The sequence below is a fragment of the Adiantum capillus-veneris genome, chromosome 5 (assembly GCF_014529385.1).
Source record: "Adiantum capillus-veneris isolate H3 chromosome 5, ASM1452938v2, whole genome shotgun sequence".
NCBI classification, from domain to species: domain Eukaryota; kingdom Viridiplantae; phylum Streptophyta; class Polypodiopsida; order Polypodiales; family Pteridaceae; genus Adiantum; species Adiantum capillus-veneris.
The window spans coordinates 18,826,467-18,897,686 of record NC_140935.1 but is presented as its reverse complement, the minus strand read 5'-3'; the positions used below and the strand labels follow the sequence as shown (position 1 = coordinate 18,897,686).

Sequence of the window (71,220 nt, the reverse complement as noted above, 5' to 3'; positions counted from 1 at the left end):
GGCATCATTGTTTTATGGACAAAGGATATGCCCATATACACCTGAACCTATAAGACCAATGTTTCCCACTCCAAGCAGGTTTCCATTTCCTGTTAAGCTTGGATACCAAAATGAGGTCCATCTGCTCTATCTCCCGCTTGTGAAAATAAATGTTGGAGAAAACTTTAAGCAGGGAGGGGGAGGGAAGATGCCCCTTACAACATCTCTGCAGATGGATTTGAATAGCTTGCACTTTGAGCATCACCAATTCATCACATCCTTGAGATACTCCAAAATGTTGAAGGAGTTGCTCTTGTGATAACCACACTCCATCCTTAAATACATCTTTCTAGCATCTCAATCTTGCTCTAAAATGTTTATCTGCCCTTTTGGACATTTGGCACTTACTGGCATTAGCCATCCACCTAAACTAGATGGAGTATTGCATCCAAAACAAGAGAGATTCTACCTGGGGACCAACTCGATTTCTTGATGTTCCATGATTTCCAGAATTTGCAAACAATTTCAAAGCCCTTTGGGGAAAATTATCACTAAAGGTTAAAATCTCTTCCAAGGAGAGACATGTCCAAGACTTGTAATCCTTAAGCTCGAAATGATGAATGATTCTCCTGATTAAAAAATTTCAGGGCACTATTTTTGCATGGTTTATAACATATCCATTGGCCTGAAAAAAAAGGTTTAGGCATTCCCAAACCCCTCAATAGACTATTTATTATTCCTAACAATAGCATTGGTGTCATCTGCAAACTATTGAAGACAAAGCTTATCAATAGAACCTTCAATACCGATTCCATGCAAGAGGTCTTTTTGGAGGAAATCCTTGACTAACCGTCCCAAATCATCATAAGGAATTGCATATAACAAGGGAGATAAAGGGCAACCCTGCCTTATGGACTTGTACAAAGGAATGGCTTTAGTTAAAGACTCATTAATAGAAATTCTAGCATATGCATTTCCAAGCAGTAAATGAGCAAAGCTCATGAATTTTCTACCCAAAACAATGTCATGTAGACTCTAAAGCACAAAATCCCATTCAATTTAATCATGCTCTGACTCTTTAACATAATTCATTCCTTCCCACAGAGAGATGATAGCATCCAATAAGAACTTTCCCTTTATGAACCCTTTTCTACTCTTTAAGAATAAATTGATTCATCAAAGCACTTAATCTTCTAGCTAAAGACAGAGAGAGGATCTTATACATAGTAGTCAAGTTCTCGAGTTAGAAAGCTCCTCACTTGAGCCTTTTTCATGAATTAGTTTGGTGTCACCAACATTTATTAAGGGGAAGAGGGCTCCATGTGCTTGGGTCTCTTTCCATATCAGCATTAGGAAACATGTTAGAAAATCTTGGTACAAGGACTAAAATTTATTGGGCACACCATCCAACCCAGGTGTTTTGCTAGGCTTAAGTTTTCCAATAGTCTCTCTTAATTCCCCCCTTATCAATGGTAATTCAAAATTTTAGCTACCTCCGGAGTGAGCAATGAAGACTTAGACATTAATCATACATAATAGAGAGATGAAAATAGAGTGCTAGGATTGATTGATTCAAGATACATTGTGAGTACAAGAGGGCTTCTTTTATAGAGCAAATCAAAGGGCATCTTTGTGACATCATTGGTGATGTGTTGGGCAACCTCTAGAGGTGTAAATCAACTAGCTAGCACTTGGATGCTCATATGGGGGTGTATATGGAGGAGCCAAGGGTCAAAAGGTAGTGTATGCAAGCATATACTGAAGCTAGGCAAAGTAGCTAGCTAGGCAAAGTAGCTAGTCATAGGCTCAATGTATCTAGTCACAGTGTGCAAGAGATGTCTCCCATGAGGAGGTGTGATCAAGGAACAAGTCCTAACAAGCCTCACCTTTTGTGTTTGAGAACACCAAAGTCCAATGGTCTTCTAGTGGGGTCTAAGTTTCCCATCTAGATAGGCTCAAAAAGTAATGTACCTCCCCTAGAGAACTAGTACCAATAGGATGTAGGTAGGTCAAATATCCTCCCTGGAGAATTTTCAACCAGGTTGAGGATGTCAAAGTTTCCTCGCCTTGAGAATAGTGGTCAACAAGGTAGTAGGACAAAGCAACAGTCAAATTTGGTGGAAAAATACAAAAGTCAAAATGTTGTGTTTGGAGAACATCTTTAGTACCAAATGGTGCTAGTGTGTTTGTGTAGTAGGAGGAATGATCCCCCTGCCTTTGCTTACTTTGGTGTTGTTGTCAAATTTTTCATTGTAGTCAAATGTGTCTTCTTGTTCTTTTTGGTCTTCATTTTTGTTTTCATCTCCTCCCGTCGAAGTGGAGCTATGCAAGCGACTTGTTTGTGTTGATGCTTGTGGTGTAGGCATGGCATAAATATCAATTATTGTGCTAGTGATGAATGCCAACAAGAGAGGTCTTACAAATTTTCAATGGCAGTGTCTTAACTCTTTTACAAACGACATGTCCATGGTGCACAAATAGCTAGATTTTGTGTGTTTACAAGATATTGTCATGGTAGGTGAGTACACACAAACTTTACCCCATGATGGCACTTGGGTAGCTTGAATAGAAAGCCTTGAGTGAAATTTCTTGTAGCTTTGTCCAATGCCCAAAAGATGCATGTAGATTCCATGGGAAATCCTTTTGTGCTAGCCGATCAGGGCTAACTTTCTTGGCTCATGGGAAAGGATCTTAGTAAGAGCTCAGGAAAGAGTTTCCCTTTTGATGGCTACGTGGGAAGGGGCATTGTGTTGGGACAAACAGGTCTACCTGACGGGTTTTGGAGGGCAATCAGGTGCACCGATCGGATAAGGAACCAGGCGTTGAGTAACCAGCCAAGGTCCATTTGGACTCAAAAAAATTACTATAGAATGTTGTGAGAGGGAAAATTCAAGGGTTATCCTTACCCAATAATGACCAAGTCTTGGTGACGCTCTTCACAGACGATTCCTTGTTATTTTTGAAAGCCTACCCCCAGGTGATCAGGAAGACCTTGGAAATTGTGCAAACTTTTTCCACTACCTCGAGGTCAAAGTGCGGCATAAATAATTCAAGAATGATCTCATTTTGAGAAAATGATCATTTGACCCTTCCCAATGTGCCAATTTTTTTGTTTGAATCGCAAGACAAGAGCAGGCATGGGCTATCATGACAAAGGATATGATGGACAAGGCAAAGCTTGTCTCCCAATGGGGGCATGGAAAGGGATAGAACTCATGACAAATTACTGGCCCCTAGATGGTCAATTGCGACTAGGTGGCAACATAGGGGAGCTTGTGCGTAAGCGTACCAAAGAAATGAAGGCCCTGGAATGGGGAGAGTTAGCTAAATATTTTCAGAATTCCATAAAAAAACTGGTCCCCTTAGCTATCCAAAGTAGGTGTTGCACTATTTAACTCATTTTGGAAAGAAATAGCTAGAAAGGTGAATAACAAAGGTCTTCGACGGTTGGCCCATTTTTGGGATGACAGCAGTAAGATATGGAAAGAAGAAGATCAACTGGCTACCCAGTTTCACTTAAATGACATTGAAAGATTTTTGGTGAAGAGGATTTTTGAAGGGTTGGGAAAGCATTTAATGCCATCGGCAAGTCGAGCCTCGAGTGGAAATCCTAGAGATGACCCAAACGCAGGCATTTCGACAATCCACAAACCAAGAGTATTTATCACACAATAATGTTCAAGACCCATTATGGGGCTTGCAATGGCCAGAAGTGTTGGGATAAAGGCGCTGCGCCTTTGCCTGAGCCGAACGTCCAGTGTCCGACCGCCCTCTATGTATACACACTCCCTTATTCTTTCTATACATAAGAATAAGGAGCACCTCACTCATACACTGAGACTTCCAGAGGTTGCTCCACCCACACGGTCTCTCCTTGCTTCTCCCCTTCCCCACATGCCCCACACCGTGCACGCATGCACGTATCCACACACATATGCACTCACAAGTGGTATCAGAGTGCATGGTGGTTGCGGAGTGCGCGACGGTTTCCCAGCGAGACAGAAGCGGCGAAGCTTGGCTATGGCGGCTTGAGCTTGGCGGCGATGGAGAGATCAAGAAATCTTGAAATCTTGACGAGAATGCAATGGGATCTTGTGAGCTCAACTAAGAGTGATGTATACTCTTGTGGAAGCTCAGAAAACAGTGTGAAAGATTGTGTCTAAGTGAAGGTGCTGCCCTAAAAATGTGTGCACAGTAGCACTATTTTCATATTGGTTTTCTCCCTTGTAGAAGAAAAATTTGAATAGTTTTCCTGCGTTAATCATCCATTTTGACATGGTCTACAACTTTGCAGAATACATTTTTTGCAAACTCCTTACTATTTTGCTGATATTCAACTCAGATTGACTGTATACAAAAATTGCAGGTTTTCTGTTTTTGCATAGTGTGCGAGTTTGATGCACTTTTGGAAGCACGACAGGTGTTCCAAGTTGGGTGCATAAATTATGAGCTGAAGATTCAATTTCAGCTTGTGCAGAGCTTGTGGTTTGGGGATTTTTTGGTAGATTTGGGCAACAAAGCACGGAGGCGTTTACTCACCATCATCGAAGCGGTCTCTTGAGAGACATGGTTTTTTAAGCATACATGCTCGAGCTTCTTTCACAAGTTTCCACAAGATACTTTGGCAGTGATTTTGTGCTTCGGTTTATGATCTTTGCGGATGGATTTGCATATGGTTATGGCGCATGGTTGATGCCCATTGTACATGCGTTTTGGCGAGCACGTTTAAGTGCTGGTGAGATCTAATGAGAGCATTGTTTTCGCATTGATCAAGTGTCCAGATTGAAACTCTTTCAGTGCTTGTTTATGTGCGGTCACTCCGTGGATGTACATTAAGTGCGGATTGCCATTGTATGTGAAATTGTGGAGTCATTTTGGCATTTTACTCGTTGGCATTGAGTAGTGTTATGGTTCATGGTTTAAAGTCCTCTTTTATAGACTTTAGTGGTTGAGTTTACTTTCACTCTGGCAATTATCTGCAATTTTTGTGGCTTGCTGTTTGCGTTAAGTTTTGGCTTATTTCGCAAAGGAGATTCTGTTCATTTTTCCCCGTCTTCTCACCATAAAAGTTTGCAGTGTTATGCCATCTTGTACAGTGGTTGATATGTTCCCACTTTGATAGTAATCGAGTGTTTACTCTCACTTCGACAAGTTTTGTCAGTTTGGATCCAGTTTGGTGTTCTTGTACCCACTCTGAGTATTGAGTATGCTTGTGTACAGACTTTGCCAGTTACACGTTTCGCAGGTTTTTGCGGGAAATTTCTCTTATGGGATGCGTTTTGAGCTAGTTTGCTCTCTACTTGCGTATATGGTTATGCGTTGTACATTTGGTTGAGTAGTTTGTCCCAGTTTACGCTTGCAGATCGCAGATTGTGAAGCTGTTTTATACATATGCAAACATTTTGATGTTATTGGTCATGGTTTTCATGATTGTGTAGTGGGCAAGTGATCTCCCACTTTGTTTCCATTTTGGCATTCACTTATGGTAGCATACATGTGTGACATTGAGAGACGATGGTCTCGTTCTTGCCGATATGTATGATGTTGGCATTGTGGTCACATGGGGCACATTAGGCATCGTCGTTTCGAACGTATGAGACAGCAGCGGAGATGTATGTGAGATGCAAATATGGCTTTGACACATATTAGAGAGGCAGTTACAGTGGCAGTTTATGCAAGTGACGATGATGTCATGCTTGCCTCAAGTGTACCTGTTGCAGATATATCTATGGATAACACACTTTCTCCACAATGGTTTAGATAGCGATGTTTCTTTCCACGTCATACCATGTCGTAAGTGATTCAACACATTTTCTAGTGGGAGACTTGGCTGTGTGCACTTGGTTGATGGTTCGGCGTTGGACATAGAGGGTGCAGGAGATGTTTGTTTGTCTTTGCCCAGTGGTGCATCATACACGCTATGGCATGTGCGCTATGTTCCTCAATTGCGATAGAGCTTGATCTCAGAGAGACAATTAGAAGACTTTGGTTGTCAGCTTCGCTTAGAGAGCAATCTTTCCAGATGCATTGCGGTTCACTAGTGATTGCCAGAGAAGCCCGCAGTAGTCTGGTATATCCTATGCATGTGTTTGAGGTTCGAGACGGCGTGGTATTGATTTTATTACTGGCATGCTTTGAGTGAGAGACGAGACATGTCTCTTTCGCAGGCGAGCTCCACCATGCTCACGAGACAAAGCATTTAGCTATGCAGGATGTGCTAGTAGACTTTGTAGAGACAGAGATAGAGCGATAGTGCTCTAGTGAGACACAACAGATGTTGTCAGAATTTGTGCAGGTAGAGGTAGAGCAGGTCTACTCCCTAGAGACACAGACAGAGATGATAGATATGGATTTCTTTGATATGCTCATGTTAAAGGCTTATAAGTTGGTGCCAGGACGCACTATGGGTGAGAGGGACGTAGCTTTCCCAGTGTCGGTGTTGACACATCCATACGCGATGGGTAGTCCTAATAATGCAGTGATTGCAAATAGCGCAGAGGAGGCGAGTACAGCTAGGTTTACGTAGATTTTGTCAGCGTTCAGCGTCTCATGTTCAACTTTTTAGTATCGAGGCCCGATCTACACTATGAGAGATCGTGGTGTTTACCGCGGGCCATTACCGCAAAACAAGAGAGAGGAATTCAAAATGAGGAGAGAGAATCGTTTTGATGCAGAAGCGGCACTTTACCGCAAATATTACCACTCAAATATCCGCGATTATTGCCGCAAACATTACCGCTAAGACAGGCTGGACCCCCTTCCCCCTCTCCCGCGGGTTTCCATTTAAATCCAATACAACTCCTACACTCTCCAGAATGCTTGCTCACTTCACTTAATCTCTCTTTCACTCTAAAAATTCTATACATAAATCATTGAACTCACAACAAAACCATTACAAATACTATTCATAAGCACATAACGAAACATTTGCAAATTAATCATATACTCCACCAAGTGAAAGAATGGAGAGTTTTTTTAATTCTCATCTTGTATAAGATCTCTACAAGCACTAGGATCCATATTTAGACCCATAGTATTCAAATCAATAAACAAATTTAGAGATTCTTCCTCCTCTCCATCACCTCCTGTAGAATCATCATCGCTTTCTCCCTCTTCCTCCTCCTCAAGATGACTATTTGCAAAGCTTGGCTGACCTTCTTCAACTTCTACTACATCTTCCTCTACATCTTGTGGTGATGGTATGATGGGATCAATTACTGGCTCAATGTCCGTCTCTGCAAAGATAGATCTACCCCGCGGCGTGATTGGAATGACATACCAAAGTCTTCTTTGAAATATACATGGCACATAAAAGACCTGTACGTCACACACTAAGAATAAACTGATATACATAACTTAAATTTTTAATTTGAGTTAATTGCACATAGCCTAAATTACCTGCTCGCAACTACTAGGATACACCAAGTTGTCAGTTTTTCCCCGATGGAATTGGGTGGAATCCACCATAATGAGCCCATTTTCATGTCTTTTGACCTCACCCGCAAACCATCGACACTCAAAGAGGATTTTGTGAAAAGATCTGAAATCCACTTTGATTATTCTCTCTATAGTACCACGATATCTGAACTCATCTGTTGTTGTGTCAAAGTTTCCCATCACGCCACAATCATTAGTGGTCCGACGCTCATCTATCTTGCGGGTGCGAAAATGTCGGCCTTCGGACCAAATGGAGTTGAAAATGAGACCCTACAATCACAATGCATAAGAGGTTACATCGAATTTCATTAAGTGATTTGCATACATGCATACATAACATATACACACTCACCTTGCGCAAGCATCCTCGCGCATGCTCCCATTCTTTAGGGCTTATTTGTTCTCCTTGTGCTTTGGCATTGGTCAAGGCATTATGGATCCACTCTACTTGAATCAAGTCAGGATATTTTGCAAGCTCTTTAGGAAAAGGAGGTGCACATCTACCTCCATGGGACCTCTTCCATGCATCTCTATCCCTTTCTCTAGCTGCGCGGGCTTCCAAGTACATATTGACCCATTTGGTCATGATAGTGGCATTGAGTAAAGAGTAGTTGTTGACTATGGCATGAAACTCTCTATCCATGACCAAGAGTGAGCCTTTTCCACTGGGAATGGTTGAGTGCTTCCTAGGATCCTCTTCTTCACTCCACAGACGAGGCAATGATGGATCCACTATGATGAGATACTGTGAGACATACACAAATGCCTCTTGCACCACCCAACCTTCTGCCATGCTCGCCTGAAAACATTAAAACCACATATTTTTATTAGTAACTCCATAGCGTTTAAATGTTATCTATATTGTATTTATTTTGTATACCTCCGGTTGTGACCTCAATCTAACAAAATCCTTTAAAGTCTTCAAGAATCTCTCCAAGAAGAACATCCATCTAGAGTGAACCACCCCACAAATGGAAATCTCCTCAACAAGGTGAAGCAATAGGTGTATTTGGCTAACAAGGATTGTACGTGGGAATGCATCCTCAATAGCACACACTGCCTCTACTGCTAGCTGATGGGCTACTGGTATGGCTTCTACTTCTATCTCCTTGGAGCTCACAAATCTACAGGGCAAAAGTTATATAGTAGATGAAAAAAAATTCCAAAGTTCATGCATGCACAACATGATATAGTATTTGAAAAAAACCCATTACCTCACAATCTCACCCACTTTGAATATTGTAGCCTTCACCTTAGTGTCCCCATAACCACTAATAGCTATGGGAAGTATAAACTACAAGCAATAAAACATCTTAGTGAATGTCAACCTATATATAAGGACACATAGACACCACAAATTGTTATACTCTTAACTGAAGTATTTTATGCCAATCATGGGATTGCAATCCATACAATTGAGTGGAGCCACCCTTTTTGGTTTTTGTGAAAGCACCTTTGAGTGACGGCATATATCCCGTTGGAGTTCTGATGGATGCAATAACTTGCTTTGTCCGCTCTTGGTCTGCCTTTGACATTATCCACGGTGCTTTTGGGAGAATCATCTTTCCCCGCTCCCCCATGCGGGGCGTGGCTGAAGGGGGGAGACGTCTAATGGCTCTTAAATCTTCCCTAGCACCCAATGAATCCTTCTTGCCAATTATGTGATCCCATATAGCTTGCCCAACATTTTTGAATACATGCATAGGGTCCAATAAGTGCTGAATTTTCAACGAAGCCCAATAGGGGAGCGATAAGAAGATTGAGTACCTCAACATACCCTTTGGCAACCCATTGGGAGGCGGTGAGATACCACGATGCTCCTCCCAATGCTTCTCCCAATCAGCCATGTTCCAATGGAACGGTTGCACTCCATTGATAGGGGGAGCATATCTACGATGTGAAGGAGGTAAGAAGCGATGGTTGTTGGGATAGATCACCTTCCCAAGAAGAGGAGGTCTCTTTGTCACAAGGGAAGGGCCACAAGTGGGACGCGCACTATGTCCAGATGTTGCCAATCCTGCCAAGAGGTAAACAAACGCTACACATGAGACGATAAACCTAAAGCAAAGAGTACAATTAACATGTGCATACTTACCAGATACCTCTCCAAATCCTGGGTAATCATGCATGGTCCACATGAGGATGCACTTGATGACGGCATTGCGGTCTCGTGGTGGCCGTGAAATATCAATGACATCTATGCCTCTCCATAGTTCTTGAAGCTCATCAATAAGAGGCTGTAGATATACATCCATGTTTTTTACCTTGTGCTTTCCTGGGATGAGAAGTGATAGTAAAATGTTTCCCTTTTTTGTTGCCTCCCAAGGCGGAATATTGTAGTTTACAACAACCACCGGCCAAGTGCTCCATGAAGTAGAGCGGTGCCCAAATGGATTCACTCCATCACTAGCTAACCCAATCCTCAAGTGACAAGGCTCATCCCTGAACTTTGGCCATGTGTCCTCTATGTGCTTCCACTCTGGTGAGTCAGTTGGCACTCTCATAATACCATCTGTGGAGCGGTTTTTTGCATGCCAACTCAAAAGCTCGCTCGTACCCTTCGATCTAAACATGTGTTGGATGCGAGGGATAAGTGGAAAATGCCTCAAAACTTTACGTGGAATTCTGTTGCTCTGCATTCCTTCTTTGAACTTAGGATCCCCGCACGATGGACATGTGTCACAATTGGCATGCTCATTACGAAAGAGCACACAATCGTTCACGCAAGCATGAATGCGATCATAATCCATCCCTAATGCAGTCACCACTTCGTGGGCTTTTCGTCTGTTCTCTGGCATGTGATTGTCAGCTGGCAGCATCTTTCCTAGAAACCTATCACAAGAAGAAAGTACATTAGAAGCTAATTTATGCACTCCACAAGCATCCTTCACAATCTGTATACATACCTCAAAAGTGCGTCGACACTAGCATTGCTCCATCCAAACATCGCCTGAAGGTTAAGGACTTCAAGGGAAGCCCTTAAAATTGAGTAAGAGCATCTATCATATAGTGCGGTGTGTGCCGAATCGAGTAGCTCACTCCTCGTTCGCTCGGAAGCTTCTTCGCATGCACACTCTGGTTCATGCTCCTCCTCTCGTGCAAAGAGATCCTCAACCATTCGATGCAAATGGTCGTCTTCTGCATCCACATAAGGAGATGGGATGTGGTCACTCGGATAAGAGGGAGCAGCAGTACTTGGCTGATTTGATGTGCTTCCTCCCTCTCTAATGGATTCCTGGCGCATGCGCTCTTCCACCCTCCTTTCCCCTCCTCCACCAACCACACGCCAATGTGGGGTGACGTCAATAGCCGCTACAATTCGCGGATCGTCTGTTTCCATCCGTGCATGCTTGCAAGGATCGTCCCATAGTCCATAATCTTCTACATGGCTCAAGCATATCCGTCGAAGTCGAGCAATGGCGCATTTGCACCGCATGCATGGGCATGGTAATCGCTCGGCCAATCACCGTGATCTATCCGGTTCAGTGGACGGGCCAAAATCATCCCAAGCAACCTACATTAATAAATTACATACACTAATTAAAATCAAATTACCAAAGAATGTTAATAAAATATCAGTAAAAAGTAAAAATTAACCATTTAGGTAAAAATGTCAATTTCAAAGTACTAGAAATACTTTCACTTTATATATATTTTATAAAAAACATAGTACCAATAGATTTTGAGGATCAATAGTAATAATGTCAGAACGTGGCCATCTGTTTATTTGGCCCGAATTTGTGCCGCGATAATAGACGCGGTAATGATTGTGGTAAGCCACGCGGTAATAATCGCGGTAATAGGAGCGGAAAATCAAATTTCAAATTTTTTTAATAAATAGGGGCACCCGCGTGCCCCGCGAAGTTCAAAGCCCTAAAATTCGAATTTCATCGTCTTCTCCACAGAAGCCGAGAGTGCGAACCTCACAACCTTGAGCTCTACTTCCATCTCTACTCTTCTACTCTCCACCATCTCTACTCTTCCACTCTCCTACCCTCTCCCAACAAGCGCTTCAATTCCATGTAAGTTTTGTTGTTATGTTTTTTGATTTTTTCACACGCATACACACATGCATACACTCATACACACGCATGCACACACATGCATACACACACACTAATTACACACACTAATTAGTGCATACGTACGTTCTTTACACACTAATTACACACACTAATTAGTGCATGTGTACGTTCTTTACACACTAATTAGTGCATGTGTTCTTTACACACACTAATTAGTGTGTGCATTATTCTAATGCACACACTAATTAGTGTAAGTAAAGACACACCAAAACTTAAATTTGTTAATTATTACTTACTTGCAAAATCTAAACTTGTTAGATTTTATTACTTGCATAACCTAATATGTTAAATTTGGAATTGGCCATGCACACACTAATTAGTGTGTGATTAGTGTGTGCATTGACCAATGTGATTGGTCAATGCACACACTAATTAGTGTGTTATTAGTGTGTGCATTAGCCAATGTGATTGGTCAATCACTACAAGAGGTTGTGTGCTCTTGTGACGCTATTAGCGACGGAAATACACTGGGTTTTTATAACCCCCGACGTTGCTAAAACCGTCGCTAATAGCGTCGCTACGAGAGCGTCGCTATAGGCGTCGCTATATAGAGACGCTCATAGCGACGCTCATAGCGACGTTCATAGCGACGGTTATAGCGACGTTTACACAGAAGTCTATAGCGACGCTTATAGCGACGCTATAGAGCCATAAATAGCGACGGTTATAGCGACGCCTGAGAGAATTTTTTTTTGGTGACAGGGCATTGAATGCCTTGCGGCCCGTCAACCATATTGTACTTGATTCACTTTTTAAAAAAAGTGCAAGGGTAGATAATAGACCCAAAATAGTCACCCACAAGACGCATTGTTTGTAAAATTGACAAGCGTAAATTTGACAATTGTACACATCATAGGCAAAATGAATTGATTGGCAAATGTAACAATGACAATTGTACAACATCATAGGCATAAAGAATTCATTGGCAAAATGAACTGCGGTGACAAATGTAATAATATACATGGTTCAAAAAGACGTATAAAATCCGTATCATGATACATAAGCTATGAGAAACCCTAAACTAATGCTATCTAGCTACGGCTAAACTGACGTCGTCTAGTCAGACGTCTCATCGCGTCCAAGCGGCGTATCTGTCGAATTCTGCAAAAAAAGACAATAAGATAGCTTTCAGTAAGTATAAACATATAACGACATTTATAAAACAATACAAAAAATAGAAAAGAGTAAACCCTAATACTAACCATGCCGCTGCGAGAACTGAGAATGTCCATCAGAGCGTTTAAGCCCTTCCTGCCTGCGTACTCGCGCTCGTACGGTGTGGGATCACGTCCTGTCATCGACCACTATCAAAACATACAAAGATTTCATTATGTTAGAATTAAAAAACTCATAAACCCTAAACTATCGAACATAAAGAGCAATGCCAAAACACTTACAAAATCGGCCTCAAATGATGTCCATCCACCGCTCCCCAAGTGGTGCGAGCTCCCTGCCTCTACTCGCGCTCTGGCTGCATCCTTTTGTTGCTTCCACTTGTCGGTATTCTCGTGCGCTGCTTTCTTCGCATTCTTCCAATCTTCTTTGGCCAGTCAATCTGGCCTGTTCCACCCATGCTTGATTGCTTTTTGCACTTCGAAACGCTTGTGTTTGCAGTATTCGTGCATTCGAATCTTCATCAGGTCTTCATTGAAGCGCTGATCCCGTGTTGGAACGGGAAACTCATCATGAAGTATGCTGATGACTCTGTTTTTTAAATCACTTGGTACTTCACTCCATTTGTTTAGTATGTAGTGTCTAAACAGCTGAGAGCAAAGACCACGCATGCGCGAGATTACCTTCTTGCCGTCATCATCCATGATGATGCCGCCGCTGAAGTCGACGGAGTAAGGCAAGCCCTCTGGCCGGTGACGCGTGAACCTGGGTGTCCCGGCAGGGGTCTCTAGCGGCGTGTCGATGGGGGTACGGACGTCAGGTGTCTCCACCGGCGTCTGGGCCCCGAAGCGAAGAGTGTCGAGTGGGGTGGCTCCTGGCGGAGTAGGTAGAGGTGTGTAGCTGCTAGGAACAGTCAGCCGCACAAAACCTGGCGTAGATGGCTATGCTGTGGCTGGTGTGGGGGCGGGCAAAGAAGGGGAGGGTAAAGAGCCTCGTCGAACACGAGACGGTGTGGAGGCATCGGTAGCGGAATCCCCACAACAACCGCCACCGCCACCACTAGAGCGTCTTTATTGGTCAATACCTATATTTGTGGGTACAAGAAATCTACAGACCCACGTCTACATGATACTACATGTAGTGGACAAAACCCCTTTGCCTCTTCTCTAGCTGTAGCACTTCACAGCATCTTAACATCTTTTCACAATAGATCTTTTCACTGTTCGTCTAACTCTAAACCCTAAACCGTAAGTAATTCTTGCGTGGACTCGATCTAACGTAAATAAGCGTAAATCTAACTAAAAATAAACCTAAATCTAATTTAACGTAAGTCTACATCTAACCTAATCTTTAACGTCTTTTGGGATAGTTTCCTACGACGTTAAAACTCTCTTCTTCTTGTGTGTGTGTGTGTGTGTGTGTGTGTGTGGGTAAACCTAAATAAATCTAATATAACATAAATCTAAATCTAAGTAAATTATGTTATATTAAAAACAAAGAACTAAACTAACAGGGATTATAAGAACCTTAAAACTGATTTAACACATAATTTTTCACATAACTCAGCAAGAGTTGGCATTCTCATCACTAAAGATGTGAGAGTTAACTTCCGGCGGTGACAGTGCCTCATCTCCATCCACATCTGACGACAGCAATTGGCCCTTTGGACCGTTCTTGCTCTTGTTACTAACTTTGAAGTTGCTGCTGAATGACTAGAGGTTGTCTAGATGGTCATTGTCGGGGAGGTAGTGACTCTTGCCGCCCTGAAGATCCACCTTCTTCCCTATCTTCTGAAGACATTTCACCAGTACTTTTGGATCGACGGACCCACCATGAGTGAAGGCAGCAATACCCTATATTCCATTGAGGGCTTTCTTCACCCGCTTCATACAGGCATCGCAGTCTATGGAGACCTAAATCTAATATAATATAACGAAAATCTAAATCTAGCGTAAATAAACGTAAATCTAACTAAAATAAACCTAAATCTAATCTAATTTAACTTAAATAAACCTAAATCTAATTTAACGTAAGTCTACATCTAACCTAATCTTTAACGTCTTTTAGGATAGTTTCCTACGACGTTATAACTCTCTTCTTCTTGTGTGTGTGCGTGTGTGTGGATGTGTGTGTCTATAAAAAGAGATAAATGGTATAACCTTTCTATCACCCATGCCAAGTATGATAGATTGGTTATGCCATTTCCCTCTTGAATAATAGATCTTGAGTTCAACTCCTCGTCGGCTAGATCTTTAGGTCTTTTAATTTTAATTAGTTTCCTACGACGTTAAATTAGTTTCTCTCTCTTTCTCTCTCAATGTGTGTGCGTTTTTTTGTTTATGCATGTTTTCTCTCGCTTTTCCTCTCTCAATGTTCGGTTTTTTGTTTATGCATGTTCTCTCTCTCTTTTCCTCTCTCAATGTGTGCGTTTTTTGTTTATGCATGCTCTCTCTCTCTTTTCCTCTCTTAATGTGTATGTGCATTCTTTGTTTATGTATGTGTGTGTGCGTTTTTGTTTATGTTTGTACTCTCCCTCTCTCTCTCTCTCTCTCACTCTCAAAAACACTATGTGTGTGTGTGTGTGTGTGTGTGTGTGTGTGTGTGTGTGTGTGAGAGAGAGAGAGAGAGAGGGAGAGAGAAAGAGGGGAAGGGAACATGAGAGTGAGTAGAGGGAAGGAGCATACCTGGCTCTCCTTCCTCTCCTCGTGTGTGTGTGTGTGTGTGTGTGTGTGTGTGTGTGTGTGTGTGTGTGTGTGTGGGGAGAAGAAAGAGAGAGAGAGAGAGAGAGAGAGAGAGAGAGAGAGAGAGGGAGGGAGAGCGTTACCTGCTCCTTGCTTGAGGGTGTCGAAAAACTCAGATCTGAGATCTGAGTTTTTGGGCGCTCTCTGTTAGTTTTTTTAGCTTAGCCGGCGTCGCTATGAGCGTCGCAAATTTACTTGTAAATTTGCGACGCTCATAGCGACGCTTATAGCGACGCTCATAGCGACGTCAGGAAATTTTTTTTTTGAACGTCGTTGTGTGAGCGTCGCTAATATGAATAGCCTCTTGTAGTGAATGCACACACTAATTTGTGTGTGCATTAGCCAATGTGATTGGTCAATGCACACACTAATTTGTGTGTGATTAGTGTATGCATTGACCAATGTGATTGGTCAATGCACACACTAATTAGTGTGCTATTAGTGTGTGCATTGGCCAATGTGATTGGTCAATGCACACACTAATTAGTGTGTTATTAGTGTGTGCATTGGCCAATGTGATTGGTCAATGTACACACTAATTAGTGTGCTATTAGTGTGTGCATTGGCCAATGTGATTGTTCAATGCACACATTAATTAGTTTTGGATTAGTGTGTGCATTGGTCAATTGGATTGGCCAATACACACATTATTTAGTGTATGTGATTAGTGTGTGCATTGGCCAATGTGATTGGTCAATACACACACTATTTAGTGTGTGATTAGTGTGTGCATTGACCAATGGAATTGGCCAATGCGCACACTAATTAGTGTGTGCACAATCTAATGCACACACTAATTAGTGTGTGTTAACATACACTAATTAGTGTGTGCACAATCTAATGCACACACTAATTAGTGTGTGCACAAGCCAATGCACACACTAATTAGTGTATGTTAACACACACTAATTAGTGTGTGCACAAGCCAATTACACAAGCCAATGCACACACTAATTAGTGTATGTTAACACACACTAATTAGTGTGTGCACAAGCAAATTAAACAAGCCAATTATTCACGCCAATGCATACACTAATTAGTGTGTGCACAAACTAATGCACACACTAATTAGTGTGTGCACAAGCCAATTACACAATCCAATGCACACACTAATTAGTGTGTGCATTGGATTGTGTAATTGGCTTGTGCACACACTAATTAGTGTGTGTTAACACACTAATACACACTAATTAGTGTATGTTAACACACATTAATTAGTGTGTGCACAAGCCAACTAAACAAGCCAACACTAAAACACACACTAATTATGTTAAATTAAACAACAATCAACACAAAAACAGAAACATACCTCCATGATTAAGTCGTAGGTGACGTATTAGACCTCAATGACCGTCCAAGTGATTACGCAATCGATCACACTAATCATAAACACAATAATCTCTTATTAGTCAATACACACACTAATATCTTATTAGCACTCGAGGCTTTGCAGACTCTTTTATAGGTTGTAGACACACATTGGATTCTTTCCACATTGGATTCTTTCAACATTGGATACTATAAAGAATCCAATGTTTGAAAAAAATCAATGTATAAATTTTTAATCATATATTCAAATTTTATACCATAGTTTAATCTTTGTCGTAATAAATGCAGACCATGTCTTCTTCCACACCACGCTTTCGCAGCATTGAGGATTTCATGGCAGACGGGATGTCATATCTCGACGCTCTCTCTGCCTATCATTCACAGCCGTCGTCTCAGCAATCATCATCAGGGTTCGGCTCGTTTCAGGACGCTCTAGGTGGGTCCACTGCCGTACCTGTGACCGATCCAGATGTGGAGAGGGCATTGCGTCTTCGGGCTGAGTGGTTAGGTTCACAGCAGACCCTTACACAACGCTATTCACCGGTGCAACTAGCAGCTTTTGGATTATCAGAGGTCTCTACTCCGACTGGTGGCACTCCACACCTGCAGAGTTTTCCAGCTACAACTCCAGGTTCAACTTTTCCTTCACAGGGTCCGACGCCGTTGGGTGCGACGCCACAGGGTCCGACGCCATGGGCGTCCACCTATCCATCACCTATCCCACCTTCTGTCCCAGATTCACGTCGGCACTCTTCTGGCAGTCATCGTCAGGGCAGCTCGCGCGCTAGCGCCGGTCGATCTCGACGAGGGAGCGGAGCTACTTGTTGTTTTTGGGGGGAGGGGGGGGGGAAGTACTACAGATTCTCCTCCACAGTCACCGCTCCCTGCTCCAGCAGAAAATGAGGACCATGACATGCCTTCACCAGATGCTCGCGCGTTATACTACCAGCTTCATAGAGGAGGTATGGTGGATCTTGGGACATCGCAGGGCAGGAGATTCCGCACACACGTCAACCAATTAATCCACTCCACATATATCAATTGTTTTCTCAAATTTGATCAGCAAGATCCCTACAACCTCACATATATAGAGACAACCATGCACATGCGTTTCCCCAACCCTGAGGGGCAACAATTCTCAAGGCAATGGTTGCAAGAGCATGTCAAAACATTTCTGAAGAACAAAAAATCTAGTGTGAGGAGAGCGGCAAAGAAGACAATGGAATCTCCAGAGCATAGCTATCGGCCAGGAAATGTCCATGATGTGGAGTGGGAGACCGCTATGGGCGAGAAAGAGGACGAAAGGGCAACCGGTGCGAGGATGTATACGCGTCAAGTTGAGGCCAGATCCCATCAGACTCCTACGCATTATGGTTCGGGAGGAAAAACGGCTTGGAAAGACAAGTATGTAAGTAAAAATATTAGTTTTATTGTAAAAAATCTAAAATGTTTTTCATTTAATTAATTGGTTGCTATTTTTTGTCAGTATAACATTACCATGAGTCGCTTGACCAGAGAAGTGCAGAGATATAGAGAGAACCATACCGAGTATCAAACTTGGTGTTGGTTGTTTGAAAATCAAATGATCTCTCGAGAGGAGTTCAAAAATGCATGCAGAAGTCTGCAATATGTAAGTTTAATCTTATCTAAATAATCAAATTGTTGATTTTATATCAAATATTAAATAACAAAGTGTTAATTGTTTCTTTTTTATGGTTTTGCAGAGTCAAGGAGTTCCACGTGAAATGCCGCCAACTCCCCCATGAGCATCCTCTATTTTGTATACGCGGGCCCCGTTTGCCCTATCCCACATGACCATACTCTATTTTGTACACGCGGGCTTTTTTTGCCCTTTATGTAAATGCAATACCTATCATTTTTTGGCTCAATACCTCCCCCAATTGTAATTCCACTTATGTAAATGAAATTATCAATCTTTTTTTGGCTCAATGTATTGTCCAATTGTGATATTTTGTTGTAATTAATAATAATTTTATAAAATAAATAAAAAAATAGATGACCTTTTGGATGGTCCTGCAAAGGACAATCCAAACGGTCATCTGTTTTTTTATAATAAATCCCTTCGCAGTAATGCTCGCGATCAGCCCGACGCGGTAATATGTGCGGGTACTTTTGCAGCAAAGCACGCGGTAATATTTGCGGAAATATTGCCGCATCCATTACCGCATCCGTTACTGCTAGACCATTACCGCCAGCTTTGCCGCAGTATTTTCCGCGTACGGGAATTTTTGTATTTCAAGTTTACTTGTTTTTTTGCGGTAATGTGAGCGATAATACTACGCATATGTTATAGTGCTAGCAGCTGCAGTGGGAGCATTTATAGTAGGGATAGTCAATCGTACGGTGACTGACACTAGGATGATGCTTCATGGAGCTTTGCAGACCATACAAAGTTGTCTCCGGGATTTACAGGCAGGCTCTAACGTGGGTACGCACACTAGCCTACCACCAAATCCGATAGACTGCGTGTAGATCGACAGAGTGAGCCAGTGGACGTAGGTTGAGAGAGTCTCTCACTTGTTTTTTTGTACATGCTAGTAATTTAGCTAGTAGGTCTCACTTATCGGCACATCGTCTTTAAGTGGGAGTTTGTTGGGATAAAGGCGTTGCACCGTTGCCCGGGCAGGTGGTCCAATGTCCGGCCTCCCACTGTGTATACACACTCACTTATTCTTTCTTTACATAAGAATAAGGAGCACCTCACTCATACACTGAGACTTCCAGAGGTTGTTCCACCCACACGGTCTCTCGTTACTTCTCCCTTCCCTTGCATGCACGCATGTAGTTTAGCTAGTAAGTCTCACTTATCGGTACATCGTCTTTAAGTGGGAGTTTGTTGGGATAAAAACGTTGCACCGTTGCCTGGGCCGGACGACCAATGTCCGTCCTCCCAGTACATACACACTCCCTTATTCTTTCTATACATAAGAATAAGGAGCACCTCACTCATACACTGAGACTTCCAGAGGTTGCTCCACCCACACGGTCTCTCGTTGCTTCTCCCCTTCCCCGTACGCACGCATCCGCGCACACATGCACTCATAGGAAGCAAAATGGGTGACGGTTACTACTTATATCAGGAATCCACAGTGGCCATTTTCAATGAAGATGCTACAATCACCCCCTCTTGCTTTGTACTGCAAGCTCTTTTTGTCCAGCTGTAAAAGGACATCAACACGCTGTCCTTTCTCTCTGAATACACTCTCTCACAACTCGTGAGCTCAAACTCTAAGCTGTGGCAAGCATTTTTCGACAGGAATGAAGTTCCTGACCATAGGTATTGGCTTTGATAGCTGTTTGGGGTGTAAAAACGCATGTGAGGACCTCTCTCACTTATTCAGGGGATACCCAACGATCTTGTTGCTCTATCTTTGCAAATGGATCCAAAGAGATTTGGAAGATAGGGTTCTACAAGAATAAAAATCATATGATTCTAATATATGCACAAAGTGTTAGGTTTTAGCATGTTTGCAAGGCCAAGAGCTGTCGGGTATTCAAAAATGATTGTTCAATAGCAAGCTTCAAGGAGATTATTTGAGAAATTAGGGAAGTGATTTTTGCTCTTAAACAAAGGAGGTACTCAAACAGTGGAATCGAGCTAATTTCCTTGATGGGTAGATGATCCTTCATGTTGGGCTAGCCCTTTGTAATTTGGAATGGTCGATAGATAGCTGATTTGTACTTTTTGTCAAGATTATGACACATTCACCCACTCACAATTATGAGCCCGGAAAACAAATCATATGGTCCTTTCCTACTTATTTTTGTTTTGGGCTCAGAGAGGGGCATAGAGAAGAGGTTTGAAGAGACGGTCATAGAGAAGCGGTTGGAAAATCTAATACAACCTTTGTTTTCAATTTAGTGTTTAGTGATTTTTATTTTTACTTTGCAGTACTCACAATTGTGAGTAGTTGTATATACACGATATAATAAAAAGAATTACACGAGGAGCCATGCTCAAAATGAGCCATGGCATCACAATAGCAGAAGACAACTACTATTAGTTCAAGACCTTTTACACGGATCAGGGTTACAAAAAGATCAGCTACAACATAACCAAGACAATCAAAGGCATTGCATGGGTGTCACCCAGGGTACATCCCCTCTCACAGGACGGACCCTAACAAAAACCACCCTACATAGATATAGACCGGTACAAAGAAGCCATCCATCGAAGAGCAACACCAGCATACCTAGTATAGGTCGCATAAGAGGGGAGTCAGTAAATTCCATCACCTCGGAGAAGACCCCGCCGACCAAGCAGAAGGAGACAAGCCGCAGGAACCCTAGAGAACTCGGAGAAGATGAGCTCTCAAAAACATCGAAGCCAGGCATCGACCAAACCCGGGGTCGTCACAGGATTACCCAAGAGTGTTGGCAAAACACCAGGAGACTGCTGCCAACACAGAAGTAGGCCATAGAGGCGGGCCATGATCTCCCCAAACCCAACTCCCCAAGCGAATGAAACGCCAGTCGCCATTTCCTCTACGAATGAGCCAGGAGGGGCGGCCTCCACCTTCTCCAAAAATAGAGGAAATGGCATTGAGCAGCAGAGTGAACCGCCCTCCCCACCCCCTCCAGTGCAATCATCAGCACACTCCACCTCACCTCCGCCCTGCCGAAATCACCACGCTCGAGCGCTCCCGACTCAATGGCCTCTCGTAGGCAGCAGACTTGACATGCGGTCGCTCTGAAACCCTAGTTCAGACTGCCGCCCAAGCCTTTCGATGCTTGCTGCAATTCACACTCAGCGCGAACAACAGTATAAAAATTATCTGGCAGGATTGGCGCCCTTGGCTACTACTTGTGTCTTCATGCAGGTGGGGTTTCGTGTTCCAAGCCTTCTCCGCATTTTTTCGTTCAAAAGTGTTGGACATGGTTGATGTCTCTAACAGAGTTGGACACACCAAGTCAAGATTCTTCCGCAACACAGAAGAGATTCACTTAAAATTAACTGACAAAACCAAAAGAGAGATGACAGGCCCAACGTAATTCCGTGCCAAGAGTTATCGGCCCCGAAGACTGGCACCCCTTTCGGTATTTATTTTTACATTAATTTGTGTGCAAAGTACAACTGAGCCCACAGGTGCTCGCTCTCAGACTTTGCATCCAGATGCTCCATGCTCCTGAGAAGTGAGCCCCTAAGGCCACTTATAAAGATTACATGGGATGCCAAAAGTAGAGCCCCAAAAACTTTTAAAATAAAATGCAAACTGTGCCAAAAGCTACCAGCGCTAAATCAGCTAGTAAAACGTAGTAGCGTAGATTGCAGAATTTTTGTACAGCCTGCCACATCACCTGTCGTATTGTCCTGCCACATGACCATGTTAGTGCAGAATCCAAAAATCTATACTACTGCCACATCATCGCATCCGTACAGTTTTGTCGGGTCATCTTTCTCGCTTTGGTTCTGCCACGTCGTCACTTTGTGGCATACCCTCTCCTCAAATAATTGTAATCGCCCTTGACTATGCCTGCAAAATAGACAGAGGCGATAAACAAGCTCAATAGACACTGACTCTAAGTGCCAACGCACCAAACATGACACATCTAGCACTTGTACAAATACGACATTCACATGACATGACATGACATCACATGACAATCAATCAGAGAAACATTCATTCCAAATCTCAGACCATGACTGCCAGCGACGATTTAGTGACCACATTTAGATCCATTCTGGACCTCATTGTTGTCGGGTTAACTAATCCCATATTGCGATCATGTCTATAGAGTTTTGTGGCTCAAGCACTGTCGTGTGCGAGCTAGAATCATTCGCCTCAAGCACTATCATGTGCGAGAATCTTCCGTGACACAACAGAGATTCACTTCAAATTAACTGACAATATTAAAAGAGAGATCACGACATGCCCCGGCGTAGTTCTGTGCCAAGAGTTATTGGCCCCAAAGACTAGCACCCATTTTGATATTTATTTTTATATTAATCTTTGTGCAAAGTACAACTGAGCCCATGGGTGCTCGCTCTCAGACTCTACGTCCAAATCTGAGAATTGAGCACCTAAGGCCACTTATAAAGATTACATGGGATGCCAAAAGCAGAGCCCCAAAAGCTATTAAAATAAAAAGGAAATTCTCCCAAAAGCTGCCAACGCTAAATCAACCAGCAAAACGCAGTAGCGCAGATTGCGAAATTTTCATACAGCCTGCCACATCAGCTACCGTAGTGTCTTGCCACATCAGCAGTCATCACAAAGTCCGGGCGTCCATACTGTCTGCCACATCAGCATATTAGTGCAAAATTTTAAAAATCTGTATTACTGCCATGTCATCACATCCGTATAGTTCTTCTGGGTCATCTTTCCTGCTTGGGTGGTCATGCCATGTCAACAATCCGGGTGGTTTTGCCACGTCATCACTTTGTGACAACGTCCGAGGGTGTATAGCCGCCCGTCTGATGGCGTGTTCGAAAACAAGGCTACTTCTATTTTTTCCAATAACGTTTTTCCACGGCAGACATGTGCTCAAAGGAGAAGGACTTGGGCTAGCAATCTGAACCCATCCTAAGCATAGTGTAAAAGGTGTCACAGCCAGTATCCGGCAGCTCATATCTCTAGGTGCCTTTTCAAAAGGCTACACACATATATGTAGTGTGTGTCACATCAAAAATGAACTAGGTGTCGAAGGAGTTCCCATGCCCACCTTTCACACAGCCTTCATGAAGCAGGAGTGCATTTTGCTTCAGCTAGATTTGGACAAGGCGTATGATAGGATTATGTGGTCCTTCATTGAAGATGTCATGAAATCACTGTGCTTTGGGCTTTTCCTTTGTCGTCTTATACAGACTCTAGATGCAGGAAGCCAATCTGAGCTCCTATTCAATGATAAAATTGTGGGCTCCTTTGCAGCCAGAAGATCTATCTAGCAAGGATGGCCCATTGGCCCCTCTTCTCTTGGCCATTGGGTCACATCTTTTAATAACGATGCTCGAAGCTGCTGTGCAGGGGGATATTCATTTACATGTGTGTGTGTGCGCGCGTGTGTGTGTATGTGTGTGTGCGCGTGTGTGTGTGTAAAAGAGAGAGAGAGAGAGAGAGAGAGAGAGAGAGAGAGAGAGAGATAAAGATTGGAGGAGGTAGAATAGGGAAGGGGGGGGGGGGGGGGGGGGGGGGATTTTGAGTAGAGTGTGCTGCAAATACGCGGCATACCCTGCTCCTCCTTTCTTTTTTAGGGCCAGCTGTTACCGCGGATATTACCATGATGTTTCAAACGGATACAAAGGTATCTGAGATAGCAGGGGGGAGGGGAAGTCCGGGGGGTACATACCACCTCCCTCTACCCATAGATTTTATCATCTCCTATCTATAGCCTTTTAATTTTTTTAGGCACTGAATGTGATCGATGTCTCAGGGACAAACTCCCTTGCCCTTGCGCCAAGTGTAAAAGGGCAATCCCTTGCTTGAGGCACATTGCTTTGGATAACATGGAGAACGAAGGGCTATGACGTCCTTGAAAAAGCACTCATGTAGATGAGAGTGACGTCCACTCCTCGCTTGGGGAGGTCCCCCATTGGTCTGTGTTCGGTGGTGGTGCTCTCGCACGCAAGGCCAAAAGACAAGGATAAGAGCGCCTGGGCGAAGGCATGATGCATGGTGACCCTCCCACTAGCTCTACTTTGACAGCTCCCCCTCACGCATCTCAGGGAAACTTTGAGCTTGAGGATGAGCACATGTTTGACATGGTTGATGAGTTATTGGCTCCCGAAGGCATCATGTGCGAGAAGGATTGTCGACTGTGCACTCGACGGACAGTAGCAATGGAGGACAAATTGCTGACGAGTGTCAGAACACCTATCTACAATGGTGCATAGTACTCAATGCTCAGGGCAGTGTTAGAAGCTCTTAACCTGAAAGAGAAATTTGGTTGGAGAAATGCAAGTGTAGGTGTACTCCTTGGGTCAGTTCTTTTCATGCCTTTTTATACATGGCACTCACTGCTTGTATATGTATTAATAATCTTTTTTGGTTGTAGTTTAGTAGGCAAAATGCTTCCTAAAGATCACCACATGCCTTCGGATTGTCGCCAAGATAAATCGTATGTCACTTCACTTGGCACAGAGTATGAGTGCCTTTTTATACATGGCACTCACTGCTTGCATATGTATTAATAATCTTTTTTCGGTGTAGTTTAGTGGGAAAAATGCTTCCTAAAGATCACCACATGCCTTCGGATCATTGCCAAAATAAATTGTATGTCCCTTCACGGCATGGAGTATGAGTGCATCCACGCGTGCATCAACGATTACATACTATACTGCAATGAGCACGCACGTGCTACCTCATGTCCCGTGTGTGGGGAGCACTCTACAAGACCGGAGTGAGTGGGACGCACCTACCTGTAGGGTATTGAAACATTTTCCACTAATCCCTTGCAGTCAATACATGTTTAAAAGTAGGCCTATCATGGAGCTTCTCACATGGCACGCCAACCATCTCTCAAATGATGGAATGATGTGTGTCCCTGCCATTCACCTGCATGGAGTCACATAGAGACATAGTGGCCAGCTAGAGTCTGGACACTTGAGGCTTGGGCTGGCAAGCGACGGTGTCAATACCTTTGGCACCAGGTCCACTTCATGGAGCACTTGGCATGTGGTGGTGATCATCAAGTACAACATTCCACCATGGCAGACAACCAAGAAGGGCAATATCCTTCTTTCCTTGTTTGTGCCTGGAAAGTGCAAGGTGACAAATATTGATGTCTATCTCAATCCCCTTATCAAGGATTTGGAGAAGTTATGGAGAGGCATCCCTTTTGTAAATGTCTCACTTCCAAAGAAGAAGAAAGAATCCACTTGTGAGGGGGAATCCTTATGTGGACTATGCATGACTATCTTACAGAAGCCATTGGGAGAGGAATCCTTATGTGGACTATGCAGGATTTAGAAATATTTTTGGTATGTTATTTTCATTCTCCTCTCTAGTTCCCATTTGTAGTTTGAAGTTTCTCTCTAATGATGTGATGTGTGTAGGGTTGTCCATATTGGGCCACAATGCATGTCCTACTTACAGGCCATCATTGGTGACAGAGAGGCCACATGCCTTGCGAAAGGTAATCTATCCAAACAACCATCGTTTCTTACCCCAATAACAACCATCATTTCTTACCCCAAGGTCATACCAAATACAAGGATCCAACAAATGAGACGTCTTTAAAGTGCACGATGGCATATTTGGCAACTACTTGAAAAGAGCACTACAACAATGATCCAACCTTGACTACTCTGCCGAAAGGCATGTCAAGGTATCCAATTACACCACCTCTTGGATCCCATGCACATATTCAAGAATGTAGCTCATACCTTGTTGGACCACATTATTGGCAAAAGGACTCATAGGGTACAAGGGAGGATTTGAGGGTTTTGAAACATCTCCCTGCCTCTCCCATTCCACGCCAAGCCCCCCAATGGGAAGATTACGCTCCCTAAAGCGCCATGGATGCTAGCCAAAGAAGAGCTAGATCAAGTGAAGGGTACTATTGTGTCTATTCGCACATAGACATGACACATGAGGCCACTTTATTGATAACAAAAGTATAGGCCATGTGCACATTGTTGCAAAAAATAGAGCTTAAAGAAACTAACATAGGTGCTATCATCTGGTAAAATGTGGACACACTTCACTCTATCATGCCCATGGCCTCTTGACACAAGCCGTTTAACTTCTAAGTTCAACTTCTCATCTTTGAGGCTGCTTGCTTTACATGGAGGCGCATGCATAACTTTAGGACTTTAGGATGGAACAAACCCTTTGTAGTTTCATCTTTATCCACATAGCTAGCTATTGTTCCATGTTTTAATATCATTTCTTTATTTTTTTGAAATTTTATATATTATTCTTTAATTTTTATTAACAAGCAAAACAAAGGGAAAAATCAAAATTTAAATGTAAGCGCTAAAGTGGAATTCTGTAATAGTCGTAGTAATTTTTGTGGCAATAATCATGATAATACTGATGGAAATAAGCACGGATATATCCGCAATAATATTTGAAATGCAAAAAAGTCACCGTCTGCTCTTCTCTGTCCAACCCATTTTGGACTCTCTCTCTACAAAACGCAGTAAAAGACAACGGTAAACAATTTGAGAATTTCATATTGTCCAATGAAGAAAACCAGGTATGCAGTACTCAGGTTTTAGAAAGCCCAAAAGAAAACACTTCTTCCATCTAACATTGCCATTAGTCTATTATTTTAATTTAACAAAAAACAATCATCAGATTAAACCACCCTTGAATTTGTCTAGAGGAGCTAACTTGGTTGGTTTTCAACCTCCGTGACCTAGGTCATGGGTTCGAAGGCAACCAAGCGACCCATTGCGCACGCAATTTGCTACAAAAAAAATCACCCTTACATGTATCTTAGACAGGTACCGCAATGGTTAAACCCAAAATGCTAGCAATGAAAACGATAGGCAATCAAGTGAAGCAAAAGCAAGATTGGATTGAGATTATAATACAAGCGTGAGAGAGTAAGGTAAATAAAGCATAGTAATATAGTCAACCTTAAACGAGCAGTAGGTCATCATCTGAGCATGTGGAATGTGGAGGCTCTCTACTCCAACTTTCCAATCCTTCACACAACCAAAGACAATTGCAACTCCCAATAACTTTCGCCCAAACTCGCCACTTCTCAATGCTATCTAACATGGGGTCCGAGTGGTGCGCTCTACGATGTTAGTCCCCGATGGACTGATGGCTTAACCAACCCGCACGCATCACATGATTTCAAAGGCAAACATAAAATTGATAAATAAACTCAGGCGTCCACTATCCCCTATCTTGTAGCTTACTAAACTTGTCCTTGTTTACTTCTCAAAAATTTGACGGCATTGCGCATCTAATGATTCTCGCTCGGAATTTCTCACTATGGATTCCATGGTTGAGGCTTCGTTTAATATTCCGTGTTAGATAGTGCTAAAGCTCACCATTTCCAACAACTTTTGCCCAAACTCTTATTTGATGACATGACACTAGACTCTTTTATCAAGTTATCTCTCTCTCTCTCTCTCTCTCTCTCTCTCTCTCTCTCTCTCTCGCACGAATATCGAGACGTTGTCGGGGGATAATTGTGCGAAAGGTGAGCCGGGAAGGCATCGGGCCCTTGGCTGTGAGAGGTGCGGGAAACAAAGTGTAGCAGATGCAATTATCAACAACAGTATTCAAAACAAGCAGTCCGTCTAATTTCCAGTTAATCGATAGAATCCATGAATAATCAATCCTTAATGGAAGCTTAAATGCTTTTACAAGGAAAAATCTGACAAAATCTGGCTTAAACCAGGTGTTTAAACAAGAAATTGATAAAATTCTGCTTACTTTGCCTTCTGCTCTTCAATTCGAGTGGTTAATAAGCTTCAAGCTTTGGATTATGGCTTATGAAGGGGTTTAAGCTTACGAGGATTAAGCAAGTTTGAAGATTCGGAGGAGAAGCTTAAGAGCTTCTCGAGATTAACTTCCCATGAGGAGGAAGAGAGAGCTTAAGTCGATCTTGGTTATCAAGGGCTTAAGGGTATGGAGCTTAAGAAAAGAACTTAAGGGGATTTCGATTATCAAGAGCTTAAAACTATGGAGCTTTGGAGATTATGCTTAAGAGTATGTATTAAGAGCTTAAGGCTATCGAGCTTCGGAGATTATGTTTCCCTATTATCAAGAGCTTAAGAGCATCCTTAGGCGGAGAGAAGAGCTCAAAGAAGATGGAGCTTAAAAGTATGTATTAAGAACTTAAGGCTATCGAGCTTCAGAGATTATGCTTCCCGATTATCAAGAGCTTAAGAGCATTCTTAGGCGGAGAGAAGAGCTCAAAGAAGATGGAGCTTAAAAGTATGTATTAAGAGCTTAAGAGCTTTTTACTATGGAGGTTCACAGATGGTGTTTTCGAATATGTATTATGAACTTAAGAGTTTTCAGCTTGAGGAGGGATCTCTTCAGCCCAAGGAGAGGAGAGAACTCACGATGATTGTCCCCCCTTTTTTTAGTTGCATGTTGCCCCCCTACAAATAGCCTACCCATTAGCGATGTCGCTAATGGGTGGCTGATGTGGCAGGAACCGCTGCTTATGCCGTGGCACACCGAGTTCGGACCTGCGTCAAAACCGGCGAATCCGGTGCCGAAAAGTAGCGTGAGGAGGTTTTGCATGCTTTTCGTTTCTCCGGTGAGGGCATCCGAGGCCCGTATCTGCAACTGCGAGCTTCTTTCTCCATGCGCAGTTTCTCTCTCGCTGCCCTGCTTCTACGCCATGCCTTTTTTCGTCTTTTGTTTACACACTCAATAAAACCCTTTTTTTTTGTTTTGGGTGGCACCACCCCATGGGCGGCCATTTTTATGTGCCCTTGGGCGGCTAATCATGGGCAACATAATTGTGGCCCTCGGAGTTTGGGCGGCCGGTTAAGCTTTGGTCTTGGAGGGTTTTAAGCGCTTGTAGGGCACCACATTTGGCATACATATCGGCAAAAAAGCTTAGGACTTCATGTCCAATGCACATGTCGGCCAAAGCTTTGCCAGGCTTATTCATTGGCGGCCATAAGCATCGTAAGGGAATCACATTCGGCATAAATATCGGTTAAGGCATGACTTCCTTGACTTCATTTCCCGCATCCACTGATTAGCAATATCACCGTGAATTCTACTGCCCACTCTAGTGTGTTGAATGGCACTATGGATTCCAAGATGCAAGTATCTCTGTCCGTCAAAGCTAAGCATATGATAAAAATACTCCCGCATCGGCCCACATTTGGCATACAGATCGGGCACCGCACTACATTAAACCAGTTGGATGACTGATCAAGGCGACTAGGGCTGTTCGAACCCGGCCCCCGACGATACTTAAACTGGCCATATCTTGCCTACCGAAATCCCGATCATTGATCTGAAAAGACCAACGTGCTCCACAAAGTGAGCACTTCGGCGTGATGGATTCATTTCATTTTTATTCCGTCAGCTGTTGTTGCCCAATCTAGCATGGATCTGCAATCAACTTGAACTTTAAACTGCCATAACTTCTTCATCGTAGCTCCAATCGACGAGCCGTAAAGACAGGCCGGTAGAGCACATCAAGCACTGCAGTTCTAGGACACAATACCCCATCCTTGTTCACTTCAAGCATAACACTTTTTAGCATCATTAAGGCATGTTTTGGCCCTTTCAGCTGCATTTGACATACATTCTACATTGAACTCGGCGTGCAACCAGCCCTTAATCACTGTTCATTAAACATATAAGCTTCAAACAAACTTAATGTGCATTTTCCTGGCATCTTTCTTTGCATGGGAGCGGAGCTGCACGACATTCACCCCCTCTAAACCTCCACAGCCTCCGGTCTGTGCCAATTGCACTTAATCAGCTTCATTAGAATCATCATCAGACATATCATCTGACGCATACATAAACATGATTCTGTGGAGGCGGATTTGAATGGGAATCTTCAAGAAAAATCTCGCCTTCTCGCTTCTTGAACAGCTTGACCCTTTTTCCTGCAATAGGCACTTTAAGCATAGTACCATCTAGTTCACATAATTGATATGTTGCATTATCAAAAACATGTTGCACCACATATGATCCAAACCACCGTTTCACCATTTTCCGCATAGCAGTGTATTGGTTCTCCAAGCTACTGTCATAGACAAGTACCCAGTCACCTTCCTTGATAGCATGTGGTTGTAGTCTATGCTTTCCATCAAATGCTGCCTTGTTCTTCAATCTTGCCTCCTTAAGCTTCTCTTTAGCGTGCTCAATATCCTCTTGACGCCTCTCAAGCTGTCGAATACGTAGAGCAAGCAAGTCTTCAGTAGACATACCTTCCTCCCATGGCATTATGGTCCAAGTTGTAACTGCTTCCTCCGTAGGCATAATGGGTTTCTGCCCATGCATCAATTCGAATGGCATAAATCCTGTAACTGAACTTTGAGTAGTGCGATCAGCCCACAGAGCAAATGGCAAGAGAATAGGCCAATCACCAATATGTCCTTCACACGCCTTTGCTAAAGATTTAACAATGCGGATGTCCTCTTTCACTCTTCCCGTTACCTTCTGGATTATATGCCGTGGTGAGGGCGAGCTTAATGCCCATAAGAGCAAAAAACTCTCGAGCTTCATTTGCATCCAACTCTCCTCTATCTGCAATAATTCTGCCAACACATCCATACCTAGAGATAACATCTTCAAGCAAGAACTTGCATACTGAACTGGTAGCTTTGGTACGCAAAGCTCTGCCTTCCACCTGATTAGTAAGATCTTCCCTGGCAAGAACAATATATCTCATCTTCCACACTCCTACTGCCATTGTAATAAGGTCCACCACCCACTTGTAGTGCATAGCCAGTGGATAGGTGGGATGCAACCCATCTCTATGTCGCACATTAGAGTATTGTTGACATATTAAGCATGATTCCACAAATTGAACCACATCTTTATACATACCTCTCCACCAATATCGGTCTTTAATTTTGACAAAGGTTGCCTAGGCTCCTCTGTGTCCAGCCCATAGACTTTCATGAAACTCTTTAATCACTTGCTGTTGGGTTGCTTTGTCGCAAATAACTCGTTGTGGTACCCCCCCTGGGTGCTTCGGTTGCTTCCATAAATGTCCGTCTTTCAGGAAATAGCCATAGGCCTTTTTCCTGATCTTCCTGAATTCTTGATCACTCCATCCTTCTTGTCTAGTGAGAGTACTTAGGTAGCGGCCAATCATAAGCCACTCTCTATCATAAAACTCTTCGGAAAAGACTTCAAAAACATGAACAATACTACCACAGTTGGCATGTAGATAAGAAGACGTGTAGAACTTCAATCCAACATCATCACTCGTGGTCAGCATCTCTTCTTCATCTTCAAACCTGGCTCTTGATAACATATCAGCAATAGGGTTATCTCTACCTGCAATATGACAAAATTCAGGGTTAAGAGACTTGATATATGCTATCCATCGTAGCATGGCAATGTCCGGAGTAGAGCAATTTGCAATCATTCCTATCAGTGGCAAGCAATCTGTCTCTACCACAACGGAAGCTTCAATAAAGTATTCTTTATCGGTCCTTAAAGCAGTAGCAACGCCCAAATTTCCCTCTTAACTTGTGGATACCCTCATTGATGAGCATTGAGCACCTTGGCTCCAAATCTCACTGCATACCTGTGTCCTTCAGCATCATCTTGACCTATAGCCCATCCAATACCTATCGGGCTAGTGTCAAATGTTAAAATAACTGGCCTGTTGCATTTATAATCAACTTTCCTCAAGGTCGGAGCCTCAAGAAGCATCTTCTTTAATTTCTTAATAGCTTCTGTGTGAGCTTCTTTCTAAAAATACCTCTTACCTTTTTGTAGCAATTGATACAGCACCTTTACAACATGGGCAAAGTGCGGCAGCCAAATACGATAGAACACACACGCACCTAAGAATCGACGAACCTCGGTAACTGAAGAACATGTGTCCTTCGTCTTTTGGATTGCTTCAACTTTTGCAGGACTTGGCCTTCTTCCTTCAGAATTGCACATGTGTCCCACAATTAAGACCTCCTTAGCTCCAAAAGTCGATTTTTGACCTAAAAGTGTTAAGTTAACTTCTTCAAGCCTTGATATTATAGCATCACAGTCAGCGATATGTTGAGCAACAAACTGTCTGCACCCCCTCTGGTCTTTTGCTTCATCTTTTGAACCTTCTTCACAGCCCTTAATTGGTAGATCATCAATGAAAGGCATGGTAACATGTAGGATAAAGTCCCTTAATACCTTATTCATGACGTTCATCATATGAGCTACTAAATTAGTAGCACCCTGTGGTAGAGTGCACATCCTTACCAAACCAAGAGGAGTATGCATTGTAGTAAGATCCCTGCTCTCCAAAGCTAACTAGAATTGATCATATCCTGAATAAAGATCGCCCATGGAGTAAATAGATCTACCTGCAAAGGCCTCAACAAATTCATCCACAATTGGGCCAGTACCCCCATTGCGGATTGTTACCTTGTTAACCGGTTGCATATCTTGAATGAACCTTAATGTGCCATTTTTCTTTGGAACAATAAAACATCGATTAGAATACGGAGCACATGACGGCTCGAAAATCCCCATTTTAATCTTTTCATTGAGCAAATTGATGAGCTTTGGCAAGTGAGCTTTAGGAACTAGAATAGGATGCAAGCTCCATGTCATGTGTGGAACAGTGAAAATAACCATTGGTGAAACAACACTCGGATCCACACACCCTATCTCACTTGGCTCAAAAGCGAAAGCTTTACCATGTTTTTCGAGCATACCTTGAAAACATTTGATCTCCTCTTCATCAAGGAAACCGTCTTCACCAACCTTCAGCTGCTGCAGTGTCTCCTTAGTAAACTTGTGCCCTATGTTCTTAGGATCTCTGAGTATAGGCTGTCGAGAAGCCTCCTTGATCATCTCATCACTTCCTTCTGGCAGCGGTGTAGCCACTGGCCTCACTTTCTTTGCAACAGTCTTGTATTTGGTCTCTACCTGTGCTTCAACAGTTTCACCTGAATCATCTTCAATATGCATAAGTGCTTCATATGAACTTAACTCATCATACATGTCCATTGAATGAACCTTGACTACTTCAGTTCCACTTTGTAACCTATTTTGCATGATCTCTTCAAGCACTGACATAGTATCTTCATAAGATACCTCTTCAAAGATTCCTGAAATCACATCATCAGATTCAAGCACATCACAACCCTGCAATTCACTTTGAATACCTCAAACATACTGCTTTTCCCACTTTGGCAGATCATTAAATTTTCTGAAAGAGATTGAACCTTCAGATGTTAACCCCAAAACCCCCGAAGAGAAAGCTTCTCTTTGCGAGAACTTCTCCTCACTTGTACCACCATAGTCCCGCTTTATAATGGCACTCCGAGAAAATCCTGTGCAAACCTGTGTTCTCTAAACTCCTTGCGTATCTTCGGCATTGGATGATCACGTAGACTGTCCTTATTTCTAGCATGGTCAACACATACAGTCAAGAATTGCACTGCTTTTTTACCATCACGGCTCCGAACCTTGGCATAGGCCGAGCCATCATCTAGCACTTTGGTTTCCATTCGCACAGCCGTAATGTATGGTTGTTACCAGAATTAAAGGATAAGAGGAATGCTCCTGTATAAAGAAGTTTTGCTCATCACAGACATCCCGTACAGTTACCTTAACATTGACACATGCACCATAAGGGTCGCCTGGAAGCATATTGGCAAATCGAATCCGCCAACCATGGTCCACATCAATAGGCCATTTCCCCTTTTTGTGCAAGCTTTTAGCCATCAAATTGATCTCCGATCCATGATCTATGAGTGCTAAGACCGGTTCTTCGATGTCGCCAAGCTTTACAACAGTTTCGGTTGTTGCTCTTGCCCAATGAGTCCTTGAAAAGTGACTCCTTGGTATGATTTCACTATCTTCATCTTCATTGAAATGAACATGCCTTACCTCAGGTATGGTTGGATTTAACACCACCACAGACCTCGACTCTTCTTCTTCTTCAAGATTCGCCAAATACTCTTCATAGTCGTCTAGAATTGCTTCAATGTGGCGTACCGTCTGGCACTTTACTGACTCCGGCTCCTGTTCACTTGGTATCTGCTGCTTTCTTTTAATGATATCTATTATCTCCTCATGAAACTCACGTTTGGCAATCCCCAATATATCACCCAATGTGAGCTCCACCTTGCTATTCAGAATTTGCTCTTCAAAGACTTTATTTAAATCTGTAGCTAATTCAATGTCAGACTTGAGCTTATAAGAGGGTCCCCTGGGTTTACCTTGCTTTTTGTCCTTAGGTGCATCCTCCATCACCACTTCAGGAGCGGGCTTAGGAGCAGGACTTTCTTGTTTCTTGTTGTTGAACCTCGTTGTCCTCTTCGATGTCCCACGAGCTTCTTCATCTCTTTTCCGTTTCTCTTCCACCATGGCCTCATTAGCTTGAGACTTCGCAATGAATGCATACACTGAGAGGGAATCCACTGGATCAATCCACCCTGTGGTTTCTCGAATTGGATTCCCAACTTGCCGCAACTTCCCATAAGTTACCTGTCCAGTTTTTGCTGTCTTCAAAGCATAAGGCCACAATTGACCCTTGATACTTGCACCATCTTCATCACCCTTCCGCGCAGACTTGCAGCCCATCAACTATCTTCTTCATGCCGCCCCTACCGAAGTTCAGGTGGAGCATCTCACCTGTTGCCCTAAGGTGTATCTTCTTGTCCTTCCAGAGCACCACATTCTTTTTATACGCTTCGTCAAATTCATCACATTCCTTAACATACTTGTGGTCTTCACTGTCACACCACATGCATCGGTCCCAGCCTTTGCGTGGTGGCTGCTGCCTAGGCTCCGATGTAGACCCCTTTGGAGCTAGACCATCAAATATAACAGCTTTCAAATTCAAGTTCAATTCTTGAATACCTTTTACCAATTCGTCAAGAACTGGCTCCTCCACTCTGGGTATTGCCGAGGTTGTTTTCTCTTTAGGTTCCTCCTCCGCAACATCCATGATGTCAGCCACGATCATCTTGTCGCCTCTCATCTATCGTTTCACGATCATGTTGACTGCTTCGGTGAATACCTTCCAGTCGGATGTTAAGCCCAATTCTCCACTTGGATCCTCTAGCAACTGCACTAAACTCTTCTGAAGTCGAGGATCAGCAGCCTGAATGAACAACTCAACCTTCTGATCCCTCATTGAACGTTGCTCTGTCGAAGAGAGTTGCTCAAATTTCTTCTCAAATTCCCGCATGATTGTTCTTCTTCTGCACCCACTTCATGAAACTTTGCCTGGTTACTGTTTGAGAATCCTCGAGGAAGTATTCCTCCTGAAGTGCCTTCTTGAAATCCTGCCAATTCATGCCTTGAAGCACCTGAATTTCTTTAATTCGACTTCTAAGTTCCGGCTTAGCAATCAAGTGGAATCCTTCTACTGCGTTCTGATCATCAATTCCATTCTCTTCCATTGCGTGTTCATAGATGTTGCAGAATTTGCTACTATCCCGGCCTTCAAATCGATGCAATTTCTCGATAACTGTGTGCCGAGCTTTACGGATCCTATCCGAAAAATTGTAATGCTGTTGAGCAGCCTGCTGTTGTTGCATGTAAGCAGCAAATTGCTGCATCATTTGCTGCATGGCAGCCTCTTGCGGTGTCGACATCCTTCTTCACCACACTGCTCACCCCGGCTCGTTTTGTGTCGGGTTCACCAAGAATGTCGGGGGATAATTGTGCGAAAGGTGAGCCGGGAAGGCACCGGGCCCCTGGCTATGAGAGGTGCGAGAAACAAGGTGTAGCAGATGCAATTATCGACAACAGTATTCAAAACAAGCAGTCCGTCTAATTTCTAGTTAATCGACAGAATCCATGAATAATCAATCCTTAATGGAAGCTTAAATGCTTTTACAAGGAAAAATCTGGCAAAATTTGGCTTAAACCAGGTGCTTAAACAAGAAATTGATAAAATTCTGCTTACTTTGCCTTCTGCTCTTCAATTCGAGTGGTTGATAAGCTTCAAGCTTTGGATTATGGCTTATGAAGGGGTTTAAGCTTACGAGGATTAAGCAAGTTTGAAGATTCGGAGGAGAAGCTTAAGAGCTTCTCGAGATTAACTTCCCATGAGGAGGAAGAGAGAGCTTAAGTCGATCTTGGTTATCAAGGGCTTAAGGGTATGGAGCTTAAGAAAAGAACTTAAGGGGATTTCAATTATCAAGAGCTTAAGGCTATGGAGCTTTGGAGATTATGCTTAAGAGTATGTATTAAGAGCTTAAGGCTATCGAGCTTCGGAGATTATGCTTCCCGATTATCAAGAGCTTAAGAGCATTCTTAGGCGGAGAGAAGAGATCAAAGAAGATGGAGCTTAAAAGTATGTATTAAGAGCTTAAGGCTATCGAGCTTCGGAGATTATGCTTCCCGATTATCAAGAGCTTAAGAGCATTCTTAGGCGGAAAGAAGAGCTCATAGAAGATGGAGCTTAAAAGTATGTATTAAGAGCTTAAGACCTTTTTACTATGGAGGTTGGAAGATGGTGTTTTTGAATATGTATTAAGAGCTTAAGAGCTTTCAGCTTGAGAAGGGATCTCTTCAGCCCAAGGAGAGGAGAGAACTCACGATGATTGTCCCCCCTTTTTTTAGTTGCATGCTGTCCCCCTAAAAATAGCCTACCCATTAGCGATGTCGCTAATGGGTGGCTGATGTGGCAGGAACCGCTGCTTATGCCGTGGCACACCGAGTTCGGACCTGTGCGAAAACCGGCGAATCTGGTGCCGAAAAGTAGCGCGACGAGGTTTTGCCTGCTTTTCGTTTCTCCGGTTGGGCATCTGAGGCTCATATCCGCAACCGCGAGCTTCTTTCTCCATGCGCAGTTTCTCTCTGGCTGCCCTGCTTCTACACCATGCCTTTTTTCCTCTTTTTGTTTACACACTCAATAAAACCCATTTTTTTTGTTTTGGGTGGCCACCCCATGGGCGACCATTTTTATGTACCCTTGGGCGGCTAATCATGGGCAACATAATTGTGGCCCTCGGAGTTTGGGCGGCCGGTTAAGCTTTGGTCTTGGAGGGTTTTAAGCCCTTGTAGGGCACCACATTTGGCATACATATCGGCAAAAAAGCTTAGGACTTCATGTCCGATGCACATGTCGGCCAAAGCTTTGCCAGGCTTATTCATTGGCGGCCATAAGCATCGTAAGGGAATCACATTCGGCATAAATATCGGTTAAGGCATGACTTCCTTGACTTCATTTCCCGCATCCACTGATTAGCAATATCACCGTGAATTCTACTGTCCACTCTAGTGTGTTGAATGGCACCATGGCTTCCAAGATGCAAGTATCTCTGTCCGTCAAAGCTAAGCATATGATAAAAATACTCCCGCATCGGCCCACATTTGGCATACACATCGGGCACCGCACTACATTAAGCCAGTTGGATGACTGATCAGGGCGACCAGGGCGGTTCGAACACGGCCCCCGGCGATACTTGAACTGGCCATATCTTGCCAACCAAAATCCCGATCATCGATCTGAAAAGACCGACACGCTCCACAAAGTGAGCACTTCAGCCCGATGCATTCATTTCATTTTTATTCCGTCAGCTGCTGTTGCCCAATCTGCCAAGGATCTGCAATGGACTTGAACTTTAAACTACCATAACTTCTTCATCATAGCTCCAATCAGCGAGCCATAAAGACAGGCCGGTAGAGCACATCGAGCACTACAGTTCTAGGGCACAATACCCCATCCGTGTTCACTTCAAGCATAATAATTTTTAGCATCATTAAGGCATATTTTGGCCCTTTCAACCGCATTTGACATACATTCTGCATTGAACTCGGCGTGCAACCAGCCCTTAATCACTGTGCATTAAACATATAAGCTTCAAACAAACTTAAAGTGCATTTTTTTGGCATCTTTCTTTGCATGGGAGCGGAGGTGCACGACAACGTGGCTTTCCGTCTCTATATATAAAATGATCATGAGCCATAAAAATTTGGATTCACTCATCATCCACCACGTGTTTCTATTTCCATGTTTGGGGGTAGCTATCGACCCACCGAAAAATCGTTGAGAGCTCACCATCCATCTCTTGTCCGTCATTCAGATGAAGGATAGGTCAAACGATAAACCATCACTAAATAATTGAGAGATAGTTGTCCACCACGTGCCCCTCTCTCTCTCTCTCTCGCTCTCTCACTCTCGTTTAAAAAACGGGTCACACGTTACCCATAAATGAAAGTTAAATTGAAGTGTGCTATCAACAAATAAACTTTACCCATAAATACAAGTTTACAATTTCTTTAAATATAAATATATATTCAATAGGCACCTCTCAATTGACACCATTAACAATTGGATTCACATCAACAAAATAAAGAAAAACACCTTCAATCTTGAAACCGACTTCAGAGCTTTTACAAAGAGAAAACACCTTCAATCTTGAAACCGACTTCAAAGCTTTTACAAAGAGCTAGTGCTTTACAACTAACTAGCCACATTGTAGTTAAGAACATAAAAATGGAAAAAAAAAATCATAATAGATTTTCCAGCTCCTAGCCAAAACACAAAAGTAGGAAAGCCCATTTACACACCAAATAATCAACGACGATTTGACTGTTTTCAATGAAGAAAAAAAAAAGCCTTGCCCTTTGTGATTAGCAAAAGTCTCTCAATTAACTTGTGTTATGGATTCCATGGTTGAGGCTTCATTTAATATCCCTTGTTACATAGTGCTAAAGCTCACCATTTCCAACAACTTTTGCCCAAACTCTTATTTGATGACATGACATTAAACTCTTTTATCAAGTTGTCTCTCTCTCTCTCTCTCTCTTCAACCCGAATATCGAGACGTGGCTTTCCGTCTCTATATATAAAATGACCATGAGCCATAAAAATTGGATTCACTCATCATTCACCACGTGTTTTTATTTTCATGTTCAAGAGTAGCCATCGATCCACCGAAAAATGATTGAGAGCTTACCATCCATCTCTTGTCCGTCATTCATACGAAGGACAAATCAAACGATAAACCATCACTAAATAAATAAAAGATCGTTGTCCCTCCTTCCCTCTGTTAAAAAACGGATCACACGTTACCCATAAATGAAAGTTTAAATTGAAGTGTACTATCAACAAGTAAACTTTACCCATAAATACAAGTTTACAAGTTTTTTAAACATAAATATATATTCAATAGGCACCTCTCAATTGACACCATTAACAAGTGGATTCACATCAACAAAATAAGGAAAAACACCTTCAATCTTGAAACTGGCTTCATAGCTTTTACAAAGAACCAGAGCTTTACAACTAGCCACATTGTAGTTAAGAATATAAAAATGAAAAACAAAGATCATAATAGATTTTCCACCTCCGAGCCCAAACAAAAAAGTAGGAAAGTCCATTTACACACCAAATAATCCAAGAAGATTTGACGGTGTCCAATGAAGAAAACCAAAAAAAATAAAAGCCTTACCCTTTGTGATTGGCAAAAGTCTCTCCATTAACTTGTGTTTCTATTATTAGATTTTTAGAAAAATCTCATTCAATTAAACCACCTGTGAATTTACGAGAGAAAAGTGTCACGAAGGTCAAACCCAAAAAGCTAGCAATGAAAACGATAGGCAATAAAGTGAAAGATCGGATTGAAATAAAAATACAAGTGAAGAGCACGAAGAGGTAACAACTGAAGATAATAATATAGGCTACACATGAGTTTGAGGGGAACTAGGTGATGAAGGCCCGCAGCTGCCAAACGGACGCTTGCTAGACAGTATTGCAAGAGAGATCTACACGATCACAGCCAGAAAGGTGAGGACAAGGGACACTTCCACTAGGTTGCAAAAGTGCTCGATGTTGCTGGACACCTCCCCCCATCCAACCTTCGACTCTCCTCTCTTGGCAATGTACGATGTCTCAATGGACGCTGCTGCTGCGGCCATCAATAAATAAGCCAAAGTCTACAGGGCAATATAACAGTTCAAACAAAAAATGCATTAGCAAAGACTCTCTCTCTCTCTCTCTCTCTCTCTCTCTCATATATGCGTACACACCTCTATATGCTCTACGGAGTGATCTACAAGAGGCCATACCTGGTCCAATACAAAAAGCAACCCATTGTGAATAAGAATAATTTTTAAAATAAGAATAATTTTGCTAATGTCAATAAGAATAATTTTTTAAAGTTTGCCTATTTGAATAACTCCTTAAATTTTTAACTTTTATGGCTATTGGCCTTAAAAAAAAAAAAGGTTAACCTCCTTTCAATTGGCATTCAAAAGGAAAGGTAAAGCCTTCTTAGAAAAGCAAAAGTACAATCAAATCTTTTTTATTAAATTCAAAAGTTGAAAGTTGCAAATCTTCATAGCTTTCAAGCTTCACCAAATGAGACACCTGGAGGGCTTTTTTGGACTTGAAGTTTTTAAGCTGCATTATGAAGAGTATAGATGTCAATGTTAGATGATAGAAGTCTTTTCTTTTGGGCTTTCTAAAACCCGAGTACTGCATACCTAGTTTTCTTCATTGGACAATATAAAATTCTCAAATTGTTTACCGTTGTCTTTTACTACGTTTTGTAGAGAGAGAGAGAGAGTCCAAAATGGGTTGGACAGAGATGAGCGGACGGTGACCTTTTTGCATTCAAATATTATTGCGGATATATCCGTGTTTATTTCCATCAATATTATCGTGATTATTGTCACAAAAGTTTTTGCGAGTATTATCGAATTTTGCTTTAGCGCTTACGTTTAAATTTTGGTTTCTTCCTTTGTTTTGCTTGTTAATAAAAATTAAAGAAAAATATTTTTAAAAAAAATAAAAATGATATTAAAACATGGGGAACAATAGCTAGCTATGTGGATAAAGATGAAACCACAAAGGGTTTGTTCCATCCTAAAGTCCTAAAGTTATGCATGCGCCTCCATGTTAGATAGTGCTAAAGCTCACCATCTATACTATATATAATTGAACTTAAAATTTTCACAGCAGGAGAGGGCATCCATGTGTCACTGTCTCCTTCATTTCAAGAACCTCAAGGAACAATTTGTTTGAAATGTAAAAATGCAAGGTAAGTCAGAAGTCATTTGGTTTGAAATGTAAAAATAAAGAGTAAGTAGCAAGTACTTAGTTTTGACTTTCATTTCTGTCAAAAAGTCACAATACTTAGTACTATATATATATTTATATTATTTAAACTCTTTAGCAAGGCCATGGAGCAGCCTTCAATTTTGAAGGGTGATTACTGTTGTTTTTGTAAAGGGTGGCTCTACTTAGTAGCTTGAGAAAATAACGAGCAATGAATTGTGCCACGCATTGATAAGTTGGTCCACCTTGAACGCGTGTGTGAGACTTAGAGAGAGAGAGAGAGAGAGAGAGAGAGATGCGGCACATCGCAGGTTTGAGAGAGAGAGAGATCGGGTTTCATTTTCTATGGCATCGTCGTGTGTGTCGCAGGTGAGAGAGAGAGAGAGAGAGAGAGAGACGTCTTTGTTATTTGTTGTAGCTCTGTGTGTGTGTGTGTGTGTGTGTGTGTGTGTGTGTGTGTGTGTGTGTGAGAGAGAGAGAGAGAGAGAGAGAGAGAGAGAGAGAGAGCCAATCCCATTTAGTTTTGTTGAGGAGTGTGTGTGTTTATTTTTGTGCGAAAGAGAGAGAGTGCCATGTATTGGCCTTGGCGCTTGACAGAGAATACGCCCCCCAAAACTCGATTGCCTGCTGCTGTAGTGCTCACGGCAACGGCCATGCAAGGCGGGTGTTCGATTTAGTGTTGGGAAAAATGTGTCTCGACTTAATATCATGTCATTTTCAATTTCAAAAATTTGGGTTGAGGGAAGGGGAAAAGAAAAAATTCCGCCCCAAAAAAGAGAATAATAGTGTAAAAACCTGCAAAATAAACTTACTTTTCTAATTTTCTCTTGGAAAGTTAAAGGAAAGCAATTTTGTATGTTTGAAAAAATGATTTTTCCACAACACTAATGTGATTGCATTGGAGGATGATCATTGCTAGTCGAGGATATTGGCCTTGGTCTTGGAGTTTGTAATCCTTTGCTCATTTGGATCCTCCTTGGTGTCGCATACCTAATGTGGGCCCTTTGCCTCACCCTAGAAATGATGACTACGGTCTCTTATTGTAGGGCTGCCTCCATGCACGTGCCTCCCATTATAGGAATGTCTCCATGTCATTTTGCTTACATTTAGAGCTTGGTCACTTTGGAACGGCTAAATAGCCTTCCAACTTTGTTTGCAAGTCAAGAAAATCGGTGTCTTTGAAGATAAATTCTTGATTTGATTGAGTAATGAGACAGATCTTGAGCAGGTTCCTGCTAACTGAGAGGGCCTCAAAAGTCAACCATGTGAAAGGCAATGCCCGTTTTGAGGCTCTTAACTACCAGATTAGATAGGTAGAGAGAGAAGAGTCGGTTCGTGACTGGGCAAAAAGCAGGCTCGCTGGTACACACGACCAGGCTCTTAGCATCTCACATGCTTCATTTTAATGCTACAAACTAGACGTGTAGTTTGAGAGAGAGAGAGAGAGAGAGAGAGAGAGAGAGATGTTTTTCGTCCTACTGACGTGGTTTGAGACCCGTTAATCTTGAGACCGACTAATCTCGACTCTTAGCTATTAAGTTTAGACAAACCTTATCCAATTCAAACATTGTTGGCAACAAGTTGTCATGTTGCATAGCAAGTTAGAAGCGAGAGAGAGAGAGAGAGAGAGAGAGAGAGAGGAGAGAGAGAAGAAGAAGAAGAAGATCACAAGAGACCTAAAATTTTTAGCGGATGAATGTTGATTCTTGAACTCAAGGTCTTGCATGCTCACATACTTATACAAGGGGAGGGGGACATAACTTTTAATATCATAGAAACAATCACGGTGACCTCAAAGGTTAATGAGAGAGAGAGAGAGATCATCCTTAAAGGTCAGATTGACCTATGTGACCGAGTACATCATGTAACATGCTTGAAGACTATGGATATAAGGGTGGCCACTGACAAGTTGAATCCATGAGGTGGCTAGGAGAGAAAGGTATGTAGGCCATGGTATGAGCTAAAATATGGGTAAAGCAAGTTTGATGTGATCAAAAGCTGAGCACTCATGTAAGGTACGATGATCGCACTAGGGATATAATTCACGTACAAAGAGTCTCTCCTCCATGTAGTGCCTCAATGCTCTGTTTCACATTTAAGGGAGTGGGAGCTAAGCCAAATGGCTGCTATGGTATAAAATATGGGTAAGGGCAAGCATGTAAAGGATTAAATAAATTTTGCTCTCTCAAAGAAGAACATGCATGCATGTGGGTGTGCGTGTGTGTGTGGGTGTGTGTTTTTCGCAGCATGCACTTTTTTTTAGCATGATACCCAAAACTCCCGCAAAGAGAAACGATTGAGTGAACTTTTTTGCTTTAATTGCCCTCACACTTTAAGGGGCCAATGGTGCCCAAATGTACACAAAAAATCAATATGTGCCTTATATTACTAACCTGCTTATGGTCAATTCAAAGGACCTCAACATCTATGCTACGAGTCTTGGTAGATGCAAGTGTACATGCTAGCTAGATTGAGTGCAATCCAACCTGTAAATTTTGAAAGTTATCCACATATAGAGACAAAGTTGCTTTAGCCATGCAATCACCCCTAGGTCACACACCCATCATGAATATTGCCTTTGAGAAGCAAACGACACACTGCTCACCAAATTAGCTGTGCATACCAATGGCAAAGTTTCTTCTACTACTATGTGGTGTAATGTTGGCATGTTGGGTCATGGCTCGTACACGCATCCTAAGTGCCAACAAATAGAAGTTGATGACTTAGTTGATTGTGATGCCCCAAATGCAAGACCAAAACTACACGAGAGAAGCATGAGAGAGTTGCTATCATGACCTATGCCTTGATTGGTAAGAATGGTGAGAGGGGATGCTAATGCATCTAAAGGATTTGTCATTCAATGCAAACACTATATCCAAAGAAGGATACCAGCTCTCTATTAGTCTATTTAGAGGGCCACTACCACTCATCAGGGTCCCATATCAATTGTGTGCGGGGGATGTCTCTAGCCTAATCGCAAATTAGTTGCCTCCTTAGAGAGAAACATAGGATGTTAAGACAAGACATCATGCAAAGAGAGCCCATTACTTAATTCATTCCCAAGAGACCTCAAATTGACATGATAATTCTTGAACTTAATACACACACACACACATGCGCTCGCACACACATAGATAGAGAGAAGGAGGGGGGGGGGGGGGGGGACAAACTTTCCATGATTAGGAGGAGTATGTTGGAGCTTGGCACGACCAACTAGAAGGAGATTTTTCCTTGGTCAATCCACAAGAATGTGGAGAGTAACTACACTTCATTAGTTGTTCGATTTTACACTCGACAAGGTAGACATAGTGTTGATCCAAAAGATAGATTTGTGCTTGGTTGATGTGAATGTGGAGGGCGCTTAGACCTTGTGTGTTGTCATACATTGTCATGTAGAAAGTAGTTATAGTGGTGGTTGATGCACAAGTTTATTAAAGAGATGTAAAAGCTCACATGAGAATCATAGGCATTTTCCCACATTTGCCCTCCCTGTGAAGGAAAGGAGAACAATGGCTGCTTCAATTGGCCCACATGTAGCCGCGGCAACGCGCGGGTCACATACTAGTTTCCAACAACTTTTGTCCAAACTCTTATTTGATGACATGACACTAGACTCTTTTATCAAGTTATCTCTTTTGCGAAATCATGCAAGAGAGCAGAGTGACGATTCACATGATCGGAGGCAAACAAGTCTCAAAGGATTGGTCTAGAACAATACATAGCATCTTGTAATAGGGAAAGCCTAAGAGTGGTAGTGGTTTTTCTTCCAAACAGATAACGTGCAATCCTTGGACCCTCGAGGCTCGGTCTGAGCTCGAAATTGCTGTATATTATTGATGTCTTAATATTATCCACTCACAATTGTGAGTTTTTCCCAATTAAAAAAAAATCTCTCTCTCTCTCTCTCTCTCTCTCTCTCTCTCCCCCGAATATCAAGACGTGGCTTTCCGTCTATATATAAAATGATCATGAGCCATAAAAGTTGGATTCATTCATCATCCACCACGTGTTTCTAGTTCCATGTTCAGGAGTAGCCATCGACCCACTGAAAAATGGTCTGAGAGCTCACCATCCATGTCTCCCTCTCTCTCTCTCTCTTGTCCATCATTCGTGCAAAGGACAGGTCAAACGATAAACCATCACTAATATAATTGAGAGATCATTGTTCACCACGTACCCCCCCCCCCTCTCTCTCTCTCTCTCTCTCTCTCTCTCTCTCTCTCTCTCTCTCTCTCTCCCTGAAAAAACGTATTACACATTACGCATAAATGAAAGTTTAAATTGAAGTGTGCTATCAACAAGTAAACTTTACCCATAAATACAAGTTTAAAATTCCTTTAGATATAAATATATATTCAATAGGCACCTCTCAATTGACACCATTAACAAGTGGATTCACATCAACAAAATAAGGAAAAACACCTTCAATCTTGAAACAGACTTCAGAGCTTTTACAAAGAACTCTAGAGCTTTACAACTAGTCACATTATAGTTGAGAACATAAAAATGAAAAACAAAGATCATAATAGATTTTCCACCTCCGAGCCAAAACAAAAAAGTAGGAAAGCCCATTTGCACTCCAAATAATCAAGGAAGATTTGACTGTTTTCAATGAAGAAAACCAAAAAAGAAAAACAAAAGTCTACCAATTAACTTGTGTTTCTATTATTAGATTTTTAGAAAAATCTCATTCAATTAAACCGCCTTTGAATTTTATGGGAGAAAAGTGCCACGAAGGTCAAAAAGGTAGCAATGAAAACGATAGGCAATCAAGTAAAAGATCGGATTGAGATAAAAATACAAGTGAAGAGTAGGAGGAGATAACAGCTGGAGGTAACCTCCATGTTAGATAGTGCTAAAGCTCACCATTTCCAACAACTTTTGCCCAAACTCTTATTTGATGACATAACACTATACACTTTTACCAAGCTCTCTCTCTCTCTCTCTCTCTCTCTCTCTCTCTCTCTCTCTCCTGAATATCGAGACGTGGCTTTCTGTTTCTATATATAAAATGACCATGAGCCGAAAAAATTGGATTCACTCATCATCCACCACGTGTTTCTATTTCCATGTTCGGGAATAGCCATCGAGCCACCGAAAAATGGTTGAGAGCTCACCTCCATGTCTCCCTCTCTCTCTCTTGTCCGTGATTCGTGCGAAGGACAAATCAAACGATAAACCATCACTAAATAATTGAGAGATCGGTGTCCCCCACGTGTCCCCCCCTCCCCCCCTCCCTCTCTCTCTCTCATTGAAAAAACGGGTCACACAGTACCCATAAGTGAAAGTTTAAATTGAAGTGTGCTATCAACAAGTAAACTTTACCCAACAATACAAGTTTACAATTTCTTTAAATATAAATATATATTCAATAGGCACCTCTCAATTGAGACCATTAACAAGTGGATACACATCAACAAAATAAGGAAACACACCTTCAATCTTGAAACCGACTTCAGAACTTTTACAAAGAACTCTAGAGCTTTACAACCAGCCACATTATAGTTAAGAAGATAAAAATGGAAAACAAAGATCATAATAGATTTTTCACCTCCGAGCCAAACAAAAAAGTAGGAAAGCCCATTTACACACCAAATAATCAAGGAAGATTTTGATTGTTTTCAATGAAGAAAACCACAAAAACAAACAAGTGATTAATCACAAGGCCTGCCCTATAAATAAATTGAGCAAGAAATTTAGGTTGGCACATTAGCAAAGTCCCCTCATCTATCCTTGATTAAGCAAATGAATCTCCACTTGACTACGCGAATGCTACTTTTCTCCTTTTATACTAAAGTTTTGAGAACTCAACGCAGTTATAGTATGCCTAGCTTTCACTGCATCAGAGCAACAAGGTGCATCAAATACAAAACAGCACATAATAAAAAGATCTTGCACAATATATTGTTTTGTGCTAGCACCAATGTGGATGGTATTGCATAAAGAAGCTTATGTTATATCCCAGAAATCTTGTAGTGCCCCAGCATGAACAAGCAATTACAAAACTTGGAAGCCACACCTTTTGAACAAAGAAAGTAGCACCTTAGAGCTTCAACCAAAAAAGAAAAAGAGAAAAGGGCGAAGAGGGTAACATTTCAGTCACCCCTAGACCTTCAAAATGCAGTTTCCTTTTTGAAGTCAATGCCACTCGTATCAAGATTCTGCTAGAAAACTTTATCAAACCCAGTGCAACAAATTTGGAGTTCAACTTTTATAAGTGTTCGTGATATCATACATACTTTTGAATATGTCCATATATTCACATACACATTCAAGAATAATTGCATACAAGAATGTTAAAGAATAGTTGTATTTATCAGACTTACATATATATGGCCTTAATCAACAATGAAAATATTTTGTGTAAACTTTTCATCGGTCCCGTGTTGCTACACTTTATAAGATAGAAGAAGCCTCTTCAACCAGTTATACAAAAACATATCACTATGAACTTCAGCTTGGGGAGAATACATGTAACATAACCTGCCTCTCCTAGTTATATTGTAGTCAGTGATGTCTAACACAAATTCAATAGACAAACAAATTCCAATGATGATACTCATATGTGGTTCTCGGAGGTTTCCACATTGTTCAGTGACAAAGATTACAAGGTAATGGGAGTTTAACCCTCTTACACCTGTAGTAGAGATGGTGTTGAAAAACCCCCTTGCCAAGGATAATTTACATGAACTTCCATTGAGATAGATTCGGGTAAGGCCAAGAGGTAGGCCTCTCATATCCACCTGACATTTTCTGCAACAGCATCAAATGTGCACATGACCCACTTGTTTGATTATATAGACAAGTCCACTTGTGTCAAATACACTCTCCCTACGCTAGTACGAATACTAATGAATGTGGCGCAATATTTACCTCTTTAACCAGTTATCTTTTTCTTTAGTGTCAGCATGCTTGCTTACTTCACCGGCACTTGTATGAACACTTACTATATGATTTGCAATTTGCTGTAATATGAAGGTAGACATCAGCAAGGCTTTTTGTGAGCAAACTGTAGAAGGTCATCAATACATGCTCACTGAAGAAGGCAGAGGAGCAATTTGTATACCATGTCTCGCTGACGATCTCTAGAATCTTTGACAATAAAGATCAAGTTGAACCGAGATAAGATAGCAATCTGAAGGTCGATGTTTTCTTGAGCAGTCTAATGCAAAGCATAAACGAAACATGAGCTGAAATGGCAAAAAGAATTGAAAACCTCTATGAGGTTACAACAAAAACGCAATTCACCTTTAAATCGTCATAGTGGCCAGACGGAGGATTCGCAGCTGCCAATACAGATGTTCTTGAGTTTAAAACAGTAGTTATGCCTGCCTTAGCGATTGAAATAGTTTGCTGCTCCATGGCCTCGTGTATAGCAACTCTGCATAAGACAGTGGCACCAATTGACATCAATTCACAGCTACTTAGGAAGTCATTATGGAACTTGGTATTTGGCAGTACATGTCTTCTGAATGCATCTTGTCAAACTCATCAATACATACAACCCCTCCATCTGCTAGAACCATAGCACATCCTTCAAGATAGAATTCTTGCTGAAAAATATTTTAATATTTAAAGCCAAAAACAGCAAAAAATCATGTAATAGTTGCAATTCCTTAAAGCTGCCACTACGGGAGAGTGAAGATGCAAAATATCTTACTGTGCTTGCATCTCGGATGACAGAAGCTGTCAAACCTGCAGCTGAAGAACCCTTTCCAAAGGTATATACTGCAATGGAAGCAGTCTTCTCCACAAATTTGAGAAACTGGCCAATAGATTATTGGGCATTAGATCTACATTGCAGGACGTACACATGACCCATAAGCAATGGCACTTGACAAACCTGCGATTTGGCAGTAGACGGATCACCAAGAAGTAAGACATTTATGTCACCTCGGAGGCGAACCCATCTGGCAGCTTCTGTGACAGCTCAACACAATGCACATAAGGCAAAGCGAAGAAAGAGCCTCAAGAGTCAAAACAGCTAGAAGAATAGCTCCACGTAATACGTTCCGAGACCCTCCAAGCAGGAGACAAGCAAGTGCTTTTTTAACATCTTCATGACTGAAGATTGAGGGGGCAATCAAGGCACATAATGCTTGATAGGTGTCTGGCCTCCTTGCGAACTGCTTGAACTCGAGCTCCTGCCATAGATAAGATCATCAGGCAAGCGACAAAAATATTTTTATTATGATGATCCTATACCACTATGCTGAAGAAGACTTACCTCATCCGCTGTGAATGAACAGATCCCCCTTGATGAGCTCTCAGTTGCCTGCTCAATTCCCACAACTCTTATGTAGGGTTGCCTTACAGCACATCACCTTGTTGTCTGCAAGGATCAAGTGATGGTACCACAATTGAGTTTGTAAACTGAGCGGCCAATTGCTACACAAAAAAGGGACCTATCCAAGATGCAGGGTTGAGAGAGGGAGTGTGCACGCACCTGAGCAGAGGCTGGGGTCAGGAGTGGTGAGCTTGCACACAGGGGGCAAAATTCACAGCTTGGGTGATGTTGATGTTAAGCGGGCCTGTGAAGAAGGTGTTGTAGAGCTGGCGAAGACATTGCGGCGAGGTACTGATAACGGCCGAGAGGTTAGAGCACTACGTAGCAGGAGGCGTCGCCACGCCTCCCATGACATACCCCAGGCAGTCCGGCAATTCTAACACCACCGAATCGCAGTCGGTGATGGAGGCCGGAGCTTGCACAGGCGTTTGCCTTGCTATGTCGCTTGCCAGGAGAATCATCGGCAGCATAACTACGCACAAACCCATTACTCCATAGCCAAACTTGCTGCTAGCCATCTTCTTGGATTCCCGTCTACTGCAAGCTCTCCTTGGCATAAACTCGAATACTAACAAACGTGCATTCTTCTCCATGCAGAATCCTTTCAGAGAAACCAGATTGACGTGCGACATGCTACCGATCGCCGCAACCTCTGCTTTGAATTGGTTATCCATGTTGTGTTGTGTTGAAACTCCAACTTGATCCAACCTCTTAACTGGCACCTTGACAAACCCATTGGCTTCTCTTTGAGCTGAGGTAGAAGCTGATAGGATCTGTAAGCACTCCATGAAGTCCAGTGCCCTTCCTCTTGCTTTGAAAGTGTCAGCTTGCACTCCCTGCCATAACTTGAGTCTGTGCCGAAGCATGCCACTGTTTGACATAGCTTCTTGCAAAATATATGTAGAGCTACTACAAACATGGGCTAACACCTTCCTCAATTGGTTTCTTAACAGCTTCTCAGAATCTAGCAGCTCAACCATACATCTTGTGACATTTGAGACCTCAAACCCTTGCAAAGTTTCTCCAGCTCCTTGATTTTGGCCTGCATAGTGCGCAGATCTGACCTCAGTTCTTCATTTTGCCTTATGACTGACGTGTACTCTGTTGCAAGTGCTGGACATTGACTGCCATCTTCAGAACTTGTTCGCCTTGAACATGGGAAGCTTGTTCCTAGGGCAGCCCTCAACTTGTCCTACTGCAAGGCCAGAACCCGAAAACTAATCCATGCTGGAATTTGAGGGTTCTCCATTACATGCTTCCATGATTCAAATGAAAGCTTGTCAAAATGAACAGCTCTGCAAACTTGAATTGCATCTTGGGTCGGTATAGAAATCACCACAAGCAGAGTCACCCTTAAGAAGACAGCATTGCAGTACCTAAAGGTATATCTCCAGAGCCTTGTAGAGCCCATCATGTGTGTCCCTGGCAGTAGAAGGGAGCGCTTCAGCAAGTTCAGTAAATTTAGAAGCTTTTAGGTATAAATCAGGAGAAACCTCTGCTAAATACTTGTCGATAAGCGTACCCACGACTCTGATTGGTGCTGACTTGATTGCACCACCATACCCATGCTTGAGCTCGAGCTCTTCCACAGGATCAAGATTGCCATTATGCCCAGACTCCCCTTGCAGCTTGGCTACTGCCTCTCCATGGATTAAAAAATTTTAGCAAGCGTAGAACCAAATCAACATCATAGAGGCAACATCTGCGATTTCGAGCATTGGCTCGAGGTATTAGTATGTTTTCCAAGGTGGCTCTGTGAAGCTAACACCCAATCATCTGCTCAATCTGTTGTCTACAAGAGCAGGAAGCGACCATGGTTATGGAAACCCTGCGTAATTCAAAAAGCGATTTCACTGGCATTGAGGCCCATTCTAAGCAATGTAAGAGGCGCACTACTGACTCCTTAAAAGTTTTTTCATCAACATTGTCCTCTTCAACACCATTTGGACAGAGAACTGTAACCTAGCAATGGCAATGAAGCTTCCAAGTACCTCAACAGAACCTTGCTTATGTGTTTATTGTCAATGCAATGGGATTGCAGCGCCATGACCACTCTCTCCATCATGTACATGGACCGGGAGGACATGTCCTCACACCACCAGTTATGCTTTGCATTGCAATGGTTGCTTTTGGAGTGGGTGTTCTGCAGCAAGGATCCGGAGAGCAAGGGCATGAGTGACTCTGATTATGATTTGGTGATTTGCAATTAAAATGAGCAGAATTACCATTAATTCCCGGTGATATTCGGGTTTGGTTTGACGTCCTGGGTTTGGAAGAGGGAGAAATGGAGCAAGGGTTTGGAGAACTGATGGAGTTGGGGTTGGGAGTGCAACAACTATCATAAAAGCTGGCTTTCATTGCAAGAGAATCGACACATAACTGAATGATGCCAAACTTCTCTACCCGCCTGAACCGAGCCTTTTCAAGAAATCATTCGTGGCCGCTTGAAGCTCCTTATATGAGTATTGTGGCGGCTGTTTTGATATCTCCTGCAAGAAGCGTTCTTGCGCTTTCATGCGGATATGGCGAGGCTGCCACCACCACCTCCATATGAGCAGGAAAGCTATGATTATGATTAACACAGTACCCACAATGGTGGTACTTACAATGATGGTAATGGAAGTTCTAGAGCTTCTGTTGGAGCTGGTAGATGTGATTTTGAGGAACATGACCTGCGTTGTTGCTATGCCTTGAGAAGGTAGAGTGACAGTGTAGAGCGTAGGGAAGAGGGCGCAAGACGAGCTGTTGGAATCAAAGAGAGCTGCATTACAAGATGCGTTCTGCTCACAGAAACTCCGACACTCGTCTTGAGAGGCCACCATAAAAGCGAAGGGTTGGGGATGGTAGGAGACATCGATGGCGTGCAAGGTATGGGCAGGGTCAATTGGGACGCAAGTAGATTTGAAGTTTGGCATCTGGTATTCCTGTGGACAACTACATTTTCTGGTGGGCTCATCTTGTGATGTGCAAGCGGGCTTAGTGAATGTGATTTGGAATCCAGGAGGACAACTAGATTCTCTAGTTTCTGGGTTGCACTCATGCGTGCCCGCGCTCATCCGCTTTCTGCTGGTGCAAGAAGTGGTGGCGCAATCAATGAGACTTGTTCCTCGAACGGGTTGTATTTGTAGCTGACTACGTTATGACATGGTCTGCTATATACACTGTGCAGTTCTGAACGAGCGATTTTCTTGTTCGTGTTGTTGACTCCATGGTTCAGTTGAGCTACTTGCTTGGTTCAAGACACACAATGTGCGTAAGCTTTTGCAAGCGTACTTGCTTGTGTATGATTAATGCATGCCGTAGACGTCAAGCCACTTGTGTCGCACGTACTTGGTGTCCTCACACCTTGAATCCTTCATTAAGGGGATTACCGCAAGAAGATGGGAAGATAGGTCGACAAAAAACCAACACAAACTGGATAGAGAGCAAGAATAAAAGAAACGGAAAGGAGCAAACCAAGGATCTTAGATAGCTAGCTGAGGGGAAATTGTTAGATGATGAGTGCTGAGTTTCTTGTGTTCCGCTCAAAAGAGAATAGATGAGGGCATTATTTTGGGAGCAAAAGATGGGTGGAAGAGCGGTCTGACCAATAGCAAAATCTTGTGCCAGAAATTGGGGATGTGACACTGGTTTTGAACCAAATGTGATCAAGCTTTGAGTTGTACACAGTGGTCACATCGTGAATTTGTTGCTTGTATCCACGCAATTGCAGTTCTTCTTCCAATTGTCGATACTGTGTGTTCATGAGATCATTGTGAATGTTGAAATCGCCAATGATGACGCTTGTTTGGATGTCAGTAGTCTTATCAAACACGCTATTTAGGAGCTGCACTAAAGATTGCAGAGGAGCTTTTGGTGATTTGTAAACTAAAACTATATGAAACGAAGGCATATCATGCGCAGAAAAGAACGCCTCAATTATTTCGACTCCAGGAGCTGAGAATCTGTTTGTGGAATGAGTGGTCATATGCTTCCTGCAAAAGACCGACATACCAAATTTGTTGAAGTGGTGAATGTGATTAAAATCCGGCGCAAGATAGTTAAACGCAACCTTTTCCCTTGTCTCTTTAAGGCACAAAATGTCTGATGCCATGAAGTTGGGATCGGATTTGATTTTGTGAAGATGTTTTTTGATGGAGACAACGTTGAGAGACTGAATGATGTAATGCGTGTCTTTGAAAAGGGAAGGGAAACAAACCTCATATTTCCATTTTGCATCTTTTTCTAGCCTCTCAAGCTCTGAAAGGACATTTGTATCAATTTTGATATGGTTTGGAAGTATCGGCTTGAGGATATGAAGATTAACAGGATCCTTAACTCGGGAAAGAGCTGTGTATACCAGGCCATGCGCATTGATTGCACTTGGATCGAATGCAATAGCCTGCATTGTCAAGCCTTGCGATCTAAGGATTGTGCGTGCATTTGCTGCTTGAATAGGGAGTTGTGTTCTAAACACGCTATTTAGCAAATTCTTTCCAATTTGGAATTCTTTTTTTGTTTCAAGTATTGGTGTCCATTGTTGCTCAATGTGTTGATTGTAGAGCCGTGTACTTTCTGCATGCTGCTTTATCCCCATCGAAGAGTCAAAGAATTGTATCCATGCAATATGTGTATGATTTCTTCTCTCTATGTGTTTGAGGATTCCATCGGCACCGTTTACCAGGCCATCGCATATGTTGATATTTCCACCAGAGACCTCAACTATCATCTCACTTTTGAGCTCTAGGACGGAAGCCAAAACTGCAGTCATTTGGGGGTCTTTTGGAACGACAAGATTTTTTGAACATGTTTTGTGGAAGGTGTCTTTTGCATGTACTATGTATGGTTGGGTTGTCAAACCATCGAAGATAAGGCGATTATGTTGATTCTTCAAGTTATTCGTGAAGAATAGGTGAGGTATGATGAACTTGTCGAAAGGCTTGTTGGTGAGAGTGGAGTTGATGTAGAGTAAATCCTCGGTTGTGTGTTCAGCCTTTTGTATTCTGTTGAGAACTGAAATGAACTTCTTATCTGATTGGCGCATTATTTTCTTTAGTTCGTGGCATTTAATGTTTGTATGCCAGAAAGAGGCCGGTGGCCCGGACTGGGCTTGCTTGGCAAAGATCTCCACAAAATATAACATCCAAGGCACGAAATGGCTTCGTGTGGTTATGCTTGATAGCACGAAGCCTTGTGTCTATGATTCTCACAAGTCTATTACCTATCAAAGAGGCTTCGTCAAATACAACCAGTCTAAGATTCTTGTATAGTTGTGAGAGTTCGGCAAGACTACTTGAAGAGAGGCCTACGTTCGCTTGGAGAACAAGGGGCAAGCGCAAAGCTGAGTGAATTGTGGTCCCTCCAAGATTGAAGGCGGCTTTTCCTGTATATGCCATTAGCAAAGTTGTGGGGAGCTCAATGTCAAGTTGGATAGCTAGATTATAATGGCGAATGAGTCCTTGGACTATAGTTTGCAGCACAAAAGTCTTTCCTGTTCCTGCCCCACCCGTCAAAAACAGATTGATAGGTTGTGCTGGGTTTAATCGTTTTCTGGTCAACACATCTTCGTAAAGTGATTGTTGTTCAATGTTCAGTGTTTCGATAAGTGCATGATATTGCTCATTTGGAAGTGCCAGCTTCTTAAAAGCAGGCAAGGGCCTTGTCACAAGTGGAGTGCGTCAAAGATCAAGATCTAGATCGTACTTGTGAAGTTCTGCAGTTTGTGCTATCGATGATGGGCACAATGAGGATTCTGAAATGTTGGAAGCTATGGGCTCCAAGTTTGAGAACTTTTGACGATTCTCATTTATGATTGCAAGGTGATCGTTATATTTGTCCTTCCAAGAGTTTGGAGCTGGTTCGAAGCTTGATTCTTCACCAACAAAAGGAAGGAATAGCAAGCAAAGCTCATGCTAATGTCTCTCAGGGTCTTTTGCCATGTTGAAGTTGGCATATCTAATGATGCGAGGCTTTTTTAGCTTGCATGGGCAGCCTCGTACAAGTTTGTAGTTGCTCGCATACTCAGCCAAGCACAAGGATTGACAACTAGGTGGACAATCTGTGTGCTTTGTCACCACGTCATCGAAGAAGATGTTTGTGTCTTCGGGTTGTAAAGAATCCAATGTGGTTCTCCTTTTAAGCAGCAATGTGCGTTCGTAGCTCCAATACTCGGCATTCACAAATACTAATTGCCTGGTAGCACTATGCAAAGGTAGCGAAAGGGCGACATATGTTGCTTGTTGCGATGTCATTTCCTGTGCGTTGATCAAGGCACCACCAATTTTTTTCAATCGCTCCAATGTTGGCAAGTTGTCTTTCTTGCATCTTTCAAGAGTTTGTTTCGTCGCCTTGCTTATGGATGTGTCGTTCTTTGTCATGTATGATGTACAGTACGCAGCAGCACCGTGGGCATTGAAAATGAATTGAATGTCCATGTTTGCATCCCACAAAGCACATAGTTTTTTGTTGAAGTTATTTGTGAAGATGTCTTTTGGGTCTCTTTTTAGAAGCAGCGTTGGCTTTGAGAGATTTACGCAGAGCGCTTGGAGATAGTGCTCTTCATCGATGCATAGCATCTCCAACCACACATCAAATGACAATACAGGTTCACGACCCAAAGCAAGCAACTTCTTGTCGATGCACGCCTTTTTCTCAGCAAGAAGTTTTCTGGTTGAGTCACTCACTGCGACAGGATATAAAATGAGCGTCGTTCTTGCGGGTGGACGCGGAAAGCCGAAGCGACATAAAGTTTTGCGTTTTTTGCATGTTTTGCGATGAGAATGAATTTGGACAGACCTTAAGGATTCATCAAGCTCGTCTTTGTTTGTGCTTATATGTGTGTCAATAAAGTCTACTAATTCAGTGTTTGACGAAACTCCAAATATAGGTGCATCTTTTGATCTAAAGCAATCCATGGTCATGCTGGCTTCCTCTTTGTTGGAACTCGGTGACGAAGAAATAATCTATGAGCTCACCAAGTATACTTCTGTTGCGTTTTATTTCTTTCTTCATCTCCTTGAATCTGTGAACTTAATACCGAGCTGTCGTGATGGGATCTGATCGGATAAGAGCTCTAATGTAAGCACTCTTAGTGGGTTGTTGTTCTTGAATGATATTTGGATTCAATTTTGTCAACCAATCTATCAAAGGCTTCCACCTTTGCTCTGCGCACGAGAATGTGATGAAAAAAGTGGGTTGTTTCAATTGGCGAATCATGGCAAAAGCATTGTGCTTAAGCTTTGATTTGTAGTCAGTGGAAGTGCGAAGCTCTCAAAGTCATTATAACCAATTTGTGATGAGAGCAATTTCTCAACGTTGGTTGTCGATTGGACATCTTTAGCTTGAAGGTGTCGACCTTGCAACTTCCCCTTACGCAAGCGCACCCATATGGAAACGAGGACTTTGCCAATGATAATCTTCATTGTCTTGAAAAAAATGTTCTCAATGTCTCTTGCAAACCGCCTGTCAACATTCTTAAGCTCCCATTGGGCCACTTTTTGATATTTTCGCTTTGCCAACAGATGATAACGTCTTCTTTCTCCAAAGAATAGCGTTGGAAAAGACAATTCTTCACAAGCTTCATCGTCAAATAGACTCAATGGAGTAAACCCCTCACAAGGTGCAACACTCTTAGCATGCGCATTGTGATCCACAACTTGTTGGGCTGAGTAGAGACCGTGGATGAGAGTGTTTGATGGTGCTTCAATTTCATCCGCGGATGCGTCAAATTCAGGAGACATAGCAATATCAGATTCTAGTCAAAATGAAGACGGCCAACAAGGATCAATGGCAGCACCACTTTCGATATACAATGGCTTTTGCATGAGTTGTTCTAATGCAAGGAGCACAAATACGGGACGCACAACACCGCTTATATAGGCATGATCGTACTCTAATTTTCGTTTGATCTCGACAATGATTACGGCTTGGTCATTAGCAAAACGAGGCAACAATGTTTGAATTCTTGACAAGTCTGCCATAACATCGACAATGCTTCCTCGCATTCCATATTGCCCCTCAAAGCTAAGCTCTCTTATTTGAGCAAATGGAATCCTAAGAGAAACAAGACGACGTTCCACACTATTTATCACAAGGGTAGATGGGGACATCCAATATCTTTCTTGCAAATGTAGACAAGCGTTCTTTTGGAACTCTATCACCATTCTTTTGAGCCTTATTCCAAATTTTATAAATCTTTGTCATGACTAATTGTTTGGTTGAGAATGAAAAAGAACATGTGGTTTGAAACAAATTGGCTATCTCTTTAGCGTTAGCTATAGGTCTCTCTTTAATCAAGTTGGCCAAGCAAGTAATCGCATCTTTGCTCCACATACAACAAGGTTGTTTCAAATGGTTGGCAGATAGTGGAAGCCATAAAAACTCAGCAATGGCATTGTATGAAACAAGCAAAGGAGTTGTGGATGAAGATGCCAAATTAGAATCACCACAAAAGACAGAATTTTTGAGCTTGTTGTTTTGAAAGATATGCACATTACACACGACACCAAATTGACGACAAAATAAATCGACTAAGTGCATGCTTAAATACTGAGAACATCAAGGTGTAGCCATCAAGGTGTGGAGATGGTCATGCAAGGAAACCACATCAAGAGGAGAAAACTTTCTCCAAGGTACAACCCACACATTTTTTGTTGAATCGTCATCGTTCGCTATATCTTCAACTATCACATTAAGAAGAACTTTTTCGGCCAACTCCAAAAGAGACAAAGGACAAGTAAAGAGATAAATTAAAGCTTGCAAAACATCATGATTACTAGGAAAGGTGTACAAAAAGTTAGGCTCAACATTCAACCTTTTACTGTTCACTACAAACGATAGAGGCGAGCTAGCCATAATGCCTAGAAGTGCATTACAAGGACCAAAATATAAAAGAGAAGAGCTTAAGCCTCTTTGTATTCTGTTACATAGCCATTCTTGTCAACTGAAAATGTCCCATTTATTGTGAGAGCAATGAGAGACGACTTCAACTCCACCAAATTCTCATCGAAAAGAGTAAGAAAGGGTCGCGGAAGATTTAAAACAGTGTCGACCACATTCCCTTGCAATATAACCATAACAGCTTCACCATTCTGCAGGTTGATTTTAGTTTGCAAAGAAGGCACCTTCAAAATCTGCACAGGCTGCCCACAGGAGTAGCAAAACGGATTGCATATTTGACAGCTGACATTTCAGCCTTTACATGTACCACACACATACTCCACTTCCAAACTGTTGATATTTATAATCTCCAAACTTCCAAAAACCTGCACATAACAAAAAAAAATGTTTGGAAAGTGTCACACTCAAGGTTTGTTATCACAAGAATCTTTTACCTTCTTTCCAAAACCCATGCTTGAAACTTGCTTGGAAAGATGTTGCGAAAAAGCAGCCTTCAAGTTCTAAGGTAAAGGACAAATCAAAGTTGCATCAACAACAGATAAGGTAGTGGATGCTGATTTAAAAACGTTGATGTGGTGTGCGACACATGAATATGATCCTTTTGTCTTCAAAGTGTCAACCATGCGATGGTAATCCACACGCCTAGAAGGAACAAATAGCAACTACAGAAAGAAGAGAAGGGTATATCAAAACTCTACACTTTGGTCAAACTTGAACACTTTAAAACAAGTACTTACACTTGCTCTGTCACTTGAAGCAGGCCCATCTGCAATGGTCAATCTGTAACTATCTCCACCATCAGCCCTAGTAGAAGTCTCAATCTTCACAATAACAAAGGCAATAGTAGGTGCAAACTCAATAGCACCTTTAGCGGCAAGCAAGTCTCTGATTTTGTGCTCAAGATATAGCTGCAAAGCGCAAGCGAAACTTTCAGCCTTTACAACAAGAGTTGAGGCATTTGCATATAGCGTCCACATGCTAGTTCCACCATCTTTCGAAACCTCTCTCTTTACGTATGAACCCTCTATGCGCACAAACTCCCCACAATCGAAGGACTCAACAAATTCGTCGATGAATACTTCGGTAACGACAAAAGTAATGGTGTTTTTTGATTCCCTATCTATCAAATCGGCTTTGAGATGACGAGCATAGTTGGCTTTGGCAATCTTATAGGTGTCGTACTTACACAATACCTTGCCCTCGAAAGCAAACCGAAAGGTTATAGCATCAAAGAGTTCAGAGATACACAAAACTCTAAGGGTAGGCACAAGCGCTAATTGAGAAGTGAAATTATCACTTATAGGTTCCTCACTCTGCTTTGCAAAATTGATAGATGCAGCAGGCAGGTCTTGATTTGGCTTCGAAGCAAGACCTAGTTAATAAATACCAAAACTTCAATCTCCGAAAAGCAATGGTTCATTCTACAAACTAAAGACAAGAATAATCACAAATCAACATTACCACGAGCAAAAGTAAGGGCCTTTTTGAGAGCTTTCGATTTTAGGAGCTGTTGTTTAGGACTAAGCTTTTCAAATATCTTCGAAGAGACCAAACCCTTTTGAGGAGAAGACAAGGCAGACGTTGAAGTCGGCTTGTCAACAAAAGGTGACTTAGAAGTGCTACGAGCTACTGAGATGCATTTTTTCTCAATACTAGAGCTTTCCGATTCCAACTGTGCATCATGAAGCTGAACATCATCGTTGTCCGTGTTTGGGTCTACAAAGAGGTATTTCAAATCAGTACAAGCTTTTCGAAAAACGTTAAAGTCAAGAATATTCGTTAGCTCAGTAGCTCTAACTGCGAAGATTCTAGCTCAAAAACACTTACCAGCCATATCTTGATCCATAGCTGGTCGGATTAAGAAAAAGGCAGAAGATACACAGAGCACAGAGAGTCAAGGTAGAGCGCAGAGTGACAAGGTGAAGCAAGAGAGAAGAACCAGCGAGTAGAGATGTCAATAGAGCGCAGCCAACAGAGAGATGCCAATATATGCTTTCAATTTCAGCACATAATCTACTTTGGAAAGAATGTAGTGTTCAGAAACACTTTTATAGAAGGAGCTAAAAGGGACCCTTTCATAAGGATGAGTCAAAAGATCTTAGTGTATCTTGACATTTAAAGCACCGAATTTAAGCAATCACTATTCCAGAAGCTAGCCATTATACCACCATGGCATGATGTTAAAAAAAATACCGACCCCTTAAAACTAAAAAAATAAACGAGATTAAAAAATTTTAAAATATCCACGTCATTCTCATTATTTAATAAACAAAATTTGAAATTTAAAAATATTAGTGTAAACTACACACAAAACAACAAAAAGTCCCAAACGGAAAGAGTTTTAACATACTTTATAGTCAATAAAATCGACAGAAAAGGCATTTCAAGGTACATGGAAATTGTTCCTAAATGTAGTTTACAAACCGCATCAAGCAAACAAAATAACCTTCCAGAAAACTCAGGCCAGCAAGCTTGGAGAAAGGTACCTGCCATTTACAACAAGATTCAGGCAGCAGGCAATCAGATCATTTATCACACATACCCTATCTTAGAAAACAAAACAAACTTCTACGCACTCTCGAATCCAGCAAGCTTGGTGATATGTACCTACCATTCCCAACCGGCTCTAATCAGCAGACAATCGAATCAATTATCAGCTATAAAACAAATCAGAACCAGTTATATCAAAACAATTAGACTCCAGCTATACAGAACTTCTCGATCATGCATCTAAATCAGCGCATTTAAAAACAAAAGTTGATCAGTTTTCAACTTTAAACAGACAACCATTTGAGTTCTAAACAGGAGTGTATGCTCCAACTGCATAAATGAAGGTGACACCAATTGACTCCGAGCGTGTGCTGTCACCAGATTTCTCTTTGATAGGCCGGACAATGAACATTACAAAGAGTGCCACCAGAGTTGGGCCTACGGCAACAATAAAAAGGCATGCCGCCTCTTTTGGGGCAATGAACGTGGTGTAGATCTGAGTGAAGATTGCACTGCATAACCCATGCCCTTACGCAAGCCTACAATATGTCCTCTGCTTTTTGGAAAGTTTCGCACATTGGTGACCAGCGATGCAATGTTGAAGTACAAGTTCAAGGCATCACTAAACTAAGTAGGTTCAGGTCCATAAAAAGCTAACCAAAAAGCAAAAAGTAACCAGCGCAGGTGGAAGCCCATAAAAACTAACCAAAAACACTAAATTTCAAAGCAACATGACAAAACATCAATGCAGCAAATGACCTTACACCATCCTTAATTCAGAAGCCAGAGGAGCAAGCTTCAGAGCCTTAATCCGAAAGCCAAAGAAGCCTTCATCCAGACCCTTTGATACGAGGCCACATAAGCAAAATTCTCGCAAAAAGACAGCCACAGCGAAGAGGGCAACCACTGTCTGCACGAGCGTTTCGAACCGTCATCACTAAGCATCAAAAATTAGAACTCAAAAGAAATGCAATGAGCTACAGCAACTAGGGCGAACACCGCACAGCGCCAATCTCACAACGTCAACACGCAGCAATGGACTGAGAAGACAAACTTGACAAAGATCTATGCACACCACGAGTACCTAAAAAATGAGGTCAAAGTTGCAAACGTCGCTGCTCTCAACCACAATGGAACGTGAGCTTGTTGGAACGCCATACCAGACAGACACCGACGAAGACAAATCTACTAACCACACATTACTAAAGGCCACACACTATAGCACTAGCAAAAAATTTCGCACAGAGCTTTAAAAACTCCATCGCCTTGAGGAAGGTGAGAAAGGCACAACAAAAATAGGCACGCTTTAAAAACAGGTCTTCATTGCATAAGCTCAAACAACTGAAGGCTCCCTCTCTAACCATACAAGCCAAAGAAAAGCTTGGAAGAGGCAGCCTCAGAGCTCTCGCACACTCATGAGAGCATGAGAGCGAAGTGAAAGCTGACAATCATAACGAAATTAAAGCGTTCAACCCTAACCTCTTTATAGAGAGGTTCTGAGAATTCTTGAACCTACAAAGACCCATCCAATAAAGTAACATCCAATCAAAAAGCCATAAACTATCCTATGTGACCTCGTCCACCTTCACTCACCTAGGATGCTCTTCCCCTTTTTCCCTACCAACCTTTCTAAGGTCCACCCAACTCAATCATGAAAATAAGTGCTATTTTCTATTAACCTCCCATGAAAATCCTCTAATTTTATTTGTATCTATAGCTAGTAAAAAGGTAAGGGAACACTATACCCTTGACTCTTTGGGCAGGCCAAAAAATCTACCTTTTGTGATTGGCAAAAGTCTCTCAATTAACAATTAACTTGTGTTTCTGTTATTAGACTTTTAGAAAAATCTCATTCAATTAAACCACCTGTGAATTTATGGGAGAAAAGTGCCACGAAGGTCAAAAAGGTAGCAATGAAAACGATAGGCAATCAAGTAAAAGATCGGATTGAGATAAAAATACAAGTGAAGAGCAGGAGGAGGTAACAGCCGGAGATAATAATATAGGCTACACATGATGAGCTTGAGGGGAACTAGGTGATGAAGGCCCGCAACTGCCAAACAGGCGCTTGCTGGACATTATTGCAAGAGAGATCAACACGATCACAGCCAGAAAGGTGAGGACAAGGGACACTCCCACTAGGTTGCAAAAGTGCTCGATGTTGCTGCACACCTCCCCCCATCCCACCTTCGACTCTCCTCTCTTGGCAATGTACGATGCCTCGGTGGACGCTGCTGCTGCGGCCAGCAATAAATAAGCCAACGCCTGCAGCGCAATATAATTCAAACAAAAAATGCATTAGCAATCTCTCTCTCTCTCTCTCGCGTACACACCTTCACATGCTCTGCAGAGTGATCGACAAGAGGCCGTACCTGGTCCATTACGAAAAGGAGCCCAGCTATAAGACGCCGCCTCGCAAGGAAGCATAGCAGCAGCGCTATCAAACTGTAGATTGCCACAATGCCATTTGCATACACCAAAAACCTGCAGTCGCCGACAAGTAATCCACACTATTCATTGATATACTGAGTAGAGGGAGAGGGGTCAACCTGTGTGTGTGTGTGTGTGTGGGTGGAGAGAGAGAGAGAGAGAGAGAGAGAGAGAGAGAGCTGGAGTCAAATTTAGCATAACATGGGAGCAGAATTTAGTAACTCGTGACCAAAGTTCCTCCCAACCTGCAACAACTTTGGCTATGCTCTCTCTCTCTCTCTCTCTCTCTCTCTCTCTCTCTCTCTGGTGTCAGGTAGGTGCAATGGAATACTTACACAAAGGCCTCAATATAGCTATGGCGGGCACGAATAGGGACAGGAATGTTGGTGATGAGCACGAACGTGTCCTGCTTATCCTTACCCATCACGACTCCCGCCGCAATAGAGAGCAGCAATGCAAACACGCGCAGAAATATCTCGCAAGCGCGGCAAGCTGTGCTGGTGCGGGAGCAGGTTCGACCCTTTGCAGGCTGGACGATGGTTTCATGGGCAGGACTAGTGGTACCCATTGCCTTCTCTCTCTCTCTCTCTCTCTCTGTGTGTTTACCGGCACCTCTGTGTTCTGTGTGAAGCCTGTACTGAGCTAGGCTTTTTACAGAGTCTGAAGGCAGAGAGCCAGTAGAACAGGGGATTAACAGGAAAGTAGACAAGACATGCAATTGAGGAGGTAGGAGGGGCAGGTGTTAGGTCACCAGCAGGCAGGCCACAAAAATCAAATGCTTAGGCGCAGCCAGTCCCCCTTTAAATTGAATTTCCCTTATTTACTTCTCTGTGTATAATAATATACGTAATAGTTTCACCGCTGTAAATTTATCACACTTATAATTTCTAATTTTCTATATTATTGCCTTCTCATTTCTAATTTTTCCTTATTATTATTTCTAATTTTCCCTTATTTACTTCTCTGTGTATAATAATATACGTAATAGTTTCACCGCTGTAAAGTTTATCACACTTATAATTTCTAATTTTCTCATCCAAATTCTCGGCGCTCATGACGTGTCCGCTGCATTCGCCTGCAACCATCATCCATGCCAGCTCATTGGCATACGTGTCGTCTGCCTTTCCTAAATCCAGAAAATCACGTTATCTACAAACGGCCGTTAACTTTGGTCTGCGCCTGGTGTGGCCCAGTTGGCTAGACTCCAAAGTCTACGCAATCGGACAGTTTGTCAATGGGAACACGATGTTAATGGGCTCTCATCCAAATCCCATTGTTTCACACGGTATCACGTTTTCACACCTTTGAAAACTCTAAATATATATCAGAGGAGGGCCCTCGCTTTCGGAATCAGATCAGATTCAATCTTCAGGTGTTCAAACCTCTGTGTTCCACTCATTAACTTGAACAATACAACATCCCCACGGTCCCATTTTCCACAAACACTTTCAAATCAAAGTCCAATTGTCATAGTTTCAGACTGGCGTATGATTGGTCCCAATTCCCATTACCAATCTCAGAGTTAGAAAATATTGAATTGAATAAAAAAAATGAACAACTACAAGTGTCCCTAAGGTAGGTTAGGGGCTATCCCGACAAAAAGGAGGAAGGCCTAACGGGGAAGTTAAAGCAACTGACGAAAAAAGGAAAAAGTATCGAAGGATAACAAACATTCTTCAGGGTTCCTACAAAGAAAGGATAATGGGTCTCCATCTCTACCACCTAAGGAATTTTTGAATCTCTTTAACCTCATATTGAGAAGCATCAGACACCAAACCATAAATCTCCTTCATAATACCAATAAAGCTAACAGAGAAATGCACTCCTGAAGGGGAATGAGGAAGACCAAATGAAGCTTTGTTTCTCTCCAGCCATATCTGCCACAAGAAAGGCCCTCTAAGGCATGTCCATAAGGGTACATCCAGAAGACTACATTCTCCTAGCAATAAAGAATTCGAGGTAATCACAGAAGCATCAACATACTAGGCCTTCTGGAGCTCTCCTTTAAACAAAATATTGTGTTTGCAGCTGACAAACAAGTGTGAGAGGGACTCTTTATGCACTTTGCATCTGCTACATATTCTACCCGAGACCCCAATCCTCTTGGCTTTTGCACATGTCCATATTCCCTGATGGATGATGTGTCACATGAGACGGTTGTGCTTGATAGACAAGGATAGGACCATATGCATTTGAATTTGTAAAACCCTTGATTAGCATTCCAAGAAACTCTTCATTTGGAATTAAGATTAGCAATCAAGGTTGGGTGCATCTTGGAGACTACTTCTTTAGCTGTAAAGATGCTTTGACAAACTTTGGACAGAGAAAAGGTTTTCCCTTTAAAGCACCTATGTAAATTGACTTGAAAATTTTGCGCCCTCTTCAAAACCAAATCATCACAGCCTTGGGAAATGTGCAATTGTTGAATCAGTTTCTGCTTTGTAAGCCAGGCACCCTATACACATCTTTCCAGATTCTAATGCCTGATTTGAAGCATTTGTGTGTCCTCCTGGATAGCTGCCAACCCAATGCACCACCATGCCAGTAGTAGCCAAACCAAATGGAGTCATGAAACCAGTACTCAAGAAAGAAATGCCATACCTTTGGAGGTGACCAAGTATCTTTTTGTTTGTTCCATGCATTCTAGAACATGCAAACAAGGTCTGAGATTCCTAGGGGTGAAATTAGCATTAGAGACTAAAACATCTTCCAATGATAGACTAGTCCAAGCTTTGTAGTCCCTAGGATGAAAATTTTGAGCTTTTATTTTGATGGCATCACTCTTCTTGCTTAGCATAGCATAATAGGATAGTAATGAAGCTGAAGAAGATGGAAAGCTTAAGCATTGAAGCATGGCTCTTGGTTGGATTTGCATTCCATAGCCCAAATTGTTGGTGTAGGCTCTCCACTTCTCAACAAGCTTGGAGAAGGAGATGGACCTCTTGCACTTTGCACTCCACACAATGAGAGAATGTGTGTGTGTAAGAAAGAGTATACCCCCTCTCAAGCTTGGTCCACCTCTCCCTCCTCTCTCTCTCTCTCTCTCTTATTATTTAATTATGTGGACATGTGTCCTCTTTTTTCTCTTTGAGAGAAAAAACTTAATTATTTATTTTTATGCATCTAAATTCTCATTGGACCCCTTTAAAGTCTATCCAATAGGCTTCAAAACATCGTGAGGCCACATGTGGAGGATTTTGACATGTGTCTTTTATGCTTTTTAAGTCATTTGGTTTGAATTGAACACTTCAAGTACCTAATCTTTAAAGCATGGAAACTTTTATGCCTCTTGAGAGTTTATCTTTGAATTGAACACTTCAAGAACCTTAGTCATTTAAGCATAAAAATCACCTCAAGCTTTGGGCAAGGTTTCCACAAACACTTTAAGCAATTTAGCTAGCAAGCCGACGAGCACCTCATGCTTGGGTAGGATTCCCACCTCAAGGCCATCCCTAGCTTGCCTAAGGTCAAAGGACTTAATGAAGCTAACCCTAAGGTCTTTTAAGCTCCATTAGGTGCATGCTTGCTCTTTGATAGACTACCTCCTTTTGGACCCCTATTGAGATGTAACCATCTCTCCTCTTGGTCCCTTGCTGAGGTAAATCTAGAAGCACTTACTGGACGTTGCTCTTTGGTAGACAGTCTCCTTTTGGACCCCTATTGAGATGCAACCATTTCTCCTTTTGGCCCCCTATTGAGATAGGTCTAAAATCACATGTCTATATCCTAACTCTTGTTTCCCTTTTATCTTTCCATATTAAATGATCAGTTTAATTTGAGAAAATCATTTGGTGAAGTTAGATATTATATTTTATGGCATTACCTCTTCTTGAAATCATAGTCGTCCTCGACTATGAGGTAGAGAAGATAAAGCCTAGTCATTCGTCCATGTTTCTTAGCGGGTAGAGGATCCCTTTTAACCCTACGACATCATTCAAGGATAGATGACTAATCAATTTGGTGCGCAGGAGACTTAGCTACCGCAAGCATGTCTGCTCTTTAGTCCATATCATACCTCCAAGCTCTATTGCATGGTCATCATCCCCTCATTTTGGAGGTAGCTCACTAGGGATGTCATCAATGAAAACATTTTGGAATCCATTTAGGAAATTAGACAACTCTAATTCCTCTTGATCCCCTCTATTGCTACTTGTAAAAACATTAGAATCATTTACAGATTCTCTAACAAAAATCATATACGCAAAAATAAAGCTTTTCATTGAATTAACAAAAGCAAACGTATTTACCAAGGATATGGTGTTCCCCCACTTATCAGCATCTATGTATGTGCTCTTTTCCTTGTAGGTGAAATAGATTCTCCTTTAAGAAAACGCAGCCATGTGGTTGAACCGTGGTGCCCCTAGGATAACATCCTCATGTTGGAGAGGAGAGATTAAAAAAAGTAGACGTAGCTTTAGACATGAAGCTTCAACTTCCCAATCAAGGGAGTAATGGAGGCTTGCTATCCCTTGAAATCTGTGTCAGCAGCTATAGCACTATGAAAATCTCCAAGTGTTTACCGCGCTGTTTTACCACGTTTTGTAGAGAGAAGGTGCAAATTCAATGAGAGAAACAAGAGAGAGGAGGGTGGGGTATTTTTTTGTGTTTAAAGTATTATCGCAACTTTCTCCGTTGTTATTACCGCGATTATTACCGCTGTTATTACCACACTTATTATCGTTGTTATATCCACTGCTAAATTTAGCGCCTAAACTTTCAAATTCTGGCTTAACCCCTCCCCCCCCCCGCCATTCAATTTTTGGTGTTTCCCTCCTCTCAATAAAAATTAAAGAATATTGTATACAATTTTCAAATATAAAAAAGAAGAGAAAGAAAGAGAGAGAGAGATAGAGATAGATAGATAGAGAGAGAGAGAGAGAGAGAGAGAGAGAGAGAGAGGGGAGGGAAGAAGGAGGCGGGGGATATAAGATTACACTTGGTTACAACTAAAATAATCATTTGTCAATTGATTAACATAATTGAGCATATTCTCAAATCTAAAGAGAGGAAGAGGAGGGAGAGAGAGGTGAATGGATTACACGACCAAAAAACTTCATAACTGCAAAAAGTTTATGAATCATCTTCCAAAAGAACTCTACATGAAGCATCGTCTAATTCTAAGACCATGGCTCCTAAATCAATAAAGAGAGAAATGAAATTGTCGTTTGTGGATGCATTGCCAGCTTCATCATCTTCGAGTTCATCATCCTTGGCATCTCATCATCTTCATCATCATGACAATCATCCTCGCTAAGACTTGTTTCCGCCGGACTTGATTCATCGACCTCCCTCTCCTCTATTTCCACCTCATCCAAAGTTGGACGTGGAAGAGGGTCTAAGATAGCCTCCACTTCATTAGCGAAAAAAATGGTTTCTTCCCCAAGGTGTTACGGGAATTACGAACCAAAGTTTTGGTTGGTGGATTGCTGGGATATAGATGACATATAAAATAGAAGCTCAAAGTGAGTAACATTGGTATAACTAACGCTACAAGAAAATAAGAATAAAAAGGTACATGTCACGCACCTGCTCATAATTGCACGATAAAACTAAATTTTCATACCTCCTTGTGTGATGCACACTAGAGTCCACCATTAGAGGCCATTCTCATGTCGTCTAGACACATTTGCAAACCACTTGCACTCGAAAATGAAGCTATGAAAGGTTCTAAAATTAACATTTAGTATCCTTTCAATAGTTCCGCAGTACTTGGCTTGATCACTATTTGTGTCAAAGTTACCCATGATGGCACAATCCATGGTGGTTATACGCTCATCAATGTGGCGTATACGAAAGTGACGACCCTTTGACCACATAGAGTTAAAGGAAAGGCACTACAATTACATAGAAAAATATATTAATTTATCAAATACATATTAAAGATAATTTCAAGAAATAGCGAGACAATATGATTTAGGTATATGAGTACTCTACCTTTGGTACGCAGTCTCATGCATGCTCCCATTCTTTGTTGGTGAATTCTTCTCTGTGTGCTTTTGCCTCGGTCATTCTCTCATGAATCCACTATGCACTATTGAGATCTGGGAAACATGCAAGGTGTCTAGTCACTGGGGGCGCCCTCCTTCCTCCATGTGCTTGTTTCCATGCTTCCCTCTCTTGCAAACGCCTTGCCTTTGCCACTGTCCACAAGTCCACAAGTCCACCCACTTGGTCATAATCTTTGCATTGAGATTGCAAAAGTTATCGACCACTCGGGATAGATTCATATCCATGTTAAGTAGTTTCCCCTTTCCACTTGTCAAGTGTGAAGTCATCCTTGCATCTTCCTCGTCTGACCACATACGAGGCATTGAAGGATCAATTTGTGCCAGATACTCTGATATGTAAACAAATGCCTCTTGAACCATCTACCCTTCGGTCATACATGCCTCTGGTTGAGACCGTAGCCGCACAAAATCTTTGAGAGTCTTTAAAAACCTCTGTAAGAAGAACATCCATCGTGCGTGCTCTACTCCACATATAGCTATCTTCTCCACCACGTGAACCAAGAGGTGAATTTGACTACGAAGGACCGATCGAGGAGATGCATCTTCAATGGCACACACAGTTTCTGCTGCAAGTGTTTGAGCAGCAGGGATAGCATCTATTTCGATTTCCTTGGAGCTCACAAATCTGCATTACTCCAACCAAATTTTTCTTGCAAGTTGAATACTTCCAATGATGCTCGGAGCATCGAGTACCATGCACCATCGTAAAGAGGTATTCGGGCACTCGTCATCAATCTATCCTCTGTTTCGGTAGCCTGTTTAGTGCAGGGCTGACAATCCTCCTCGCACACGTCACGCTCATGAGCTAGTAACTCATTACACATGTTGAACATGTGCTCATCCTCTACCTCAAAGTGCGACGAAGACGCTATAGGAGCTGCCAACGTAGAGCCAATGGGCATGCGGTGCACCCAAATGGCCGAGTAGCTCTTGCCTCTGCCATTCGGCCTTGCGAGCCGGTGCACCACCACAGAACACAGACCAATGGGGCACCTCCTCAAGCGACGGGTGAGGTGCGCTATCATCTCTCTAAGCGCTTTTTCGAGGATGCCAAAGCCCTTCGTTCTCCACGTGCTCCAAAGCAATGCGCCTCAAGCGAGGAATTGCCCTTTTGCACTTGGCGCAAGGACAAGGTAGTTTTTCCTTGAGCCAACGATCTCGCTTTGGGCCTTGAGGAGGACCACGATCATCCCAGTCAATGTCCTGCACACGTGAAAGGTTGTTTATTTAGTCATATATCCTAAAAAATAAATAATTAAAAAAGCACTTTATTCCATTAGAAAAATTACATATAGTTAAAGTCAAAGGGAATAAATGACAATGAGTGTTAAAATTATATATTAACTAAAAGAGATTTTTTAAAAATAAATTAATAAACATTTAAAAGTACTACAAAATAAAGTATCCATAAAGAATTAAAAATATTTATCAAAAAACTCAAAAGGCTAAAAAATGAAATAATGTACAGCTAAGGATAGAGGGGGTGGTTTGTACCCCCCTCCCCCGCAACCTCGGATTCGCATGTATCCGTTTGAAATGACTAGCCGTGGTAATATACGCGATAATAGGCACGATAATAGACTCGGTAATAGCCATGGTAATATCCGCGGTAATAATTGGCGCCTAAAAAAGGAAAGAAGACAAAGTATGTTGCGTTTTTGCAGCATTCCCTGCGTTCTTGCTCTCCGCCTCTCCTTCCCTCCCGCCCCCCCCAGCTTCCCCCCCATCCCCTCCCCCCCCCCCCCCCCCCCCCCCCCCCCCCCCCCCCCCCCCACCCCCCCCCCCCCCCCCCCCCCCCCCCCCCCCCCCCCCCCCCCCCCCCCCACCCCCCCTTCCCCCCCCCC

The 71,220-nt window shown here is 42.3% G+C and overlaps 4 protein-coding genes, 1 long non-coding RNA gene and 1 pseudogene across 6 annotated transcripts; all 6 read right to left on the bottom strand.

Annotated features, from left to right (window-relative positions):
- Positions 1–30,087: 30,087 nt before the first annotated feature.
- On the bottom strand, positions 30,088–31,135 carry LOC147456962 (uncharacterized). Its single transcript, XM_086513253.1, has 3 exons — positions 30,942–31,135; positions 30,745–30,863; positions 30,088–30,614 (listed from the first exon to the last, which is right to left on the bottom strand). The coding sequence occupies exons 1-3, from the start codon at positions 31,133–31,135 to the stop codon at positions 30,088–30,090; spliced, it is 840 nt and encodes a 279-aa protein (XP_086369379.1).
- Positions 31,136–47,601: 16,466 nt separating this feature from the next.
- Positions 47,602–50,554, bottom strand: LOC147456961 (uncharacterized). Its single transcript, XM_086512027.1, has 13 exons — positions 49,929–50,554; positions 49,731–49,741; positions 49,599–49,616; positions 49,512–49,519; positions 49,412–49,428; positions 49,294–49,328; positions 49,128–49,204; positions 48,945–49,049; positions 48,746–48,837; positions 48,533–48,665; positions 48,351–48,446; positions 48,158–48,249; positions 47,602–48,037 (listed from the first exon to the last, which is right to left on the bottom strand). Exons 1-13 carry the CDS (start codon positions 50,549–50,551, stop codon positions 47,674–47,676), a joined length of 1,671 nt encoding a protein of 556 aa, XP_086368153.1. The 5' UTR covers positions 50,552–50,554; the 3' UTR covers positions 47,602–47,673.
- Positions 50,555–50,762: 208 nt separating this feature from the next.
- Positions 50,763–52,481, bottom strand: LOC147456960 (uncharacterized). The gene is made up of 5 exons (XM_086512028.1): positions 51,797–52,481; positions 51,563–51,714; positions 51,338–51,399; positions 51,094–51,207; positions 50,763–50,993 (listed from the first exon to the last, which is right to left on the bottom strand). The coding sequence occupies exons 1-5, from the start codon at positions 51,911–51,913 to the stop codon at positions 50,764–50,766; spliced, it is 675 nt and encodes a 224-aa protein (XP_086368154.1). The 5' UTR covers positions 51,914–52,481; the 3' UTR covers position 50,763.
- Positions 52,482–58,293: 5,812 nt separating this feature from the next.
- On the bottom strand, positions 58,294–60,255 carry LOC147456959 (uncharacterized; annotated as a pseudogene). The gene is made up of 4 exons (XR_015188058.1): positions 59,910–60,255; positions 59,186–59,820; positions 58,883–59,110; positions 58,294–58,813 (listed from the first exon to the last, which is right to left on the bottom strand). The product of XR_015188058.1 is annotated as an uncharacterized LOC147456959 (transcript).
- Positions 59,893–60,407, bottom strand: LOC147456958 (uncharacterized). Its single transcript, XR_015188059.1, has 2 exons — positions 60,276–60,407; positions 59,893–60,164 (listed from the first exon to the last, which is right to left on the bottom strand). It is a non-coding gene; the product is annotated as an uncharacterized LOC147456958 (long non-coding RNA).
- An 838-nt stretch (positions 60,408–61,245) lies between these two features.
- On the bottom strand, positions 61,246–64,146 carry LOC147456957 (CASP-like protein 2U2). Its single transcript, XM_086512026.1, has 5 exons — positions 63,704–64,146; positions 63,311–63,422; positions 63,126–63,203; positions 61,703–61,848; positions 61,246–61,450 (listed from the first exon to the last, which is right to left on the bottom strand). Exons 1-5 carry the CDS (start codon positions 63,934–63,936, stop codon positions 61,246–61,248), a joined length of 774 nt encoding a protein of 257 aa, XP_086368152.1. The 5' UTR covers positions 63,937–64,146.
- Positions 64,147–71,220: the final 7,074 nt, after the last annotated feature.

Bases quoted from the DNA above. Each gene is read 5' to 3' on its own strand.
- LOC147456962 (XM_086513253.1), bottom strand. From the start codon at position 31,135: ATGTATAAAGATGTGGTTCAATTTGTGGAATCATGCTTAATATGTCAA. The intron at 30,864-30,941 runs TCAGGTGGAAGG...TGTTATCTCTAG, and splicing joins GCCAGGGAAGATCTTACTAA to GTATGGATGTGTTGGCAGAA. The intron at 30,615-30,744 runs GTAACGGGAAGA...CTCAAAGTTCAG, and splicing joins CACGGCATATAATCCAGAAG to TTACAGGATTTATGCCATTC.
- LOC147456961 (XM_086512027.1), bottom strand. From the start codon at position 50,551: ATGGTTGAGCTGCTAGATTCTGAGAAGCTGTTAAGAAACCAATTGAGG. The intron at 49,205-49,293 runs GTATTACGTGGA...GAGCTGTCACAG, and splicing joins TGCTTGGAGGGTCTCGGAAC to AAGCTGCCAGATGGGTTCGC. The intron at 48,838-48,944 runs GTAAGATATTTT...AATATTTTTCAG, and splicing joins TCATCCGAGATGCAAGCACA to CAAGAATTCTATCTTGAAGG.
- LOC147456960 (XM_086512028.1), bottom strand. From the start codon at position 51,913: ATGATAGTTGTTGCACTCCCAACCCCAACTCCATCAGTTCTCCAAACC. The intron at 51,208-51,337 runs GTTAGCTTCACA...ATGGAGAGGCAG, and splicing joins GATTGAGCAGATGATTGGGT to TAGCCAAGCTGCAAGGGGAG. The intron at 50,994-51,093 runs GTACGCTTATCG...TTCTACTGCCAG, and splicing joins AGCACCAATCAGAGTCGTGG to GGACACACATGATGGGCTCT.
- LOC147456957 (XM_086512026.1), bottom strand. From the start codon at position 63,936: ATGGGTACCACTAGTCCTGCCCATGAAACCATCGTCCAGCCTGCAAAG. The intron at 63,423-63,703 runs GTAAGTATTCCA...CGGCGACTGCAG, and splicing joins AGCTATATTGAGGCCTTTGT to GTTTTTGGTGTATGCAAATG. The intron at 63,204-63,310 runs GTACGGCCTCTT...ATTGCGCTGCAG, and splicing joins TCCTTTTCGTAATGGACCAG to GCGTTGGCTTATTTATTGCT.